Genomic DNA, 64,881 nt, shown 5'->3' on the forward strand with positions numbered 1-64,881 from the left:
GTACACTTAGGTTAGAAGATAAAGCGGACTTGTGCTTGTACTGTGAGCACATCTGCAGCATCCCAGCAAAAAACTCCACCTTGGATCAGCCTGGGGTCCATTGAGAGTGAATATCCAGCACATGATTTTTCATGAAACAGTACAAGCTAGCAATGTAAAAAAAAAAGTAGATGTAGAGACTGTGATAAGACCAGAATAGCAGGGAAGTCACCTGCAAGTGACAAATTGTTTATAGCCCTGCAACCTTGTCTGCTCAATGTTCTTTGGTTAGCATGCAATTAGAATAACTCTGGGCACACGTAATGAAAACAAAGAAATTTTCACATCAGCAACACTGCTGTACAGCAATTGCTGGCAGGTACATTTCCCCAAACAAGCAATTTGGAGTCATAGACACTAATTAGCATTCTAGCAAGAACAGAACTAGGAAACAGTAAGCAAGGCTTGGGAGGGCAGATTGCGCAAGTACGGTAAGGAGATAAAGTATCTGGTAGGAATCTCCACAGTTGTTATGCTAACACTTCGAAAACGGGAGATCTTAAACAAAGCGGAAATCTGACAGGGATGAAACAGCATGTTGGGAGAAGAGCTAGCAGTAGAGAAACAAGGAAATCGGCATTCTGGAAAGAATAAGGACAAAAAGAGACATTTGAATACTGAAATCTAAAACTTTTATACCACTTCATGAAACAAAACAGAACAGTTAAGATATTCTGGCTTTAGGCTAAGTCTATAACAAACTGAATTTACCTTGGACTAATGAAGCTGGTCTGATCAATTAGTCTGCTGTCTAACAGCGAAGCCCTTTGAGACAGATTATCCCATTAGCTGCTGGCACATTACCTGGTTAACCAGCCCTGCTGTCCCTTCCTGCTTCGCCATGCATTCTATGGTTTGGGGATTGTGTGATCCTTGCATATAAAATATTTAAGACATGCAAGATTTAAGCATCACTTGTAAGTGCTTTGCAATATTGATATCAATCATGTTAGATGCTAGAATATTCTGTAACTGGCTCAGAAAAAAGAGAGGTGCTTACTATTAGAGCATGGGTACAATTTAATAGAGCTCACCAAAGGCTTGTCCACAGCCTGAAGGGACACAGGAACAAAATGCACAGCAAGAGCTGTTACTTAACTACATTTTTATTACTTTTTAATCACTTTTTTAGTGGCATAAGCAATCAAAAATTTTATTTGCAGACTGCTTAAGCTGGATTTCTCATAGTCTTACTCAGGAGTAATAAGGTGGACTTTAATGGCAGAGAGCATCAATCATTGCCGCATCCTGACTCTGACATCGCACTGAATGGAAGAACTGACAAAATGTAAATCTTTTCTTCAGAAATGTCAACCTTTGCATTTTGTTTCCCCTCAGACTTTTCTGGTATTAAAAAGCTGACTCTGCCTGAGCGGAAGCAAACGGCACGAAGACACCTTCATTCACAGGAGCTTGAAGGGTTGTCAGTGGTGGGAAGTGAAATAATCAGGAAGAGCAGAAAAACCACCATGTGGCAAGTCCCTGCTGCAAGGCAATAGAAAGCCCCTGTAACAGAAGACTGGAACCTCAGAAAGAAAACTGTCAGGTTGAGAAATGCTTTGACAAAGATAATTCACAAATAAAAGGTAGAATGTCTGGGGAGAGGCAGCATTGGAAAGGAAAAATAAAAACAATTTATACATTGCAGAGGCTTCAGTAAGCACTCAAAGCATGCAGTAGTCTAGACAAAGTTTCAAAACAGCTGCTGGAATGATCATGCACAACCTAGCAAAATTGTGCTAAAATTAACAGACTTCAAATACCAGATCTGAATCCGCTTTACCTCGCTCCAACCTCTTTCACATCTATAAGCTGCCTCTTCAGAGAAAAAAAACACGCTCCAAAAAGAGGAATTAGACTGCTCTCACTTTTGTAAAGTTTCCCCCAAGAGCAAGAAATTAATTTCTTTGTAACTTTAAACTTGAGTGCAGCGTCTGTGTTGCAGTGCAGATACCACAGACCCGAAAGCAGCTCCGAATAAGGAATTCAGGGCTTGATCCCACACCCTGGTTAAGTCCAGGAAGACACCCACAAATAATATTTCTTACTTCACACACCTTTCTGGGGTCACCAGCATTTGTCAACATCAGCTACATACTTCAGAAGGAACAACTTTGAAAGATGGAGAGTGGCTCAGCAATCACATCTGTCAGCTCCCTCAGCATTCATGGGTGCATTCCACTGAGGCCCATGGTTTTGTGGGTGTCCAGATCGCTTAAATGATGTCTCACACAATCCTCCTTGACCAAGGGAAGGTTATCCTTTCACCAGGCTTCCACTCTTACCTCCAGGGCCTGGAACTCCTGAGGGGCAGTGTTAGCACTAAAGACTAAAGCCAATAAGGCATTCAGTAACTCCGCTTTCTCTGTATCCTCTGTCACAAGGCCACCCACCTCGTTCAGCAGCAGCCCCACATTTTCCCTGGTCTTCCATTTGCTGCCAATGTACTTGAAGCCAAGTCCCCAAGGACTACCCATACGCTCCTCCGCGCTTCATCCAGAGCTGCACGTAACCAGCTCTTCCTCACAGTCCAGCATCAACAGTTTGGACAGCCATGGAAATCACCATGTCAAGATCCGAAGGGGCTATTTCAGGGTCCCATCAGTTCACGTCCCACATCTCCAAAACCCCTTCCCAACAATAACCCAGAGCATCTGAAGCCATTCACAGTAAATGAGGTCTTACCTAGCCAAATTATCCAGAATTTATTCAAAGATAAATCTTATTATCCTTCCGCTTCCCACGTTTATTCACATTGGTAGTAAAATCTCCCATAGGCTTTGGAGACCTCTTATAACATATTACACATGTGGAGAACCTCTTAAGAACAATTTGAGCTACACCTGAACAAGACAGCTCAGTTTTGCTCTAAATAACTCCTTATTATCCAAGGCATGGAATTACAAATTTCTGTTCAATTGCATGGTTTACCACACACTCCCCAGAAGTTCGGGAGCTGCTCTCCAGCTTTCTGTTGAAGAGAAAAATGGTTTTATTTATTTTGATTAATAAAGACTTGCTCAGATAATGGCATTTCTAGCATTTGCAGATTTGAAAACACTGTAAATCCCCAAAGCTTCCCTGCTTGACATCTTTTAAATCTCAGGCAGATGTGAAGTCACTTTAAATCTCACAGAAAGCGATTCGCCATAAATCCCAGCACAGCCAGGATGCGTTAAACACTTTTTGGCTGATAAGAATACCTCGTGAACACACAGCTATCGTAACAGGTCCAGCACACCCATTCTGCTCACATCTGCTGTAGACCTCCTAGGAGGGGCTGGCTCCAGCAAAAGAGTGGAGCGCTCCTAAAGCATTGCAGAAAGGAAAACCATCATTTTCTGAAAGTATAATTTTTTCTGCCCCACTAAACTTTTTAATGTTCTCAGCAGTGCTGATTTATTAGGATTGCTTTGGGAGATGGCACTCACAAGCATCTTTTGCTGTAAAATCCCGATGATACAGAATAACTTTTACATCTCTCGAACTGTCCACTGTGAAAGATTTTTCTCATTAGGATGAAGGTGTATAGGGATTTTTCAGTGTAATATGGAATGATAACCCCTCTAAGAGCATACCTGGGCTTGGTTAGGAGCCCACAAATGATGAAGCACTCCTGGATGGACAAGTTACACTTCCAGGAGCAGATATTTCTCTGTTTAAATTAAGTAAGGACTAGTGAAGAAATCCTGCCACCAGCAACTCACTGGGTAAAGCTCACCATTTTTATTTTTTCTCTTGAACTGGCATCTGTAATATCCAGCAAGGAAGCAATAAAGGCACAGAAAACTAATTAGCAGATCTCACACACAAACAGTACTTGCCATATCACACCTTGGACTTTCAAGGCAGAAGTGCTTACAGGCACCAGCAACAACTTCCACCAGAGCACAGACGCAGCACAGGAACAAACACCGCGCTCCCCCATCCCCTGCCCTGGCACCTGCCTGGAGGCAATCCTACAATTGCTTTCTCGGGGAGCACACACACACAACAGGAAAGCCCGGATGGGCACATGGCACCAGCAGGGAGAACATCCCCCTTCCCACCCTCCCTAATAGTCCCCTGTCCCAGCACACACAGGGCTTGTTCTGTATATTCAGCGATGAAGGAGCAGCTATACCTTCTAAAACTTGAAAAATTTTTACTTATATTTAACTTTTACATAAAAAGCCACAAAACCTGCTGGTTTTCCATTAATAAAACACACAGAAAAAGCCAGGACATTTTCTCATCCAATACTGCTAAAAAGTATTTTTTTGTATCTGTTACAGGTCTTGTGTGTGAATGACAACAGAACATATTTTCTGTCTTCAAAGCCCTTCCAGCAGCATTAAGCAGCTCCTTTGACAAACAAAGGTTCCACCAGGCGCCCGTCCATGGGGGAGTGCACATCTGGAGTTCCACAGGCTTGCAGCTGGCACGGACGCTGCTGACTCCAGCTTACCCGCATCAGGCTGCGCACCGCTCACCCCAGGGCACTCGAGCAACTCTGAAGTACCCAGGAAAGTAATAAACACGTTATTACCTGGGGAAGAAAACGCTGCCTCTTGAATACCTTCATCTGTAAGCAAAAGGGGGTTGAAATCTGAGTGCTGTTTTCTGCACTGAAGTCATAATTTCAGATACTGGTGCCTGTGCGTTCACTTTAGATACTGGAGCTGTTGACACTCCTGTATTTCAATTATTTCAATTTCAAAAAATTCAATTTCAATTATAACTTGTTTACTCAGAATAAAACAGAGATGTGGATATACCGCACTTTGACCAAGCTGACAGTTTGTTACTAAAAATTGTTCTACTCATAAGGTTTTTTTTTTTCCTCAAGTGCTTTATTTTAGTTTTAAAATAACTTTCCCCTGCCCAAGATCTTTTTAGTTTCAGTTTTTGATTACTCTTTTTGACTGCCAAGAGATACTGTAACTCTAATCATGTTGCAGATGAATTTAGTCTCCATTGGGAATGGCAGCTCATCTGTGGGATTTATTTTTTTAACTTTTAAGGAAGGTTTTATGAACCTTTGAAAGAATATGTTTAGCCACACTTTTTTAAAGTTATTTTCCTTAAAGTGACTGAGTCATCTACAACCAATTGAGTGGAAACATTTCTATTATTATTAAACATGGATAACAACAGCGAATAAGAAAGGAAGATTTACTTGGAAATAGCCAGAGAGACTGTGGCACAACTGTCTATAACCGAATGCTGCTTTAACAGCTTGAGGTCCGTTTCCATTATTGTTCTTTTATTGTTCTTCAACTGAAAGTTAAGTTGTGCTCTGCTTCAGCCGATAAACTCCAATTCGGGAATCAGAGTCACAATTTGGCACAGCCGAGCCCGAGCCTTGGCACATCGTGGAGCTGCCATGGATGATGAGAAAAATTTCTGCTCCTTTTCAAGGGCATCGGAGCAACCTCAGGGGAGAGGTCTGGAAGTCAATAGCGCTCGGCAGCCCTGCCTGAGTGGAGTTAAGAGAGGAGTTAAGGCTGAGTACAAAAGCTGCGTTCAAAAGCCACACGCAGAAGCTAATGGCATCAAGAGCAGAGTGCCTGCTAGCTAGGAGTCTCCTTTTGTGTGAAGACTGAACAAAATCAATCCATTTCAATTATTCTTTATGTTGCCTTGAGTGCAGGAATGTAGGCTAAATTTCTCATTTTGGCACTGGGGTTACACATTCAATAAGACTGTAAAGTACTGCTTCACAAAGTTCTCAGCCTGAATTATCTGTGAACATTAATACTCCAGATTAACAGTGAAAACAAGAGCTAGGATGTGCCTGCTGAGAGGTGAAAACAGAAAAGTTGGGCTGACCCCCCACCAGGTGCCAACGCAGCTGTGCTGTCTGCAGCTTGCAGGTAGCTCCGTGGCAGCCAGTGCTGACATCCCCATGTTTTGTTTCACACAATATCTCCATGGGCGTCCCTTGAGCCTGAAAAAAACAAGGGTTCAAGCCAGGGAAGGACTCTTTGGAGTCAGCAAGACAAAGCCCATGAGTAACAGAGCAGAAGAAAACACAAGATCAGCATCTAATGTTGATACCATCATCTTTAGTCAAACCCACAAATCAAAGAGCCTGCTCCCTTCCAAAAAGCTACTTAATCCTCCTGTCAAGGAGGAGTTGCCCTTAATCTCAATACCAAAAACAGCTCTAAAAAGGTCTGGGGCGAAAACTGCACTCATACACAAAGATCAGTGTGCAGTATTATCAAGACGCACAGCAGATTCTCCCAAAGGAAAGCACATCACACTCCACCATTCATCGCAAGCCTGTTTGTCCAGTTTTCCAGAGCTTTATCAATTGTTTTGGAAGCATAAATTCAAAGTCTGTTATTTGTCACCGGCTTAGAAGACAAGTTTGAGTGTAGATCCCTGGATAATACACTCCTCAGTGACCTCCTACCAGTGCACAAGAGGATTTTTTTTTTATTTTTTAAAGTTTAATACGCCTGAATACCATGTCACCTTGCACGGTTGTTATACCATAGAACATGCACCGCTCGCAGGCCACAACTGGATCTGAAGTGTCCAACCCATTCATAAACACCAGAGCTACAATGCTAGGTCCAAAGGTCTACTGCAATAGCAGTAAACAGCAAGGTGATCCTGCAAACACATTTATTCCAATTCACCTCACACAGTTAAAGAGTATTTCCATACTATAGCTACTGGAAGAGTGGTTTTAAATAACTTCTTCATAAAACCAAAGTTGCAAAGTCTATCAAGTGAGTCTCTTTATCCTCAGGACTTGCATCCAGATTCCTCTTGTCCAGAGTCACTATCAAGTAAACCTAACAGAAAAGCCTTCAATGTTGAATATACAGTGCACTAAAGATGGCAAATACTTCTTTTATCCTCATGAAATTCTGGTATTCCAGAGCTCTGAGCTTTCAAACACTATTTGTTGCACCTTGGTATCTTCATACAATAGCAGTGCAAGCGAAGCTACAGCTGATAGAGCCTGTGACTACTTCTCACATGCTAAATCCACATGAATAAATCTTATTAAGCTTAAAGGCAAAGCAGCTACTGCACCTGCTTGATAGATTTATTATCCCCAAAAATCTAGTGCACTGATGTGAAATGCAGGTATGAACTGAATAGTTACACTGCACAAACAGCCAGCTATCAGTTATATTACAGACACAAGAACATTCAAAAGGTGCTCCACTGGGATATTTAACAAATGTCAAAGCCTAGACTGAAAGGGGCATTCATCTATGACACTCATTGAAGACCTGCCTTCTCATATCACAGCTGAATTTCACTCATACAGCTTGCAGGAAAGCAAAGAAGGAAAGAAAAGAAGGGGGGGAAACCCTTGTTTTGTGTTAATCAGCTTTCTGTAGATGGTACTACAGGACCTCAATGAAGCTACCATGGCTTGGAAGTTGACCCTGCCTTGTTGGGTGGTGGCCCAGAGACCTCCAGATGTGTCTTCCAGCCTAAACCATTCAACAGCTGTGCCTCCAGCCAAGCCATGTGTCAGCCCACCAGCCCACTGTGAACAGCCATGAGCCACAAGCCCTTGCCAAAGCATCTGATGAACTGAGGATGGAGGTCTGTGGGGACACACCAGGCACCTTTCTCCCGTACAGAAAGTTCTCACTTTAAAGCACAGATCAAGTTTTCTAGGAATTCTAAAGAGCAGAGCTACAGTTCATCATAAAATTTCAGTTTTCAAGAATTGACACGCTACCCCTCCCTCCTTAAGATTGTCTGACCTTTGAGCCAGTGATTAAACACCATAAAACAGCCACCTTTGGGATGAAGAAAACTCAGCTGTCTTGTAGAGGTAGTCTTTCACTAAAGGTCACACTGTGTTATGCTACACATGCTTTAAAGCTTTGCTCCATGTAAGCAGTCCTTACATCTGGCTTCAGTCTATTCTACACAACTTAATTTCTTTCCTCAGTGATATTTATAACACTCTTGTCTTCTATGCCCATACTATTTATGTTCTGTCTCATAACAAGAGATTTTACTGGTGTTACTCATTTGGGTGTCCTGACAAGACAGAATTTGTTCTTTCATACCTACAAACTGTGTGAAAAGCAGCTTTAAACCTTTTGACTTTAAAGGCTACTTCCATTAGGCTATAACGAATCAAAACCCAAGATATTCATCTCCTCTTATTCCCTTCTGCTTCAGCAGACTTCAGAGAACATTAGTGTTAGAGATTTGTAGGGAAAAAATAATTATTGCTATTCTAAAATAGTTTAGACTGGTGTGTTCTGACAGTGTTTAAGAAATCATTGCATTACAGCCTAACAAGAAGAGAAGTCTGTAGTGTAAGAGATACTTTAGAAAGAAACATCATTTTACACTTGTCTGAAGCTTGGCAATTAATAGGAACTAAAACCCCAGTATAGAGCCAGAGTCCAGCCCAGATCCAAATTCTGCATTTCTACTGTGTTCATAATGAGCTGTTATTCCCGCGGTCGGCACACACTTGCCAGTTGTGAAACCATGTATGAGATATGGAAAGATCAGATTTAGGAAATGTAATGAATTTCTATATTAATCATCATTTTGTCCACAAGAATTTCCAGCATCCGGCTTACAGCTGAAAAGAGGAACTAACACAGATCCCTAATCCCACTATGACTTTTTTTTTAAAATAAGGGTGCAGGGTTATCTGAGCAGACAGAGCCTGGTGTTCACAGCAGAGAAGGGGACACGGAGGCAGGGCAGCCCACAGTTACAGCACAGGCAGGGCTGGAGTTTGGGAAGCACCAGCCAGCACTGGGAGTCAGACTTCATCGCTGGGGATCATGTCTTCAAACATAAGGTGTCTTCAAATGCTCAGGAGGAGATGCTGTATAAGCTACAAGTGGGCAGAAAAGCCAAAAACGTGTTTCCCAAGCACACACAGGGGTTGGGGAAGTGCTGTTCTCCCTGCCCCAGAGTCACACGGCATAAAAACAGTTTATTGAATAACCTCACACCATCAAAAATCAGTCTGCCTCTGCCCAGCTATGCCAAGAGAAATACCCTGTGAAAATGAGACTTGTAGTAAGTGGGAAAGCTCCAATGCAGAGCTTTTGAGAGGCTTATGTCATCCTTCACAGTGGAGGCAGTAGTTAAGGACACAAAACTACAGCAGCTTCAAATCCTGGCTCATTCAAAAATTAGAACAGAACTTCCAAAATAAGATAAAAGCGTGAAATTACAGAGTGCTGACATATCCATCAAGTTAACCACTTATAGTGCCTGCAAGCTCTTCCTAAAGAACGGAAAACACAATTATTCCATAGTACATCTTCCTGAAAAGCCTTCACACTGTTACAAACAAGATCTTTACTGGTTTACCCATATTTTCTCAGCTGTCAGTCACCAGATCAGCCATGACTGCCATTCAGTTATTGTTTTCCACTCTTTGCTCAATAACTGCTGCTAATGTCCCCGGGCCTCTGAGCTCAGGCAGGTTGCTCCAAGAGGACTCATTTCCAGGCTGCTGTATTTGTGTGCCCTCGCTACTCACAGCATCTATTTCTTCAGCTGGGTGAGAAAGCCAAGACTTCAAACCTTCTTGCACCAACACTAGGAAATATTAGTGGGGTCCTTCAGCCCATAAAGCACATAGAAGTTAAATTCTGACGTTTCCTTGGTTCATTAGTTAAACCAGGAATTAAGCAAGGGGAAAACAGACTTTTTTTTAATATGTAACTCCCCACAATCTCCAGTGCTTCAAGCGTGCCTTAGTTACTAAATAGAGGCGCCCAGTAACAGGTCCTCAGTGCCATACAAGCGTGTTGGAGGGCATGCAGAACATGGGCCCTGATGTGGTTTCATTTGCTTGGTAACCATACCACTGTTCTTCAAAATAACTCCCACATTGTCCCTCTTCTCCCTGCTTTTCCATCCAAAACAAGCTCCAGTGCAAATAAGGCACCTGGGAAGGATCAGTACCTGCAAAGAAACTGAGAACAACTTTTCCTCCTTCCCCAGGTAGTAAGAGGGAAAACAGAGACATCTCTCACATTTAAAACCAACTCGATTTGTTTATGCTTCAGGCTCCAGAAAGGCTAATGAACTTTTTCCTTTAAAAAGACCACCTTTAATTATGCACCAGTAATTTGCCATCCAAAAATGAGTTGAGGTGCAGATAGCATAATTTGGACGTCTAATTGACAAGTCTTACAAGTCAAGTAGATTTCCAAGTGCTTTGTGTTGCACTTGCAGCTTTTCTGCCTCCTAATTTTGCATGTGGAGACACCAAAAATGTGGAGTTTTAGGTTCCATTTCATTTTTAACACAGGTCTTACATGCAAAAAAACCAAAACCAGAGTCCCCCCTGTGGTCACACACTACTTAAAGTTCTGGACTGCAACAGTTGGGGAATAAAACACACATCTTGCTGAGGTTTGCACTCCAACTCTCTGCATCCAGAGCTCTCACCATGGACATGCATTGTCTGTGGTAAAACAATGCTTAATTCAAAATAGAAAACAAAGCTAACTTCAGGGATTTGGTTAACATTTATGATTTATCAGCACAGTCCCTCTTGAAGATGCTTGTGTGCTTTTGCAGACCATACGTAGGTCTTCAGAGTGACATGTCATGATATCAGGCATCACCATTTATTGTACAGCTCCCAAACAGCAAGGCTGAGAGTGAGGAAGAGGCTGGAAGAAACAGGCAGGCAGAGGTAGCTAGCAGCAAACATATTGGGAAGCCCCGTTCTTCATAGAATCATAGAAAGTTTTGGGTTGGAAGGGACCCCTAGAGGTCATCCAGTCCAACCCCCCTGCAGCGAGCAGGGACACCACTAACTAGATCAGGTTGCTCATAGCCCTGTCCAACCTGGTCTTGAATGTTTCCAGGGATAGGGTCTCCACTACCTCTCTGCGCAACCCGCTCCAGTGTTTCACCACCCTCATTGTAAAGAATTTCTTCCTTTCATGTCCATAACAGCTCCAAAGCACACACAAGGAGCCACCAATACGCATGAAACACTCTACTCATGGACCCAGGCCTGGCCTCTCATGCAATTTCTAGGGCATAAAGTCATAAACCAACCATCACCGTAAGTGGAAGGGACGCCTTGGTCACGCCCACACCACCACGAGACCCCAGCCGAAACACCAGGTAGTGGCAAAGAGGACACAGCGAGTTTGAGGACGACGGACAAAGCAGCCCGCTGTGCTGAGCCTTGCTGTTCGAGGAAGCCTGCAGACAGACTGATAAGCAGAGTAGTTGATAAACCACACTTAATTACATCAAGCACTAGAGATGACCTTACAACCCCAAGTCCAGCATAAAGCCCCTCTCCACACCCACCCCACCACACCTAGGTCAGAAACGAAGGTAGGTCCTACAGAGCAGCAGTGGTCTTGATTTTTCAGGGGATTTTGTAGGCCAGAGGAGAATTTCCTCGCCTTTGCCAGTCCATTTGCAGCACCGCATTGCCATCTGCTGTCCCTGGCTTTCCCCGGCAGCCTCGCCAATAACCAGGTGAAATACAGCGGCACAGCTAGCGCAGTCTAAACAAAGCTGTTCAAAATGCAAATAGGTCCACAATCCATCACTAACTTAAATGGTTTTTAACGTTTTAATTAACTATTTGAGAAACACTAGACATGAGCTCACAAGGATGCAATCAAATGAAGTGTCACAAACCAAAGGCAGCGTACGACAGCAACGCAAGTATTAAATCTTGGCACATTAGAAACATAGCATGCATGGGTGTATCACTTCGGAAACAGCTTCTTATACTCCAGAAATTCAGTCATTCAAGGATAAATCATGCCTCTTCGGCTAATAACATCTTACTTTTACCATCCAACCATCAAATACATTTTTTTAACTGCTTCCTGAAATGATATACCAAGCTACTTGCAGCAGATTCAACCTTCTGCTGAAGCCCCACGTGCAGCCAAGCACGCGCACCTCAGCTGCCTCCTTTTGCAAATGACCTCCATGGCTTGCCCATGGTCCTGCCTATTTTTTCCTCAAGAACTCACAGAAAGGACTCTACTAAGCACAGGCTTAAGCAGCGACTTTGGGAGGAAGCTAACCAGACTCAGAGGATGGAAGCTTGGTCTTAATTATGGTGGGAAATTGGAAGAATGTTCTTTTGCAGAAAGTTATCTGGGCATGAAAAGTGAGAAAAGAAATCCAGCAAAGGGGACTCCTTCCTCAGCAGCCAGGAACACAGAAAGAACGAGGCGTGAGGCTGTTCCTCACTAATTCTAACTAGCCTAACTTGCATGCCTACCATATCTACATGTTAATCCTTTTTGCAGCTCGCAGTGCAAGCTCAGGAGGAAACAAACAGATGGACAATGACTTATCATTGGGAAGACTTGGATCAGCAACTTCGAAATTCAGATCTACACAGGAGAAGCAAGTTAGTCATCCAAACAAAAAGATATGCCCTGGGGAGAAGAAAAATCTGGATAGCAATAGAACTAAAATAAAACCTTAAGGAAAAGAGCCTGTGAACATGCAGAAGAAAGAGATGAAGTGAACATAAAGAGAAAAGAGCCAAGGCAACACAAAGCAGGCACATACAGCTCTCAGCTAAATGCTCATTTCTTGTATGACTGCATTTAGAAGACAACAAAAGCAAGACCAAGATGTTAAAGGCCCTGAATATACTAGCCTTTGTAACACACACGTCCATATAATTAGTGTTTGAGAAAACACAAAATTTCCTGTCCTCAAGTTTTGCAGAGGAACACTGAGGCTGACACGCTCCCAGATGTGTCCAGCTGTGCACGCCTTCCAGCACAGCCATGCAGCGAGCTACAGGGCTGCAAGCAGCCAGCACTGCAAGACGCATACACCCGCCATGTCTAGTCTGACATTGCAGAGGGGTTTTGGTACATCCTACAAATCTGAACGCCTGGGCATGGGGTCACCGAGAAGCACCCACGTGATGCCGCTGGCGTTCACCAGCAACACCTAACTCGCTGCACGGGCACCGGGCAGTGTGTAGTCACCTTCTGTGCATCAGCAGCCAGATGCAATGAGATATTCAGAATATATTAAAGCTCAGGATTTAAGATTAAAATTATTATGGGGGAAAGGTCACAAAGCAGGACCCCTTGGGCAACAAAATAGCTTTTCTCAAGTCATTTCTTTTAGAAGTGTCCTAGACAAAGCAGCCTTGCCAATGCAGAGGATGGTCTGGATGATCTAATCATCTCATGTCAGGCCTGTGTCATTACCTTCCGTTTGCATTACAGATTACATGTAATAAGCAGTGTCCAGAAATAGCATCTGCACAGCAGGTTCTGCTCCTGGACCCTGTTGCTTTGCACCTGTCCAGAAATTGTTTGCCAGATCCACAGATGCAAATTCTGCTAAGTCTTGTTCAGCAAGAGGACACCTGGATAAAGAGCTGAGATATCGTTGGTATTTACCCTTCACAGAAGGCGGGGGGGAGGGGTGGAAAGGAAAAGAAAAACAGAGCCATGGGAATATTAAGTATTCTCTCCAGGAGCACGTCAGACATCTGGATTACACTTGGCAGCGAAACACAGCTACACTAGTCCTTGCCCTGTTTCCATCTCCTTGGTAAATTAACAGCGACGAGCTACTTGCTCCTCCGGCTGCGGCTTCCCGCTCCTCCTTAGAGCGACAGCATCAGAACAGCAAGCAGGCTTTGCCTGGGAAACAAGCCCAAGGAGACACCCAGACCAAAATCCACATTGCTATCCTTTGATTGGTGCAGGAGAGGTCTAAAGGCTTTGTCTTCAGATATTTCCAGATGGAAGTTGAGATGCTTATTAAAACCAATTTGTTGTTCTGATAAAAGTGTCATTGACATTCAGTGCCTCACAGAAAATTAGTCAAAAGGTGTACAGCTTGTTTTGACTGGACTTCAGCCTTCCTCCATTGATAAGAATTGCAATTTTCACTTAAATACTGTAGAGTTGGGTACCTATGGATTTTAGGAGCTAGAACAACAGAAACCAGAATAAGCGAGGTAGGTTGCCCAGGGAAGAGAGCCCTGACATCTCTCCTGAAGATGAGCAGAAAGATCCCGACATTCCAGTCTGCCTCCGTTGGTATTTTATTTCCCCCTGAAGCCGTGGAGCTGTGCTGGAGCAGGAATATCACAGAGCAGCCAAAGAATAAGAGCACCAAAACATCTGAAATATTTCAGTTCTGAATTGCTTCCATCCCAAGCATCATGACTGGATACCACACATTGTGTTCAAGAACGTGTTTGCAGTTATTTCAGTTTCTCAAAGAAATCAATTTTAGCTCTGTGAATGGTTTGAGAAGATACACTTGAAATCATCTCATCACCTAGAGCCTACAAAAAACCCACTCATTTCACCCACCTAGCGAGGGGCTCTAGCACTCAGTGACATCCCTCGGCTCACCGAAAGCAGCCGGTTAAACAGAAAAGTACATTTTGCTTATCATCGATGCAAGACATACCTGTCCACCTTGCAGTTATATTTAGCACTGCAGAGAGGTGGGAACCTCCAGCTGCAGCTGTGTCAGCAGTAGCAAAGCTGTTGGGGAATTAGTAGTTGCTCACACTTTCCTTCGAGCCATTGTTACAGCCAGAAGTTAAGCAACATATGCATCAGCTCCCTTCTCCCCATTTATTATCCAGGAGAAGCAGAACTAATTAAATATCAGCCTCAAACAGCCAATTCTTTCAGCATGAGGGAGACTGAAAAATCACATTCTCCCATTAACTTCCCATGCAGTACACCAAAGAGCCAAGTTAGAAACCCACTAGCCTGAAGACATTTTCTCCTCCAATTTACATTTTAATGGGAGAGCAGAGGACTTATTGCTAAGTGCCAGGAGCCGATAGAGCTGTGCACATTCTGAGGGTCTAATAAATGCATTGACCCACATTTTTCACATTTTGTGGGACAGTGGGGAAAACTGCTGAAGGAGCTCATTTGCAGCTGTTAATTACACTTTCTATGGGAAAGCAAAGGAACATGCCACAAAGAGCTACTCATAGCTGCATTTGTGGGACAGTTTAATCTGCTGTTTAGAGCAGGTAATTGCATGCTGGAAGGATCCTAAGTTCTCATGACAGCCAGAGCACTGGGCTCTGCAGTGGTCATGGTCAGACCTTGACTCTCCTGGGCCATTCAGACCACTTACAAGAGCTATAAAAGCAGTAGAGCTTTACTTTGCCAAAAAAAAGCCTTTAAATTGAGCTTTCTCATGTAATTAGGTCCTACCAAGCAACTGCAACCAACTACATAGGAGTTCATAAAAAGTTCTCATCAGTGGCATTGGATCTCTGATCTGGCCCCAACACTGACTGCAGCTATAGGATAGGTGTTTGTCCTCCTCTTCTCACAGCGGGGAGACAGGGAGAGCAACAGGGAGCCCCATGCTGCCGTTCTGCTCATCAGCTTCCAAAAGCAGAGCAGCTCTGCTATTTGAGAAACATCAGCTTTCATCACATACATTAGAGCCCTTCAATCCATGTCTTGTGGCAGAGGAGAGAGGCTGAATATGACATTGGTATGTGTGAAATAGGCAGGAAAATGAGCTATGGAACTGACAATAGAGTTGCTTAATTTAAAGATAATGCTTCAGCAGAGGGGAAAAGAGTCAAAGGAGAGTTGGGTTTGTCTTCTTTTCCATACAGAGTGTGTGGCTCTACCAGAGCTCACAGCTAACCTGGCCCTGCAGAGACCTTCCAAAACTCTAGGAGCAAACCCCTGAGAGATGCTCAGTGCTTACTCTCATACTCCTGTGTCAATGGCAATTAACCAAGGTACCTCCTGAGCAAGGCAGGAACTGGGACACGAGGCTTCTCACTAGCTTCCTTACACCACTCACTCCAGTTCAGCCCGGGTCCCTGTTCAGCAGGCAGTCACCCTGAATGTCTGGGTACCCTAAGTATTGAGCAACGTTGCACTGAAAGCAGTTGGATCCCAGCTATTTCATTATTTTATTTCAGGAATCTTGGGGGGGAGTGGGGAACCACCACTTTGGTGGTTGTAACCAATCCCAGAGGAAACACTTGGAGCAGTCACTGTTAGCTAATTGTTAGGAATGTTGATTTTCAGGAGCTGTGATCCACGTGCCACAGAGATGCTGAAAGCTTTAAGATGACTTGTCAAGTTTAACAGGAATTTTTATTTAGTTTCAATACCAAAAACTTACTAAGGACTTGGAATCTTGCAAAATGTATTTTTTTCTTTCTTCCCATTCTCAAGATCTCCTGTAGTTTCAGCCACACTTTCCATGGCTCCAAGCCACTTCACTCACTAAAGAGAAAGTGTTCTGAGCAGGCTGATAACAGTTTTATCCAGCAAGAGATGTTCTCTGGGGTTATAACCACTCTGAATATAAATTATTATTGTTTGTGTTTATAAAGCCATCCTCCATAACCCCAATCTTACTCCTTTAAAGCCAATTTACTGGCCTGTGTTATGCAGCTGAATACCAAAAGAAAAAAGGCAAGAGTCAAAGTGAAAAAATAACAATTTAGCTCACAAAGTGATTGTATTGTCCTGACATTTTATCGACTCTTTAAAGTGAAAGAAACACCGAGACAGATATCTTTATTGACTAGGTTGGTGCCCTTTCAATACCAAACTGAGGAGCAATCATATTAAGCTAGCCACATATTTATGAATACTCTACAGCTTAATAAATTGTGATGGAGCATTGAAAGTTTACATAGATAACTAGAAATGTCAGAATAATATTACACAGGCACCATAAAATAGAGTATTACTCATTTGAATCACAATACAACTAAAATAAAACCCAGTGTTTGTTTTATGACTTTGCCCTCACAGCAAACTTCAGTTTTCCAGCTCATTCTCACTACTTGGCAACTCAGCACAATATACTCCACAGACGTAATTTTTACTTACCAATAATTGATTTTTTCATTAGAACTCAATAGGCTTAAGTTTAAGGCATAGAAAGAAAAAGTGCAGAGATAAAGGTGGGCAAGAGACAACTATCAAGACAGTTTAACAATAAAGCAAGAATGGATGTTACCTCTGCTGGGAAGAAAAGGTGCACCAGCTATTTTCCCACTGCCTTGTGGCTCCCTCTAAGAGAGGGGCAATTAAGTGCTACACTGTCTAGAAGAGACACATTTACATTGACCTCTTACCAGAAGAGCATAAGAGAAAGAAGCAGCGGCTGTCTTTGGTTACCTCCTCTCCCAGAGATCTACCTGGCTTCTTCAGAGCAGCAGAGCTGGGCTAAACCAGACCACATGCACCAGCCCCTTTGCAAAAATCTCATTTCAGATGATCCATCTCCCATCAAACACATCAACTGAAAGCTCCTTGGAGCAGGAATGGGAGCCTTGAACATTTGTGTTATCTTGGAGGGGCTGTCAAAAAAAAATTAATCACCTGTTCCACACAGCATCCACCAGAAACACAGTGAGGGAAAGTGACAATAAGTTTTCGAGCTATACCCTACCACTTCTGTGTCCAAGCTGCTCTACTGCAATCTTGAGTAAGGAACACTGATCTATGGGGGGGTGGGGGGGGAATGTAATTTTCAACCAAATGAATCCAGGCTTTTCAGCAACACTAGTGGGAGAAAAAGTCGGTTCCCCCTAGAAGCAGCAGCAGCAGCTAAGGGCTTGCTGGGCTGCTCTCACACACAGCATGTGAAGAAACAGGCCCAAAACCCTGTACCAAATTATGAAGAGCAAGAATTAGATCTCTTCTCTAAAGTGTACCTTGAGAAGTAAACTGCTTCACTGAGCAACACCACTCTGGAAGCTGGTCTGCTGCCAGAACATGGCACTTCTGGACAAAAAAATTTTTCAAGAAACCTACCTGGAAAGAGAGACAGGGAGAGGTAGGGAGACAGAATTCCAACAGATTACCAAAATGTTTTGGTCACAGTGAGTTAGAGGTACTCAGCTGTTACAGATACAGCTCTAGCTGGGGACAACATAGGAGATATCCAAGACCAGCAAGGAGCCAGAAGTAAACACATATATTTTAGTCCCTGCTATAGATGAATGTGTGTACACTGCAGTTACCCCAAAATTAATCTGTAATCTCTTCAGACAGTACTACATTCTTTCCTATAAATAATCCTAGGCCAACTTTGCTCCTACAGATGTCCAAGGACAATGAAACACCTAAGTTGTCCCTTGCCAGTTTCCCTGGAGGTGCAGCGTGCATTTGGTGGTCAGCTCAGCATTTCCGTTTGCTGAGCAGAGCTCACCAGCGCATTCCTTAATGCCGTCCATCCCTCCAACCTCTTTTCCTAAGAATTTTTCCCGCATTGCTTTACCAGGACACATGTGATCTAAAGGTGTTTAGAAAAAAAGACAGCTCAGTTAGCCCCGCTCCTCTAAACACAATATGCTGTGGCTTGTTACTAAATTCCTTAGCATCAGCCCATTGACTTCAAGCAGCACCGAACCCCAGGTTCCCCAAAAACTCATGTACTCAAAACAGGTAGGTCCAGACCCTATGGGGATATAAATCTCAGCAACTTCACTGAAACCAATCAAACACATCAGGGGGTAACCCAGACCACCACCTTGGTCATATGCAGAAAATACAAAGCAATTAGGACAGCGCTAGCATATTTTAAAAAACACTAGATTTTTTTTTTAAATAAAACATGCCAACCTCTTGTTTTGCTCCCTTCCTCTCCGACTACCTTCGCACCATTAGGTCAGACTTGCTATTTTCCTCTTTATATAAGAGGTATATTTCATGTTGATAACTGCACTGCTCACAACAAGGAGCTGAATAGGCCATGCCAATAACCAGTATGAGAGACCCAGTACACCAGGCAGCCCAGACACCCACCATCAGCCCCCAGCACAAACCTGGGTGCTGGCAACCAGAGCACCACAAACACGCAGGGAGGTGGGGGGAGAACAGGGACACAATGACACATGACAACAGCACTCCCCAAGCAGGACTTGCACCATGATCTCTGCCAGCCACAGCCACTGACACTGGTGGCAACACAGCAATGGGTTTTCCAGAGGCTGCCTGTGTCTGCAGGAGTCTCAGTCGCCCTTTCAACACCCTGCAAATAAGCAATAAAGCAATGCCTTCCTCCCATGAGTGATCCCATAGTAAGCACACAGACACACCAAAACACCCATCTGCAGCACAAAAGTGCCTACAGGTGTACTCTCAGATGCAAGCATTTAAGGCCTAAAAGTAAACCAAAACTTTTTTTACTTTCTTAAAAAAATACTCCCAGACAGTCCCATAATTAATTTCAAACCCCGCTGACCATAAAAAGGTTTTATAGCAAAACAAGATTTAAGTGCTATGGAATCAGCTGCATGGGGCTTTTTGACCAAATACCAGAAAGCTTTTCAATCAAAATAATGTATTAGTTTAATCTCTCAAACAGTATGCATATTCTTTGGCTGATTTGATGGCCCTAACTTCATGACCTTTAGCCTGGTACCTCACTCACTCCCCCCATGATCTCTCCATTGCAAATACCTGTTTCATGAAAAAAAAAAAATCAGATCTCAGTTTTAGGGTGACTTATTCCACCTTTTTTTTTCTTTTTAATTCAAGTCAAATCCTAGAGAGTCTCAAACTTAAAACAGATTACTTTGGGGGTTGCAAAATAAAGTTTAAACCAAGAAAGATTAACCAAAACAAAGCCAGCTCAATTTCTGTCCATCTTCAGTCTTATCTTACAGAAATAAGAGATTTAGGGTTTTACCCCAAATATAATGGCTTATAAAAGGAACAAAGCATAAAAGTTCTAGCTGCAGCAAGCGGAACTTCACCCAGAAAGCTTTTTCATCAAGACAGAAAATTCCTGCTTGAAAAAGGATTCATTTACCAAAAAAAAAAAGCAATTCCAGGAATTCATTAAAATGCAAAAAATGATTCAAATTTAACACAAAATTGACTTTGCAACATTTAATATATGCATCTACATTCAGGCTCCTCTGTAGAAGACCACAGCTATCATTAAACCAGACCTTGTAACACCCTGCAAGAGTAAACCCTTCTCATTTTGAAATTAAACCATCGCATGGTGCAGTTCTCCACCACTCTGAAACAATTTCAAGTAATATTTCTGAAACCCCAGCCTCAGAGGTACAGCTTTGCAGACAGAGCACATAAAACTGTGACAGAACTCTTACTGCGAATAAATAATGGTGGCTATATCTAGAAAACGATACCAGCCTACACACCGCTTGATAAATATCCCCTATTAAGAAGCTCCAGCCTTTTCCAAGCACCCCAGCTAAATGGCAGTGATCACATTGTAATCCATTTTAATTCACATCAAAACATGGTTTGTCCCCTCTGAGGGGAGAGCCTTTCTGCAGCCAAGTAGTTGCAAGCAAAGTTACAGGTCTCTGAAAAAAAGAGACATATTTCAGCTCAACTACCTGAATTTGGATTATTACATTGTGTTTTCAAACCTATTACCAATTTCTACCTTGAAGTCAGCATGCCTTCGCTGAAGCACATCCATTTTCATCCAAACCTGCCCATAACAGCAAGCACTCACTTACCTGGCTACTGCCTGGGACACAACATCACAATCCAGGAGGAAAACCCCACCGAGGATGGCTGCTTTCCCCCTACCAATACATAGTCCCTACTTCCAAAAGCAACCTGGTGTGGTATCACCCCCTTTAATAGCCGAGGGAGGTTATAAATAGGGTAATAACCCCCTTAGGCTTTGCAGGTGGCCTTCGTTCCGGGGCAAACTCGGCTCAGCTGGCGAGCACGAGGAGCTCTCAGGGGCACAGGGTGTCCGCCCGGCCACAGAACGAGAGCAAGCAGCACTGGGAGACCCAGGGTACTTGGTGCAGGGCAGTGCTTTCCGCGTTCCTGGGGGTAAAAGCCACAGCCCTGCCAACAAAAGCATGAAAATAAGTGCTAATACTGTGGCATCTGTGTAACGTCTGAGACAGGGATGAAAAGGCATGAAAAATGCCAAAAGAGAGGTGTTTTCCTCTGGAAGTCAAAACAGCTTTGTGATCTCGTTAGAGCTGATTGCGGCATGATTTGTGCCAGGCAAGAGCGAGTTCAGCGCTGCCCCAACACCGCTCCAGGGACTTCATTACCCTGAGACGAAAGCAATGGCATAAAGCAAAGCTGTATCAGACAGGGGCTTTATCAAAGTATCAAGAATGATTTTCCTTCCCACCCACACACTCTGTTTGCTGAGGTTAGGGCGAGTGCTTGCAGCAAGGAGTCGTGACTGCTCAGGATCCATCCATCGGATATCCCTCGCCCTTCCCTGGTTTTGTACAGAGGGCTTAGTTGCCTAACTCAGGGCTCCAGCACGTTTTTCCTAGCAAGACACCCAAATCCTTCTTTAGATTTAGTCCTCAATATCCTAATTAAAAGAAGCAGCTGCTTTTATGGCCTTATGTCAGCTTGGAATAATTTTTCTTACCTATTGAAAACATCTGCTCTTCTGATTAGTACACTGAGCATTTATTTTCTCTTATACCAGCATCAAACTGCTTCATTGCAGCACAGACAGGAGACACTTCGTTTTACAAAATAAATCTGTGCTAAGTAGGAGCAGAAGCAAAATGGAACAAATATTTTGGCATTTTTCAGCGGTGGTACGCAATGAGACAAAGCACATCCTCAATCAATTCATTCACTTTTGTTCTGACCCGGCGTGAAAAATGAGGAAAGCCAGATAAAAATGAGGGCTTTTTTAATATTTCAAAATTTTCTTGCAGTGAGACTGTAAAAGCCATAGCGAAAAAATCCGACCTTTCGCAATGGAAAACGGCTTGGATTAAAGTTTTCTGGCCAAACAGCTTTGGGGATGCTGCCTGGGAGCAGGCAGGGAAGGGCAAAGCCCGGCGCTGCCGCAGGCAGAGTCACAACTGGCAGACCTGGACGGGCAGAACATCACACCCGGCCGGGCTGCAGCTCTGCCCGTCTCCTCCACCCCAGCCCTCCCGCAGATCTGCTGTGTTTAAAGCTCTGCAACCCTTGGAGTCGCGAGGTTTCACACGGCCTTTAACAGGCAGAAGAAGCCTACCGAGCCACCAGCCCCGCAAGTCCCTGCTTGGACAAGGAGGAGGTGTGTAGATGTGTTTGTGTTGAAAATTTCAACTGATTGGAGGCAATTTTTAAGCCCAGCTGTGGACTGATCTGCTTAAAGGTACTTGGTTAACAAATAACACCTGGTTTGGCCAAGATACTGATGTAGAAAAATAATAACATAGAGAAACAGTGTTTTCCAGTCATTATTGTTAATTTAATTTGATATTAGGTAAAGATAACTCCCTCTCTGCAAAGATCCATATTTATCCAAACCACCCCTCACTGTGCTTGACTTTGCAAGATACTTTACGTATTCTAATTAATTTAAAAAAAAACACCTGCTTGCAAAATAAACATCAACACTTTAAACTGAAAGTACCACTGGCACAGCTACAGACTCTAAGAAACTTGTGAACACGCAGGAGCTGTGTGTTATTTCAGTAACTCGTGTGCATGCTTCTTGCCTTGCCAGTCAGGGTATCCAGCAGAAATCCCTCCCACTGGTATTTGGTTAATGATGAAACATGTCCTTGGCACAGCAGCCAGCATGGACTGCCCCCGCATCCCTCCCGTATCCGTTGTGGGGGTTTAGGAACCAGTGGGATCACGCATCCCATGCCCTTCCCCAGGACCCGCGAGTCCAGCCCTGTGCACAGCCGGGATTATCTCCCACTGCTCCTATTAACCAGCTCTCAGGGCACCTTTGCAGGATTTAAGCAGCTCAAAGTCTCCTAATCCAGCCGCCCCCTCTGTGGGAATGCTTTATGCAGAGATTTTTGGAAGGCAGCCAGCGCTCCTCCGGTTTGTACGGTATTGCCAGCTCCTTTTTTCCCCAGAGGACCAGGCAATTAATTTATGGAGAGGCTTAGATTCTGGAGAGACCCTGAAATTTTGCATTGCTTTCTCAAGAGCATTAGTAGAGGTTATTTATACAAAAAATGTAAGAAACTTCAGCGGGAGAAGACAGAATTGCTAGTCAGATGTCCATATACCACCATCTGCTACAGGGGCCGTATGGGAAGCAGCATGAAGGCACAACAAAAGGATTGAGGGTGTTATGACAGCAGGAATCCAAAATGATTATTATAACTTCTTGGGTTTCCTCAAGATTTAACAGCTGCCAGAGAACTCATAAACTGAAATCTGCATCTTTTATATACTTAGATTTGAACCACATAGGAACGAAGATGAAGTACCACATTAAGTACCAACTTTTTGACAATGCCAGTACATCTCACACTTGAATTGCTGATACTGAAAGAGGGCTGCGAAGCTGATGAGTTGAGGGACCCTTTACATTTACCCGATAGATAGGATCAGTCTTACAAAATTGCCTTGTTTTTATCTTAAAACTTGACAGCAGTTCTCTGGTGTTAATTTTCTTACTGTGTAAAAAAATGTCTCAGGAACTCTTCATCTTGCGGCCATGTAAAAAGAAGACATTAGGGACAGGGACCTGATTTATGATGGTATTTAAATATGGTATGGAAGGCATGACAGCCTTTTAAGTAACAAAACGAAGAGCAATGGGAATAATAGCCTAATTCCCCCTGTCCGCGTTGGGGTCAGACCCAGCATTCATCAAATCATGAGGAAAATGTCCCAGGCGTGCGACTGCCTGGGAAGACCAGTCAATCGCAGTGCCACGGAAGGCTAACTGTGGGACTTGAGTTTTATTTCTAAAAAACAGAGTGATTGGAACAATGTTGTGTGCCATAGTTTTTATGCCAAAGGTGGCGTGAAGTTACGACGATGAGAGAAGGTGTATTAACAAGGGAATATATCCAATCTGTCATCCAGAGGTTATTTAATGTCATACTTTTATTTCACAAGGTTCAGTTCCACTTTGGCAAACCGGCTTTTTAAACACGGGCCCACATATCCCCCGGACCCTCACAACGCCCGGGCTCATGCGAGTGCCAAAGCCTTCCCCTGGCTGCCTCCTCCTCCTACTCCCCATGGGCAAGGGCCGACCCCACAGCATCAGCTGAACCGTCAGCGGCTCAGAAAGCCGGGGAGCTTCTGCATACCCTAACAGGGTGTGTAATGCCCCTCTCCCCATTACTTCTGAAAGTTTCAGATATATTTTTGGCTACGGACAATAGTTAGGCTTTTTTTTACACTTATCTGATAATTCTAATATTCTTTCAGACAAACCTTTATACAATTCATGGCCAAGTCTAAAGTACTAGAGAATACTGATTCAATGATGAAACAACTTTAAACCTTTTCTCGTGATTTCAAGAAGCCTGCTGCTCACGTTCACATCTGATTAAGCTCTAAGACTTTCGTTACGTGATTTGAAGAGGCTAATTACAAACCTGAAGGCTGCTATGTGGAACGCTCTCCCCGTGCCCGTCCCGCTGGCGTCGGGACAATGGCTTCTCTCAGCCATCACCCACCCGTGCGGAGGACGTGCCGCTTCTCGGGGCTGCTAGGTAAATCTAACCCTTGTACTGCAAATATAAATATTGTTGTTAAAAGATCATGAAACCTAGCAACTAAACCAATATCCTGAAGCGATGCTCATGTCTCCTCTCGCAGGCAGAGGGAAAGGCATGCTTCTCAGTAACATCTTTGCCCTTTAAATCTATAGCAGGATCTCAAAAGCATCCGGATACAGAAGAAACCCCGTAAAGACGCTGTCGTCCTCGGCGCTGACGTAGACCCCGTTCCAGTCCCGCGCAACCTCCAGCCACACCTGGTCGCCCGCGCTCAGCTTCAGGATGGTCAGGAAGGATGCCTGGTCGATCTCCTGGCCGTAGAGGGTCTCACGGGCTTTGGCCACCTTCCTGCTGCGGGCAACGAGGCTGACGCGGGCGGGACGCCCTCTCACCGTCAGGTGGTAGGCGAAGACGTACGCCCCGGGCACGCTGCAGTTGAATTTCCCGGTGGAGGGGTTGTAATCTTCTTGGTCGTTGTACAAGATCTTGTCAAATCTAATGGGGACGTTGGGCGGAGGGAAGGGCTTGGACAAGCCGGCGCTGAACGCCGATCGCAGGAGCTTTGCGGCGTCCCCTCGGGCGCCTTTCGCCCCACGGGAGCCTTTCTTCCCTGGGGCCCCTCGGCCCCCCTTGCTGCCGGCCACCCCCTTGGGCCCAGAAGGTCCGGTCACGCCGGTGGGTCCCAGGTCCCCTTTGTCACCCTTACTTCCTTGCTCACCCTTTTCTCCCTGTTTTCCGTCCACCCCCGGCACACCCTCAAGCCCCATCTCCCCTTTGCTGCCTTTCTCTCCCTTTGTGCCCCCTTCCCCTCTCTCCCCCTTGGCACCTCTCCCCCCTGGCTCCCCGCAGTACCCCTTCTCCCCCGCGTCTCCCTTCTCCCCTTTGCCACCCTGCTCTCCGTCCACTCCCGGCTCTCCAGCATCCCCCCTGTCTCCCTTGTCTCCTTTGGTCCCGTTCTCACACGTGTCCCCTTTGGACCCCTTTTGTCCCTTCAGTCCAGGGAAGCCGTAGTTGCCCTTGTTGCCTTTTACTCCAGCTTCACCTAGGGACAGGGCAAAGGAGGGAGGAAAAAAAAAAAGGATTAAAAACACTAGTATTGGATTGTTTTGGAGACGGACGGGCATCACCAACAGCAAAGGGAAAGGTCAGCGCAATATTCCGGGGCTTCCCAGCCCGTGTTACCTACCTTGCAGCCCAGGTTTGCCTGGATAACCGGGGTTTCCACTCACTCCTCGCTCGCCTTGCTCCCCTTTGCCTCCTAGGACATTGCACCGTTAATACACTGTCGGTGGTGGTGTCTGCAGCACAGCAATCGTTACACAGAAGCTGACCGGCACCTTTTCACCTGTGTCCCTCGCTTCATTAATAAAACAATACGAGCAATGTGCATTTTCAAGAAACACCTGCAGAAACCTCGGGTGAATCCCACGGCACAAAGCACCGTCATGTAGACAACCGCATCTCACCCGGGTGCCCAACTTCTGACTCTAATCAGTGCCTCACTGGGAGGTGGTTGCTGCTGGTTAATGGCAAGATGGAGAAGATGACAGCTCTTCATTTCTCACCACAGCATTGCCAAAAGGGCAAGCGCAGGGTCCTGCACCTGGGCAGAAACAACCCCATGCATCAGTACAGGCTTGGGGCGGACCTGCTGGAGAGCAGCTCTGCAGAGAGGGACCTGGCTGTCCTGGTGGGTGACAAGGTGATCATGAGCCAGCAGCGTGCCCTGGCTGCCAAGAAAGCCAATGGGATCCTGGGGTGCATTAGGAGGAGTGTGGGCAGCAGGTCGAGGGAGGTTCTCCTCCCCCTCTGCTCTGCCCTGGGGAGGCCCCATCTGCAGTGCTGTGTCCAGTGCTGGGCTCCCCAGTTCAAGAAAGATGAGGAGCTGCTGGAGAGAGTCCAGCGGAGGGCTACGATGATGATGAGCGGACTAGAGCATCTCTTCCTAGGAGGAAAGGCTGAGGGAGCTGGGATTGTTCAGCCTGGAGAAGAGAAGGCTGAGAGGGGCCTTAGAAATGCTTATAAATATCTGCAGGGTGGGTGTCAGGAGGACGGGGCCAGACTCTTTCCAGTGGTGCCCAGTGACAGGACAAGGGGCAATGGGCACAAACTGAAGCAGAGGAAGCTCCAGCTGAACACGAGGAAGAACTTCTTCCCTCTGAGGGTGACGGAGCCCTGGCCCAGGCTGCCCAGGGAGGCTGTGGAGTCTCCTTCTCTGGAGATATTCCAGACCCGCCTGGACGCAGTGCTGTGCAGCCTGCTCTGGGTGACCCTGCTTCGGCAGCGGGGTTGGACTGGGTGACCCACAGAGGTCCCTGCCAACACCTACCATTCTGTGATTCTGTGATTCTGTGAAAGTCTTGTTTGAGAAGCAAATGAAAGGCGAGGAGATTGCACTGACTGAACCGCACAGCACGACGCTGCTGGTACCCGTGTTATCAGCTTTGCTGCGCATTTCTCCATGACTACAGGCAGTCACAGGGTCCTGCCAGGGGTGTGTGGCAGCAGGACGGAGCTGCCCTGAGCCTGAAACTAAGGGCAGTGTTTCATTTCAGTTGCTACTGGTGGATAATAACTGCTCTCCACCTTTGCTGAAATCGTTTTAACTGAGATACTTCTATTGAAATGCAGCTTCTACACCTGTGTGTAGCTTCCATGGTGGGCTTCTTCCTACTTCTGTCCCTAATCCAAAGCAAATTGAACTCAGTTTTTAAACTCCCGTCCAGTACAAGGAGTTTCGAGATTTTTACGAGCAGTTGCTCCTACACCACCTGCACATACGCTACCACCATCTGAGTTACTGTCCCTGCTCTAATGCCAGCGACATCAGTCCACATCAGCACACTCCATTTCCTTTGAAAAATGTATTTTCCTACAATTTTGTTGTATTTGATGAGGACAACGGCACCCGTTTTCAAAATGAGCAGTTAAGTCCACTTTACCTCTTTCTCCTTTAGAACCTTTTGGACCCTGAGGGCCTGGAGTTCCTGGCAGACCTTGCAGACCAGCATCTCCCTTCTCCCCCTTGGGACCTGTAACATAATCACATCATCAAAATTATCTTAGTGTCCTGGCTTTGGCTGGGATAGCATTAATTTTCTTCCCGATAGCTGCTGTGCTTTGGACTTAGCATGAGAAGAATGTTGATAACACACTGATGGGTTTAGTTGTTGTGAGGGAATCAAGGACCCTTCCTCAATTTACCATACTCAGCTAACAAGCAGGTGTGCAGGAGCTGGGAGGGAGCACAGCCAGGCAGCTAGCCCAAGCTGGGCAGTGGAAATGTTGCACACCACAGGCATGGTGCTCAGCATGTAAATGGGGGTTGGCTGGGGAGCAGGAATCTGTGAGTACCACAAGTTCCTCTACGGCTGCTCGGGGACAGGCTGCGCAATCAGTCGGCAAGTGGTGAGAAAAATTGTATTGTGTATGGCTTGTTTTGCACATTCTTCATTATTATTGCTATTCTTATTATTCATTCCTTGGTTGTCTTATTAAACTGTCTTTATCTCACCCCACGAGTTTTACTTTTTGTCCATTCTCCTCCCCAACCCACTGGAGAAGGAGGGGGGGAGAAGCGTGTGAGCGGCTGTCTGGTGCTTAGTTGCCAACTGCCAGGTTAAACCATGACACTTAATAACTCAGAGGTTCAACTTTGTAAAGAAAACTCACAATAATAGCTAAGCATTAGCTTAGCTATTATTAGGTATCGAGGGATACCTGGTAAGGGATCGAGGGATACCTGGTAAGGGAAGCCCTGTTTCCATCACCCTGGGAAGAGCTGGCTAATTCTATTTGGCATCATACGGCCAAGGCAAAGATATGAGACAGACAGGTCTGGCCTGAGCCCTGCTCCCCTGAGCACTGCAGACACTGCAGTTCAAACCTTAAATTGGGGTGAAACGTGGGGGGTCGTAAGGGCAACACTGCACTGCTCGTGCTGGGATTAGTGGGGTACAGGTCTCCTGGTCAGCTTTTCAGCTACTGCCATCCCCAAACCTTACAGTTTTTCTTTTCACTCTTGGCTGTAAAGAGTTTTTAAACCCAACTTTCAGCTGCCTCAGAGCCACAGGAGCCCAGACATTCATAAAGCATCAGAAGTAATCTGTCTTTAATACCCGAGCGCATTTAAGGAGCTCCCACAGCTTCGTAATTGCCCCCTCCTTAAAAAAAATTAAGTCTGCAAATATAATAGTGGAACCTGACAGACAGCTCCGCACTGCATAAAGGATGGGTTGAAAGGCAAGCAAGCTGGCTTCAATCTTTCTTGCTTTTTCATCCACTTGGGAATCCAGAGGCTCCTGGTGCATGTCTGGGAGCAGACTACGGCAGCTTCAGTCATCACAACACAACCCATGTGGCACAAGGACTTTTCCACCAACACTCAAGAGATGTATGAGCGCAAACTCCCTCCGCAGCCACTATAATTTCCATTAGCCAATCGCTCCCAAGCTATGGGAAGTCAAAATACCTCGAGTACCTTGTATTAAAAGAAAATTACTTCCTGATTTTACCACTTTTCCTCAGATGAATAGTTTCTATCTCCAATATTAGTGCTATTAAAGTGAACTTTGGCAGACTGATGCACTATTCGTTATAGCAGTATTAGAATTAGGCACCTTATAGAGGTGCATTTTAGCAGTAGAAAAAAAAGACAAAATATGTCTTATAAAATATTTAGGTGCTTTATGCAGAGCTGCCTCTTGCAAGAGCAAGTATTTATTTTAAAATCTGAACCCAAAATTATTTTCTTATTTAACTTCCTCTTTTCCAAGGGGCATGAAAAATTCCAAGAAAAAGAGGCTTTTATCCTAAACCTTCAGCAAGGACACAAAGCTGCTTGCAGGTAGTTTTGAGGGTCATGAAACCACGGTCAGAGTGAGTGTGAAAGTAAATCTGGGACTCCCAGGGGATCAGACACAGGGACGGAGCATCACAGGGCGCAGCCACGTGGGGCACCTGCCCATAGCATGGGGCCACCTCCGCACACACTCCCACGCCAGCGTGCTCCCCAAAGTGAGTGTCGGGGGGAGGAACCTCCTTTTTGGGGCTTTCCCACTGTTACGGGTGTTTCATAACTTGTGGGATGTGGCTAGCACGCGCTTCTTCGCTCCGGCTTTACACGAGTTATAATCACACTCAGCACTTGCTGCACAAGTCCTGCTGGCTCCTGTCTTGAAGAAAAAGCAAGAGACTCCTCAATACGGTTTATGCGCTTTAGCCAAGAGCGACAGGACAGGCATCACGGTACCTGGGGGTCCCTGCTCCCCCGGCTGGCCCCGGGGCCCCGCGGCAGGTGGGCAGCAGTCACAGCAGTTGAAGAAGAAATCGGCTGTGTCCAGTGTGTAGTTCTCGAAGGGGAAGAGCGTGGTGGCCCCTCGGGCCGCAGGGCTCGGGGTGGGTGGCTCGGCTCTGCCCGGTGCTGCCGGGAAGGGGCTTTTCCCCGCGAGATGGCTGGGCAGGGTGTGAGCGGCACCGTCGCCCACCAGCTGCAAGGGCTTCGTCTTCGTGTACTTCACAGCTGGGGTCACCTTCACTCCCGTGTGCACGGTGGTGACAACCAGCATCAGAAACGCCGAGACGGACCCCGGTGCGCTCCACATGTTGGCAGCTGTAGGAAAAGCCAAACACCATAACAACTTGCTGCACAACACCCTTCGCGTGTTCCCCGCGAGGCCAGAAGACCCTGCGAGTAGTGGCAGGCACACGCGGGCATCTGTCTGGAGGACTACGCTACAAAGCCTCACTTTTTCTTGGGAAAGTAAAGCAGAGTTAGCAGAACCTCCTGCCTGCTCACCGCCGTTGACCACCCCTCTACGGAGCTCTCACCGTCCAGCTGCTCCTGCTAGCTGCGGCTGGAAGCGCTCCCACGGGTATCAGCAGACGTTCAAGGGACCGGCTGAGAGTTACACGGTCACTGGGACACACGGTGTCTCTCTCCCGAGTGTACCATTAGGAATAATTCAATGATGGTTTCAGAGTCCAACATTACGAAAAGTTTTGCTCTAAAAGAATAAATGGAAACAAAATGAAACATCAAGGATTCCAAAATATTTATGTCAATTCTTTCTTTGTTACTGACTGATTCTCTGGACTTGTATATTCTTGCAATGTAAAGTTTCAGGTCCGTTCTTTTTATTTTTAAAGCGTTGATTTAGCTGGACCAGGAAGAAAGAACAAAGTAAGAAGCACACATTTTTCCCTACAGGACAGAAGACGCCTCTCAGATGACTTGTCATATAAAGCATCTTTGTTTCTTTTTCGAACCAGCATACCGACCTGTAAACACAAACGGAACAGACTCCCTTTCTTGCTGAACCTGTAACCCAACCTTCCTTAGCAGCCAAGGCACTAAATTGCAGGAAAAAGTCCCCAGGAGAAATGCTGACCATCCCTGCCATCCAGAGAGTAAACGGAGGTCTGACCCAAAGTCAGGTGTTTGGGACCTGGATGACAACCTTTCCATCTTTAAGAAGTCAGGTTTAGAGGAAAGGGTGATGATTTTTTCCATTTTCACACAAAAAACAAGTCATTCAATGGAAAATTAACTATCCACACAAAATCCCCAGGGACCACTGTTGCCCATTGCTGCTGTTAAACCCGTTCTTTACCCCGCCAGCTCCAGCAAGGAGCGATTCTCCCTTCCCCATCCATATGTCACACTGGGACAGGATACTGGGCACTGATTTTTGTCACAGGCTCATGTTTGCTCCCAATCAGCCGCTGCCAACCTTACCATGAAGCGTTTAACGCCAGGGCGGTTGGCACGGGAGGGCAGTGCTCAGCCCAGGCAGGCAGAGAGGAGCCAGACCTCGCCGCCAGCAGCGGGGAAGCAGCCGCGGTCGCCGAGAGGGAGGGTCATCTGCCGCCTGGGAAGAGGGAAAAAGCACAAAATTCTCTTTCTGAAGGATATACTCACGCAGGAGTGTTTTGCCACCGCTGGAGATAACTAAACAAACCCATAGCTTCCACACACCGCAAGCCAGCAGCAGAAAGAAATTGACCTTTAGAGACCTAGTAACTTTACGGGGAAATAGTAAATCGGTTTTCAAATTAAAACCATTTCTGTGTTTTACCGTCACAACCAACTGCAGCAACAAGCTTTAAAACCAGACACTCGCCAGTTACACAGCCAGATTGATGGATTGCCGTCAAATACTGGAAAAACACCATTAATTAAAAAAATCACACCTTACCAGTCTGTTTAGAAAACAAATTGCTCAGAGCGAGGGACCGTTAGACAGATTTTCATTATAACGGGCAAGATTTTTCCTAAACTCATTATTCTTAAATAGATAAACAAATTTTAACAAAAATGAAATTTTGGACTTTTTCCTTACATTCGCTCACCATCGCTGATCCTAAAATCATTCATTTGAATCCCCCCACTAGGAAAGATTGTGATTCACAGTGGGCACAAAATATGAAGAATTAAACTTTCCTGCCATGCCATCTCATTCTGTACACCCATATTTAGTTGGATCTAAATATCCACTAATTGTTAGCATGTGCCCCATAACAACACCATAATAACGCAGTGTTTTTCTTTGGTTTGGTCTCTAAAATTATAGCATTTAGATATTCCAGCTCTCAACAGGTATTTAACCCCAATCCCCCTGCTTTAAACATCAGGGAGATGCTTGCACTTTCCGCAATTAAATTATTTCAAGTTCTTACACAAGGGAGGAAAACCCCTAGTCCTCATGTAGCTACACATTCATTACAGACAGTAACTTCTCTTGAGACAAATTATATTGCCCCTACGTCTTAAATTCTACATCTTCATCACCAATATCCCGCCTGAAGACTGAATGACCAGCGCGTGCTATCTCCTACCTTATAAACGGTCCTGCTCCCAGGACAACCCCCCCTCAACGGCACTCTGAAAAAGGCAGTCTTATTTTCAGAGAGGATCAGTTTTATTTCTGTAACGGCTGCTCCCGTGGCCAATGAGAGCCTGCACAGTGCAGGGAGAAGGGGGGATTGGCAAAGTCCCCTGAAAGGAGCAAGGTGACACCGAAATTCGAGGAAATTCAAAGGCTTTCCCTGGGCTGGGGCACTGCCCTTCACATGGGACTTTTCTGGCTTTTCCACCAAAACTGCTTTTCGGGGCTTTAGGGACGTTCCTCTTCCAGCTCACAGCATCATGTTTTGGTACCGTCAGACTCAGTATGAATTTGTCCCTTTGCCTGAGCAGGGTCCAAGCTTCTCTCTCAGCATCTGGTGTGCAGAGTTTGGCATCACACTCCCCTCCTTGCAGCAGAAGTTGAGAATGGGTGAAAGAATGGATGCATTAGGAGGAGTGTGGCCAGCAGGTCGAGGGAGGATCTCCTTTCCCTCTACTCTGCCCTGGTGAGGCCCCATCTGCAGTGCTGTGTCCAGTGCTGGGCTCCTCAGTTCAAGAAAGATGAGGAGCTACTGGAGGGAGTCCAGAGGAGGGCTGCGAGGATGATGCCTCCAGGAGGACTGGAGTATCTCTCCTACGAGGAGAGGCTGAGGGAGCCAGGTATCTCCTTCTCTGGAGATATTCCAGCCCCGCCTGGACGCGGTGCTGTGCAGCCTGCTCTGGGTGACCCTGCTTCGGCACGGGGTTGGGCTGGGTGACCCACAGAGGTCCCTTCCAACCCCCACCATTCTGTGATTCTGTGAAAGACAAATTGGGATGGGATCACGAGTACATGGACAGGATCACAAGTGCATGCGTGCATGTCCCTGCACGGAAACACACCGAAAAGGGGAACTCTTGACTCAAATCCAGGCTGACCCAGATAAATACAGAGACAAAGCAAGCAAACGCCCACTTCCCCTCCACCTCCGGCGCAGAGCAGGGTACCCGCGGGTGGCCGTGCTGCACAGCGGAGCAGCAGAACGACACCTCGCTGGGAAAAGGGACAAATCCACCCAGGAGGGTTTCTGCGGTGTTGTTCTTGTTGGAACCAACAACCCCTCTGGACTTCATAGGCTAATTGATTTTCCTCACTCTTTCCCAGCAACCACAGCACTCGTTTCCTTCCCCAGGGACCTTAAAACGGGCCAGCGTTTATTCTTCGATTTCCCAGCCCGGTTCAGAGTGCAGTACGGAACGCGGGAATGTGAGGCTTCCTTTCACTGCCTTGTCTTGGTGAAATATGAGCAAGGAAAGCAACTCATTCAACCACTCTGAATTTACTACATACCAGTACGCTCAAGGCTCAGCTGCTAGACAAGAAAGGTTGCTTGTTTGAGGCAGGCTGGAGAAAGCAATCAATTCTCCGTTCATGTAAGTGGAGAGAATTGTAATCCCCCATGATTTATTTGCGACCACCTTTTCCTGCACAATAGTCTACAGCTTTCAGCAATAACAAGCTGATTAAGGAAAGTCTGTTACTAAGCATACCAGGCTCGATCGATCCACCAGCTTTTCCGGCTGTTCCGAAGAAATCAGTGCGGAGTTCTGCAGCGAGATGCTCGGGCCCAGTGTAGGACAGGGGCTGGTCACAGCTCCTGCAGCGGAACCTGCACCACCGCTCACTGGTGCCCATTCGTAGCGCTGGAAACAGAGCCGGATCCGGAATTCAAACGGTGGTTTTTTAAAAGTTAATGACCCTTTTCAATACTGGAATTGGACTCGGTGTTTTAAACTGAAGTAAAAAACACTCGTGTCTTCAGCAGGTATATTTCTGAGAAGATCACAGACACACAAACTGAAGACAGAAGGCAATCAAACCAATTGCAATAAAATCCTTGTTTTGATCTGAACTCAGGACTTTTCATCAGCAACAGAAGGTATTCAGCAGGGGAAGTTTAACAGTTTTTAACCAAGATTACTGCACTTTACAGTGTTGCTTCCCTACACACCAAACCTACTCTTTCACAGACTTCAATTTAATGCCGTATTTGATGCACTCTAAAGCTAAAGCAAGAATCACGGCTTTAATCCTGGGTTAGTGCATTATCCTGCATAGCCTGAATAGTAGCAGTCTCGAATAGTACTATTAGATTATGTGACAACTGCAGGATTTTTAATAATACAGCGCTTATTGAGTTACATAAGCAGTTTGGAAAACTCATGTGTTGAGAGCGTAAATTAAGATTTAGCACTAGATTAATCATTTTGTTTATTCAGGGTATTCGTATCTACATTTTACTGATATAAATGATGCATGTGGGCCATTAAAATTCCTTCAAAGCATATTTCAGACATACTCCTAGCCTTGCATATGTGCAGATAACTGGTTTAGACTGAGATTTGTAAAGCCAAGTAAAAAAAAACCTGTGTCCATGCTACCTATTTCCACTGGCATGTCCACCAGCCATGGGTAGCAAGGGCTGCGATCTTCCCATATTTGCTGGGTCACTAAAAGACCCTGCCGCAGCTTGGCAAAAGCAAAGATGCAAAAGCCAGTGCATCCTGGAAGGAGTCTCAACCAGGATAAAGCAAATCCCCAAGGTAGCAGCACCCTTGCAACCGCTAACCCTTGCAACCCTAAAGCCGGCTCCCCACCGTTTGAATCAGAGGCGGGGAGGAAAGGAAGGGTTTGCCCAGCGCCCCTCACCTCTCCCCTCCCGGGCAGCCCTCCCGGGGCACAGCGGGGTCCGCAGCCGGGATGTGCCCACAGCAGCCTCCTGTTTGCGGGATTCTCTTCTTGGCTGCCATCCTGAAACACGGAGGGACACGGCAAACTGTAAATATATTTTGTGTTAAATTAACGGAGCATTTCTTAAGCGAGATCAGCAAAGGAGATTCAAAACGCACCTCCCAGAGGGTTCCACTTCCAATTGTTTGCAAATGAAAACAGAGGATTTAGACCTGCAGACCAAGGTAGACTGATAAACTAAAAAAAAATCTGGTTTGGAAATACAATAAAGGAGAAAACAGTGAAAACCCAAGCGGCGTAGAAAATAAGCCAGGTTTGTAATAATAGGCAATTTAAATTCTTAACGCTCAAATGTCACGAAGGCAAACTGGAAAAGAATATTCACACAGAATAGGAAATGGGTAAAAATGGAATTAAATTATATTTGAGCTGGGTAAAACGTGTTAAAAGGGAATTAACATTTCTGAGTAAAAAAACAATTAACACTTCTCACAAGACTTCCCACAATAATTTAGCAGACCTCCTGGAAGAGGCCCTCCTCTCCTCCCCAGTAATTTTATTTTCTGGAAAATGGAAATGTGTTCTGTTTTCCTTTACTCATTATCACAAAACAATTGAGCTAAAAAGAAAAAGACTGAAATTAAAATTTTCTGCTATGTTGTTATTCAGGGAAGGGAATATTTCCATATGAGACAGTACAATAGATAAATTAATCAAGTCAAGTTACAACCTTTTTCCTCCTCTCTTATGTACTCAGTATGCCGTAGCCTCCTAAATGTCACTTAGAAGCAGCACTAAATGGACAGCAGAAATTCACCCTTGCTGGGTGGAAAAAAAGCAGAATACAATTTCATTTCTCTCCCCCATTTTCCTTCTGTCCTTACTCTTTTTTTCAACCTGGAAATCCAGCCAGCCCATGTTTTCCAGGCTGCTCCCTCTTCCCAGGGACTTCAGGGTCTGCTTTGGGCCCCAACAATCCTCTGACACCAGGCGACCCCGCGTGGCCCTTCCAGCCCTTCCCACCCATTTCTCCTCCATCCCCCTTGGAGCTCTTTTCTCCCCGGCTACCTTTCAGCCCTGTGTCACCTCTGGGACCCCGCTGCCCCTTGTACCCTGCAGTTCCTGGAGGTCTTCTAGGACCAGTCTGTCCCTTCCAAGAAGGGAGTCCTGCTTCCCCACTGAGCACCTGATTACTCTTCTTTTTTAGTCCTCGCTGTCCAGGTCCACTTGGGTGTCCTTACAGTCCTCTCTTCCCAATGTATCCTGGTTTACCCACAAAAGGGAAACAAAATGGTTAAATTCCCTTGACTAAGAACAATATGTCAGAAGAGGCAGAACACAGCTCTGTAGCAGAGCCTTCACAGCTCATCAAATTACCTGTTCGCCTAAATAACGTCAAATTTTTCTACGCGACACATGACTACAGAGGACTAAGCTGTAAGTGCTGTAAAAAGCACCAAAACAAAGCAAGAAAAATATAAAAGATCAAAATCTTTTTCCATCTGGGGATGCTGCTATTCAGATGCCATGGAGAACAGCCTGCTCCCCTACTCTGGGGACACTGCAGCCGTCCCGGAAGCCGTGAGGTCATGCGTGGTCTGTCCATGTGCACAGCATTTGGGATACCAGTTTGCATATTTTTGCAAAAGGACTAATTATGTACCAAATGCTTGAGCCAAATAAAACTTAAAAATGCAAAAAAAAAAAAAATATTGTTCAGAATTTGTCTCTACGGTTGTTCTGTTTTCAGCTTTAAATTTGGGGGGGCTTTCATTTGTGGTGAGAACTTCAGACCTTGTATGGTGTAAAAATTAAACAAGTCATTTACGTAGAAAAAGGAGCTACTACATGCAGGCTCTTAAAATGCAGGATCTTAAAATGCTTGACTTCAAAAAAATACTGCCATTGGGATTTTCATTGGATGCAGAGGAATAAAATAATCTCCCTGTAAAATCAGTATAATTGCATTTACTGGTATTAAGATTCAGATATCAAGGGGAAAATAAAATTAGAAAAAATCTTGCACCAGTCTATGCCAGTATATAACCCTACGCCATATGCTGTTTTAAATTTCCTAAGTCTGCAGGATGGCAGCGCGGTTACACCTAAACAGAGGTGTAAATAGAGATTTAGTGCACTTTAAAGTATAATGGCCTGAAGGATCCAAAAGCTACCGTTTCACATAAATAAGCATTTAGGGAGTTATTGAAGGACGATAAGAGCTTCACGATACCTGTTACATTCTACCAAGTCAATCACTCTAAGAGTCCCTAAATGCATATTTAAAATACCAGTAAGACGTAGTTATTTACGTGAGAGACTGGAATTACAGCACATGAGATGCTGGTAGCTCGTCGGGCTGAGCTCCTACACTGGTGCTGATTTTTGAAGCCCTTTTAGGAGTGTAAAATGGCCCTGCAAACAAATGCACCCCCCCGTGCATCGGACCCCCCCCCGTGCATCGGACCCCCCCCTGTGCATCGGACCGCGGCGGCGGGGAGCAGAGTGTGGCCCCACGCCAAGCCCTGCGCCGGGGCACGGATCTCCTTGTCGGGATCTACGGATGCCTCCGGTCTGGACGAAGAAACACGTCCATTGTGCTGGCCTGGAAACTCTAGACGGGCAAAGGTAAAAAGTGATAAAATTACCTGGCTCGCCTTTTTCCCCCGGTCTCCCTTTGTGTGCCGGGCTCAGGGATGTCACAGAATCCCCGCTTCTTTGGTGCACTGCTGTTTTCCCTCAGCGTGTTTAAGAAACAAAACAGTCCTCCACAGCCTCACCTTTGCTACCAGCGAGTGGTGGGATCGCTGCCCTCCCTCTCTCCAGGACTGACTTTCAGGGAAGACGATGTTCGCCAAGGGGGAGGCTGAAATGCCAGGCGGGTTGGCGACAGCGGCTGGTCGATCTGGGGCGAGGGCTGCCAGCCCCTCCGCCGGCCGCACGCTGCAGCTGAGGATGCCAAAGCTGCCAGGGACCACGCCCCCAAGTGCCACCCTCTGGGACCACTTTGGTGGCCTGTGTCCCCAGCCTGGGTCGGCGGGGACGGTGGGTGCCCGTGGCAGGGCCCCCGTTCCTGGTCCCCATCCCCCGCTGCTCCCGGCGTGGCGGGGAACCGGCTGGATGCACTGCGAGCAAGAGCTGTCCCAGCACAACGATGCCTCATAAAAGCAGCAGAGAAGCGATGCGCAGCCGTAGCGCAGGGCAGGTGCCTCAGCTGAAGGATATCTACCGACTCAGAAACTTCCTTCCCAAACATGGAAGTTGTTGTCTTCACAGGACGAGATGCTAAAATAAAGAAGAAAAATTGCACAGATTGTACAGTCCCTAAAGAAGCACGGAAAGCTCCCCACTGCCACTTTTTGCAGGGCACAGAGAGCGACAGCTGCTTTATTGAAGCTTCCTGGAAAGTCTATTTTCTGGCTGAAATCTCCTTTTTCTTGTTTAATATATGAAACCCATGAGACAGACCCAGTCCCTGCTACTTCTGAGGTAATATGCAGCCTTTGTGCTCCTTCACGAGCACGTTCTGCAGCTTAAAGCGGCCCCTCGACACTTCACGATGTATAGCCCAGTATTTAATTATTCTGAGATCAAAATAATCCCAAAGGAAGTACATCATACCTATAGCATATTACAAACCAGCAGTTCTATATATCCAAATTGATAATTGATTACATTTAAATAGATACCTAACCAAACTATTTATTGCTCTCAGGCTAAATATTTGCCTGTGCATAATCTGGTAGAAATCACAGTGACCTCTATAAACAGCCATGAGCTGTAATTTAGTTTTTAAAACTACTCACACTGTGGACTATAGCATCATATTTTGGATAAAATCACGGCGAGGCAATGAACTGTCAGGGCGATTTTATACGAACATCGAACTTTAACTGGATTTTCTGAACAATTTAAAGAAGCGAGGGCCCCTCCTGGCTTCTGGTGGGTGCACTTCGGAAACCAAAGGGCGTTGACCAAGCCAAAGCAAGGAGGAGAGAGGATGGGTGAGCTGGCGACAGCGCACCTGGAGAAAGATGTGCTGGAGGAGTCAACAGGCTGCTTGGACCACTCTGAGCAGAGGAGTTTCTACACCTAAGAACTGTAGTGTGTGTGGTCTTATATATATACATATTTTTATATATATATAAATGGGAGTATTTCTAGGAGATTTTCCTGTTGCTTATTGTTGAACTCCAAGAATAAAAAGTGCACCATAAAGTTGTATATTGTCTCTAATTTTTGGTCCCCTTGGTCGTACTGCCTCTTTAGCCTCTTGTCTCATTCCTCCCACATATCCGCCTTCCCCAGAGCTCTTCGGGGTCCATCCCACCACGCCATCGCCGTCTCCTTCCAGCGCACATCCCTGCATCACCCTCGCTCCGACGCCAGACGGGGCAGCTCTACCGATGCAGCGCAGCCCTTTTCTATTCGCGGCTCTTTTTTTTTTTCTCACTTTTTCTTTGCATAGGCCCTAACAGCCCATAGAGGCGAAAGTTCAAAACATGGTCAAAAATTGTGAACTACCATTGTTTAAAAATTCATATTCAAACAATCAAAAATTCTTTTTTTTTTTTTTTTTTTTTTACAAATCAGGAAAGATTTGGCCATACAGCCACTGTCATACATGGATCAGGTGCAATCATTCTCACAGATGTCAAGCTCCAGTAAAGTTCCGCAGACAAATAAAATTGACTCGGCTGGCTGCCAAGTTTCCGGAATTTTTTTTTACTATTAGAACAGGCAACGTTTACCAAAGGTGTACGCCAGGCTCACTAATGCAGCAGCCGCCTATTAATCAGCAAAAGGTAGGTGTTGTTTTCTAAGAACCTTTACGCCGGCACTGTGGATTAAGCCAAATATTATCAGTTTTCATCTAATTATTTCTCAGAGGGTCTCTCTAGCTCCACACACCTGCCACTTCTCCTTCTGAAAGACAGAATTTAATTAAAATCAGGAGCTTGTGCCTACGCACCTTCTTTTTGAAAAGGGAGATGTAGTATCAAGAAGCAAGTCAGGCACCAATACTGCCAACCCTCGCAGTTTTGCCATGAGACTTAGGATCTTTAGTGGTCTTAAAGATTAATCTCTTAAAACCCTGCAATTGCAGAAAATTGCAGATTTCATTTTAAAAAGAGAGTTCTGAGCCTCGTGTTAAAAAGGCTTAGACCCTAGGAGGTAAATGACAATAACGACATATGCAATTACACTTAAACTCTTCCAGTCTCATAATTTGAGAAGAAATGACTCACAGCTTGTAATATTTAAGTGACATCAACCTGGTAATGACAAGCATTTACAAGCATTTTCACGCAAAGCCATAACAAGCCGTGTCTCTGATTTCGGAGTCGGAGTGTGCCCTTGCCGGTGTCAAGCTGTATACGGCTGAGTAGCATCAGCTAAAATTTTGGGATACTGGACTCGGTGATAGACTCAGCCCTTTCCTAGTCCTCAGCTACGCTAACGGACTTTTAATTATTGCAGGTTTTAACCAGAGTCTGTGTTCAAGCTGCACCTGCCCGAGAGATGGCAATGTCTCACTGTCGGACACCGCCTGCCCAAGGCGAAGCGCTTTGCCTTAGCACAAGCTTTTGTCCTATGCTTGTTATTCCTTAATAAGCACCGCAACCATTCTCTGTTTTAACACTGTGTGACCCAGTCAGCCTGAAACTACCCGAGTTAATAAGCACTTGTGAGAAAAAAGGGCTGCTAAATCTCCCCAGCAGCAGATTTTATTCAGCAGAGAATCTTGTCCTGCTCCTCTGTGGCATGACACAGTGACGCAGACTCCTTTGCAGGTGATTTTTCACCGGGAGGTGTTGCAACACCCCCTGGAAATCAGGAAATGGAAATATCTGCTTTCCTTTAACCCAAATTCTTCTTTGCTCTGGCAAATATATGTTTAGTAATAAAGCAAAGTTACAGATCTTAGTCACATTGTTTTAACGAGTCGCGTGCTGCAACCTTAAAATCCTGATAGGAGGCAAAGAAACTGGGAACAAAATTGTGTGCATGTGTGTGCTGGGCTAAAAAACTGTTGGGAGGTTATCACATTTACAAAAATAAGAAGTAACAGAGGGGAGAATTGGTTTTTTCTGACATGCCAACGAGATGCAAAGGACTTCGGATGAGCACTGACGTCAGAGGAAAGTTTCCCACTGCTTTCTTTGGAGCAGATGTCTAATACCCATGCAAGGTGAAAATTAACTGTCCTAGAAACACTGCTCCCCGTTTAACGACAGGTGAGAAGCAGTGTGAGAAGAACATGGTGGTGCGGGGCTCGTTCCGCACCTCGGCACACTCAGAGCCGAGCCGCAGCGGCAGCAAGACTCTTGTTGGATTTGCATCTCCCAACAAGCGCAACCCCCCGTGGTCTCCTGCATGGGGGCTGCGGCTGCCAGCGTGGGGCTGGGAGAGCGTCTTCGGGCTCTGCCACAGCTCTGCTACGGGGCTTCTGTAAGGAGGAGCAACTCCTGCTCTGCGGAGTTACACTCCCACCCACCAAAGCACCGTCCATCTTTCTCCCTCGCACATTTATCCTGATTTCCCCTGGAGGTCCCCTGAGAAGGGCCACGGCACAAACCTCGCCACCTCCTCTGCACCCCCTCCAGCAGCAGGAATGATACAGGGGAATGCATAATAACACGAGGTTATAATTATAAATAAAATGCATCATCATTTTTAGATCTTCTGATCGGGGCAAGAGCAGTAACCTCCTTTCCATCCCTCCTAGCAGGCCTTGAAAAGGGAGGAAGAGCAAAACTTGCCTCGGTGGGAAGGATTTCCACGGCAGTAGTTGCTGCTTGTGAGGAGGCAACAGAGCCCTGTTTGGACTCCAAACGTAGCGACGAGCTTTGCCATCTGCCAGACCTCGTGGTGAAATGTAGCATCTTTTTACAAGCAGAGCTGCAAGACGAAGCCGGGGGTTTCCACATTGGTGGGCACAGCTGTGAAGAAACAGGGATGAGGTTCAACAAAGGCAAATGCAGGGTCCTGCACCTGGGGAGGAACAACCCCATGCATCAGTACAGGCTTGGGGCGGACCTGCTGGAGAGCAGCTCTGAGGAGAGGGACCTGGGTGTCCTGGTGGACGACAAGGTGACCACGAGCCAGCAGTGTGCCCTGGCTGCCAAGAAGGCCAATGGCATCCTGGGATGCATCAAGAGGAGTGTGGCCAGCAGGTCGAGGGAGGTTCTCCTTCCCCTCTACACTGCCCTGGTGAGGCCTCATCTGAAGTACTGTGTCCAGTGCTGGGCTCCCCAGTTCAAGAAAGATGAGGAGCTACTGGAGAGAGTCCAGCGGAGGGCTACAAGGATGATGAGGGGACTGGAGCATCTCTCCTACGAGGAAAGGCTGAGGGAGCTGGGCTTGTTCAGCCTGAAGAAGAGAAGGCTGAGAGGGGACCTTAGAAATGCCTCTAAATATCTGCAGGGTGGGGGTCAGGAGGATGGGGCCAGACTCTTTTCAGTGGTGCCCAGTGACAGGACAAGGGGCAACGGGCACAAACTGAAGCAGAGGAAGCTCCGTCTGAACATGAGGAAGAACTTCTTCCCTCTGAGGGTGACGGAGCCCTGGCCCAGGCTGCCCAGGGAGGCTGTGGAGTCTCCTTCTCTGGAGATATTCCAGCCCTGCCTGGACGCGGTGCTGTGCAGCCTGCTCTGGGTGACCCTACTTCGGCAGGGGGTTGGACTGGGTGACCCACACAGGGCCCTTCCAACCCCAACCATGCTGTGATTCTGTGATTCTGTGATTCTGTGATGGGGCAGAAGGTGAGATGGAGAAGGAAAACACAAGCGGTTTCAGTGTGGAGAAGTGCTGGTTCAGCCAGAGGATCATCACAAGAGGCCAGTCCAAGTGCCCCCAACAGCCCTGCCGAGGATGGTTTTACAGCCTGCACCATCCAAAGGTGAAGAGCAAACCCCCTGGCCCAAAGCCTCAACCGCTCGCACAGACCCTGGACATCACGCTCCGCACCCTGAGCGTCCTGCTCCGTCCTCGACAGGCACAACAGCAGACATTCTCCCAGAATAACTTACCAACAGCCTCTAGACCAAAATTGAATTTCTGATCACTGAGGATATATGATTAATCGATAAAACATGAAAAATTTGGCATCTTTGCGACCTACACTTTTCAAACTGGTTTCCACCGAGAGCAGTAATAAAGGCTGAATCTGTACGGTCAACGTATATAGGGGAAAACAAAAAAAAACCCCACCAGCTATTGGTAAGAACTGCTCATTTTAAGAAAACTTCCCATGGGAAACTGGTACCAGGATGAGCAGGATTAATCACAAGGCTGGCTGCCTTCACGCAGCATTGTGAGAGAGCACGAGGAGAGGAAACAGGCAGTGGATGGGGATGGGCGTCCCGTCCCACTGGGTGGGCTAGGGGAGGTGAGATTCCCCAGTTCTCTACCCCGTGTACAGGAGTCACCACAGTGACCCAAGAGGTTCGACTACAAACAAAGCTTTACTTGGAATTCGTCAGAATTACAAAAGATGGTAACTGTGTGAATTTATAACGACACTACTTCTAATGCAGTGGGGTTACAGCGAGGTCGTTGCTTTATCCAGCCTGCCCTATAACCAGATAAAAGGTTGTTCTCTAAATTGACAGGTTGAGTTTAAATTCAGTTTTTTCAGAAGAGCAGTGTGTGACTTTCAGCAGGACCAAAACAGAAGAGTAACACCAGCTTAGGTCAACAATCACAGGCTTAGCCAGAGCATCACCCCAGCCCTGCATCCCAGCCTAGGGATGATTTACAGGAATATTCTGCAAACTGAGACAAACCAAGCCTTATGCTTACTCTGCAAGTTTCCTTCCCATTAATCAAGACAGCCTGAACAGTTAGTCAAGAGCTGAAAAATTATATCCAGATATCTCACTGTTGCAAAAAGAAAAGAGTTCGGGCCTGTTGTTCTGCTGGCTTTGCAGCAGCATCCTGAGGTCTGCTCAGATAACCAGGCCTTCAGAGGACCCTGCAGTTAGTTCGCTCCTGTACCGAAAGTTGAAATGTACTTCTCCAAAATAAGACTGCACGAAGGAAAGCGAAATTTCAGATCTTGCCTGCGAGACAGAAGAAGATGTACCATCTGCAGAAGACAGGTGCAGACTGCGCAGTGGAGTTTATAAAAGCATCCTCACGCGCTTTGATATGACTTAGTGAATATTTGACATCGAAAGCTTGCAGATACCCAACATCGATGCTGACAAAAACGCAGACGGCTAACGAATGAAGGTCTTTATTTTTAGCACATTCATCCCTTTCTGCCCGTAAAGACACCTTCATCCCCCACAAGCAGCCTAACAGCCCAGTGGTTGACCTTCCAGGATGGATGAAGCCCACACGTGTGAGTCAAATACGGGGCAGGGGCACCGTGGAACGCCCCATGCCCGCAGGCAGCAGCAGTGCAGCAGCAGCGACAGGGTCTGGGTGCAGAAGGGTGCTCCCCAGCAAGAAAGCAGCCGCTACCGAAGTCACCCAAGCTGCTGCTCAAATCCAACAGCTGCGTGTTGAACCCCAGATTGTGGGCAAAGGCAAGCTGCAGGAGCTAGCAGCAGGAACTGGGATGGAAACGCACCCGGACACGCAATCCAGCCACCCGCTGACCCCAGCTGGAAAGGAAACTCGCCTGTCGGCAAGTGTTTTTGCAGCAGGGTGTGACAGAGCCTAAAGACTCATGAAATATTCAAAGACAATAGTTTTGACTTTATAAATGTTCTGTTAGCCTTTCTGGCAGGTAAGTGATTTTATCCCTGTCTCAAGGGGGGAGCCTTCTGGATGCTTCCTGCAGGAGCGAAATCCAGCTCTCGGATCCTCAGTAATAATTAACGCAAACGCCCGGCGGTGAAACAAGGCAGAGAGCAGATCTGCCAGAGCACCGGCCCCTGGGGAGACAAGGAAACAAACTGCCTTATTTTCATATACTTTACACACGTAACAACTTTCGTATGACTTTTACCACGACAAGCACAAGACTCGTAGGGCAGCCTGAAGCTGAAGCAGGCTTGGAGCGAGGGGATGGCAACCCCGAGGAAGGTGACAGCTTATCGGTGTTACACGTCTTTTATTGTATAGGCCTGTTTTTGAGGCATTGGGAGGGTTTTTGGCTCCTCTGCTCAGGGCAGGAGGGTCTCCACATTCCTAGGACCACCCTGCAGCGGGGGCTGCACTGGTAAACGCGAGGGATCTTCCAGGGTTTCTTTCGTTTCTTCCACGGTGCAAGCCAGCAGGCTTCTCCCGAGTCAGTGACAGGAGCAGGCAGCTCAGGGAGAAACCACTGGGGAAGGGAAAGAGCCTTCCCCCTCTCAGCAGCAACGCACAACAAATCAAACCACAGCCTCCTCTAGATTAAATCCTCTTCTAAGTCTCACGAAAGAGTTGTTAACCCTGAATTGGGTCAGGAGGCAGTTCTGACCACCCTAACTGGCGAGGTTCCTCGCTCTGGAAACACCAGTCCCTGAAACAGCAGCGGGGCTGCTGGGGCCCCGGCAGCCCTGTGGTGTCCGAAGGCAAACACCACTCGATTATCAGCAAATCTGCAATTCAGTGCAAGCCAAATCATTCTCTGTCTGACAAGACAGTGTGTGTCAAAAGACAAGTGCGAAGCATTCACCTACCCACTGAACCTTCATTTTATATGAATTTGCAAGTCCACCTAACGCAACCGCCAGCCGGACCGAGCGAAGCAAGACGGTAACAGCTCGTCATTGGGGTGATGGTGAGACTGTGGGGAAGGTGTTTGTAAACTCCTCTTTGAAAAACACCCCACCAACAGCTAAAGCTCTTCTGTGGACCAAGTGCTCTGATGACCGAGAATGCTTTCACAAGTATTTTTACAGGATTGGTGTAAGTGATACCCACCTGCTGCTGTACCACTGGCAAAATCTTGCCATTTCAAGCACCGTCATCATACTCCAGGACCGGCAGGAGGTCTGCTTCGAATTAGAAAGGGACACCACTATTTGTAAGTCTAAAACAAAGCCTCTGCTTAAGTATTTTTTAAGATCCAAGACCAAGCAAGCATCAGCTCTGCAGTCAACTTCCATAAAAACAGGAGCAGAAGAACGAGGCACTGTTCTCGCTGTATGTGCTGGGAACGAGAGCGTCACATCTGGTTACGCCTGTGCAGCTTTGTTTGTGTAAGCGCCTTTTAAAGAGATTAACTGAGGAAAGAGTATTTTTAAAGCATCATTAAAATCTGTTCAAATATTAAAAGAACTACTTTAATAACAGCGGTTACATCTGGCCCTTGAAACAGTTTCACAGAATCCCAGAATCCCAGCATGGCAGGGGTTGGCAGGGCCCTCTGTGGGTCACCCAGCCCAACCCCCTGCCCAAGCAGGGTCACCCAGAGCAGGCTGCACAGCACCGCGGCCAGGCGGGGCTGGAATATCTCCAGAGAAGGAGACTCCACAGCCTCCCTGGTCAGCCTGGGCCAGGGCTCCGTCACCCTCAGAGGGAAGAAGTTCTTCCTCGTGTTCAGCTGGAGCTTCCTCTGCTTCAGTTTGTGCCCATTGCCCCTTGTCCTGTCACTGGGCACTACTAGAAAGAGTCTGGCCCCGTCCTCCTGACACCCACCCTGCAGATATTTGTAGGCATTTCTAAGGTCCCCTCTCAGCCTTCTCTTCTCCAGGCTGAACAAGCCCAGCTCCCTCAGCCTCTCCTCATAAGAGAGATGCTCCAGTCCCCTCATCATCCTCGTAGCCCTCCGCTGGACTCTCTCCAGTAGCTCCTCATCTTTCTTGAACTGGGGCGCCCAGCACTGGACACAGCACTGCAGATGGGGCCTCCCCAGGGCAGAGCAGGGAGGGAGGAGAACCTCCCTCGACCTGCTGCCCACACTCCTCTTGATTCTTTTGCCCACCCCCCCCACCCCCCCCCTCCGGCGACCCGACAACCGCGTCACCGGCTCTGGCGTCACCGCACACGGGACAGCGCACGGCAGCGAGCAGCCGGCGGCCCCGCTCCCCGCAGCGACCCCGCTCCCCGCGGCAGGCCGCCCCGCAGCCCCGCAGCCCGCCGGTGCGGTCAGCGGATGCCGCCCACGGACGCGGGGAAGCGTTCGGAGGCGGCGAGCGGCCCCGCGCCGGGCCCCCGCGGGTTCCCCGCAGCCCGGCTCTGCGGCAGCGGAGGTGCGGGGCGGGGGGGGGGGCCGAGGCGAGCGGCGGGGGCAGGGCCGGGGCCGGGGGCGGCGCGGCGGGGCGGGGCGGGGCGGTGCGGGGGGTATTGAAGCGAGCGATACTCGGGGCGGCAGGTACTGAAGTGAGCGGTGCGCGGTGCGGTGCGGTGCGTACTGAAGCGGGCGGTGCGGAGGGTGTTGAACCGAGCAGGGTGCGGGGCGGTAGGTACTGAAGCGGGGTCGTGCGGTGGGCACTGAAGCGAGCGATGCGCAGCGCAGTAGGTCTTGAGGCAAGCGGTGTGGGGGGCAGTGCGGTGGGTGTTGAAGCGAGGGGTGCACAGGAGAGTGGGTATTGAAGTGAGCAGGGTGGTGCGGTGGGTATTGAAGGGAGCGGGGCGCGGTGTGGTGGGTATTAAAGCAAGCAATGCACAGGGCAGTGGGTATTGAAGCAAGCAGGGTGGTGTGGTAGGTACTGAAGCGAGCGGTGCGGGGCAGTGCGGTGGGTGTTGAAGCGAGGGGTGCACAGGAGAGTGGGTATTGAAGTGAGCAGGGTGGTGCGGTGGGTATTGAAGGGAGCGGGGCGCGGTGTGGTGGGTATTAAAGCAAGCAATGCACAGGGCAGTGGGTATTGAAGCAAGCAGGGTGGTGTGGTAGGTACTGAAGCGAGCGGTGCGGGGCAGTGGGTATTGAAGCGAGCGGTGCATGGTGCGGTGCGGTGGGTATTGAAGTGAGTGTTGCACAGGGCAGTGGGTATTGAAGCGAGCGGAGCGGTGCAGTAGGTATTGAAGCAAGCGGCGTGCGGGGCAGTGGGTACTGAAGCGAACGTGGTGGTGGGTATTGAAGCGAGCGGTGCACGGTGCGGGGCAGTGGGTATTGAAGCAAGCGGCACAGTGCGGTGGGTATTGAAGCGAGTGGAGTGGTGCGGTGGATACTGAAGCGAGCAGTGCATGGGGCAGTGGGTATTGAAGTGAGCGGGGTGGTGCGGTGGGTATTGAAGCGAGCGGTGTGTGGTGTGGCGTGGTGGGTATTGAAGCGAGCGGGGTGTGGGGCAGTGCGGTGGGTATTGAAGTGAACGATGCACAGGTCAGTGGGTATTGAAGCAAGCGGTGCGGGGCGGTGTGGTGGGTACTGAAGCGAGCAGTGGAGCGGTGCGCGGCATCCCATGGAGGTGCGGTGCGGTGAGGGCAGCACAGGGCCCTGGCTTTGCCGTGGCGAGGGGCGGTGGGCAGGCATCCCCTGCTCAGCTTGGCCAAGGGCATCGCTGGCCCTGGGCTCCCCCAAACCGGTGGCCTTGGCCAAGCGGAGCCACAAGCGGCTCGGGCATCAGCGCTGGAGCAAAGGCCTGGGAGCAGGAGTGGCAGCAGCAAAGCTTCTGGGATTTGCTCCAGGAGCCTTCCTGAAGGTGGCTGGTGGCATTACAGAAGGTCCAACAGCCTTCAGCTTGGGCTCTCCGGACTTGTTGCTGTAGACCCGCAGTCAGGGGTCTCCAGGTTTGGTTGCTGATGCAGCCGTCAGGAAGATGGCTTGCCTGAGCAGGGATTCACTGGAGGCAAGTCAAACACCTAGAAATGAAAAGGTTGATATAAAATAGGTGGGGAGTGGTGGAGGGGAGAAGATGAAGGTGCTGCTCATACCGGTGTGGTGGCAATACTCATTTTTTGCAGATTTCTGCTTTTTCTTAGAGTTGCTGGTTGCTTCCAGTAATCCTTCAGTGCCAAGAGTACCTCCCCGCTGTGTCAGCAGAGTTGGGACAGCATAGAGGAGAATCCCTGTAATAACTGCTGCTACTTCGCTTAACCCACACGCGCAGCACTTTTTGAACTGTGTCTTTTAAAAAGATTTAAGAATTGGGATGCTTGCTTATCTTTTGCTCATGAATATCACCAGTGTGGCACGAATAACTGCATCTCGAGAGCAGTTCTGCAAGTCCATGGAGCGATTTCTAGATGGTGTGGTTTTGGCAGAGGAATGCGGGGAGACTCTGCACAGAGTGTGTACGCTGCTCATCGAGCAGCAGTGGGAGACAGAATCATAGAATGGTTTGGGTTGGAAGGGACCTTAAAGCTCATCTGGTTCCAACCCCCCTGCCATGAGCAGGGACATCTTCCACCAGATCAGGTTGCTCAGAGCTCCATCCAACCTGGCCTTGAACCCTGCCAGCGAGGGGGCAGCCACAGCTTCTCTGGGCAACCTGGGCCAGTGTTCCACCACCCTCATCATGGTGAAGAATTTCTTCCTAATATCTCATCTAAATCTGCCCTCTTTTAGTTTACAGCCATTCCCCCTTGTCCTCTCACTACACACCCTTGTGAAAAGTCCCTCTCCATGAAAGGGTGTCTGGAGAGCAGCTCAGGGCCTCGGGAATACTTGCTCCATCACCTCTGTGCCCAAAACCTGTGCAGGACACGGGATGTAGTGGACGGCACCAAGACTCAGGTGCTCCAGCTGGCTGCTAGGAAGAAGCATCCATTGCTCTGCAGTATGTTCTGTGGATCCCATTTTTCCCCAGCTTTTAATTCATGCAGTAGTCGGGTACCTCAAGCCTGGCCACGCTCCTGGTGTCGGGCCAAGCGAGTGCTCCCCAAACCAGCATCCCGGGAGGAGAGGAGCCCGCCGGGGCCGGGCTGCGACACGATGCTCGGCTGTGTCCCCGCGGAGGGGAACCCGCCTTGCCCCGCGTAGGCCAGCACTCGCTTCTCGGCTCCCACTCGTACACAGGCACGTGCAAAGCGCCTGAAGTTGGATGTCAGCAGGGGACAGACCTCCTCCTTTCTCTTCACCAGTGCTGTCCGCTCTAGTTCAATGCAACGTAACCCAGACCCGGCCGCTTTTCGGGAGAAATCGGCACGGCGGCACGTTGCAGCTTTGAAGAGCCTTGTCTTGCCCCGCTGCCCAGCCAAACCAGGGTATTTCTTGTGTCCTCTCCTCCAAAAATTAGGGGTGGCTTTGCTCTCCTTCTCTTGCTTGAAGGTTATTCTGCTGTTTCAATAGCCTTCTGTGTTCAAAACTGTTTGCTCACAGGGATGAAGTGGCCTGCAAAGGAAGTTGTTCCTTATATATAAGCAGTTGTTATATAAGTTGTATATAAGTTGTTCCTTACTGCATATACAGGGTTAAATCAGTTTCTGGGAAAAATGTCAGTCCCCTTTTACTTCTTGTCTCTTGCAAGTATCTCACTTGATTGTTCTTCTCCCCTTTCAGACTGGCATGGTGCAACACTGCTTGCTTTCATTAGATCTCAAAGGAGATGCACTTGCACAAGAGTTCGGTACCTGTTCCACTAATACCTGTCATAACTATGACAGCATTCACCTTCTCATATTACATATAACCCAAGACCAGCTATTATTTTCAGATGCTTCAGAAATGACTCAGAGCAAACCAAAGTCATCTGAATAAAATAAAAACGACATCTGAAAGTAAATCTTTTGGTAGAGCCCAAACAGATATTTTGTTTATCGAGTGATGTGTTTACACAACCTTCTGAACTTTAAAGTCTCTCAAGGATCTAGCCAATGTCCCAAATCTGAAAAGTCTCGCAGGAACTGAGGCTCGTCACCAAGTGCAAAGCCCAGACCCCTCCAAGATACCTCCTGGAACAGTTCTTCAAGAACTCTCAAGTATTTACAATTTAAACCTGGTGCTAGTCTCTAGTCACAAATTTGAGGTCTTGCTTGGGAATCAGCTCTGTTCAAAACCATGTTAATGAACTATGCTTACACTGGAAATACAGGGAAAGCTTGCCCTGAGATTTCAACTTGCCAGTTTACCTGTCCTCTCTGGCAGAGCTTAGCACCAGAGGCCAGTTCTGCTCCAACACGCACATCCTGTCGCAGGGGGAGTACTCAGAGCCCAGAACACACTCAGCTCAAAGCTGGAAAGGAAGGGGTTTGTATGCGAATTTGTAAGCAGCAGCTAGTTATGTAAGAAAACAACTGAGGAAACTTCAGGGGAGGGAAGAACAGAAAATTCTTTGAAAAATTAATTTGGCCTTGGAAGAAAATGGGACAGAGCTGCTCCAAGAATGTTTTTGTTCCAGAGAAGCTGCATCCTCTCCTTCCTCCACGCCTGAATGCAGAGAAAGGAGAGTGCGCCAATAAATCAGCCAGACTTCAAAGTTAGGAGGAGTTGATTTTTTTAAAAATGGTTTTTTTTGCTAGGAGCAGCCTGCAGTTTTCAGGGAGTAGTTAAGGCACGAAATCTGTCTAAACGTTCACTGTTTTCAGTTGCTGTGCTGCTGCTTGAATAGCTGGGAGCCTCTCTCCAACTGACATCCCTATGGGTGCTGCAGATCATCCTCTCCCTTCTTGAGGGTCAATGGTTTATATATCAGATTTAAAATAACTTGCTGCATGGTTGCAGGCAATCATACGCTCCATCTGTGTACTGAAGTTCACTGAAGAATCATAGAATAGAATCATAGAATGGTAAGGGCTGGAAGGGACCTTAAAGATCATCTGGTTCCAACCCCCCTGCCATGAGCAGGGACATCTTCCACCAGACCAGGTTGCTCAGAGCTCCATCTAGGTCTACTGCAATCCAGGTGGAGACCACCAATACCAGGTGGTAAGAGTCCATTTGCTCCAGTTAGATGCGTCCATGCAGCTGAATCCCAGCACCAGACTGCTGCTTGGGACCTCAGTGTTACTGCAGAGCACACACCTGAGGACCAGGTTTGTGTTTGGAGCTGGAGACGAGGAAGTCTGGGTCAGATTTTGTGCAGGTGTGGCATCACCCCTCCCGTGGTGCCACTCGATGAGTCTTTTGCTGCCTTGTTTGGAGCTACTAAAGGTAGAAGGAAGTCTTTTTGTCAAGAGGGAAAGGTGTTTGTTAGACAGAATCACAGAAACACAGAATGGTAGGGGTTGGAAGGGACCTCTGTGGGTCATCTAGTCCAACCCTCCTGCCGAAGCAGGGTCACCTACAGTAGGCTGCACAGGACCTTGTCCAGGCGGGTCTGGAATATCTCCAGAGAAGGAGACTCCACAACCTCCCTGGTCAGCCTGGGCCAGGGCTCCGTCACCCTCAGAGGGAAGAAGTTCTTCCTCGTGTTCAGACGGAACTTCCTCTGCTTCAGTTTGTGCCCATTGCCCCTTGACCTGTCGCTGGGCACTACTGAAAAGAGCTTGGCCCCATCCTCCTGACACCCACCCTTCAGATATTTGTAAGTATATATTAGGTCCCCTCTCAGCCTTCTCTTCTCCAGGCTGAACAAGCCCAGCTCCCTCAGCCTCTCCTCGTAGGAGAGATGCTGCTGTCCCCTCATCATCCTCGTAGCCCTCCGCTGGACTCTCTCCAGTAGCTCTTAGGCCTCATATGCATGAGTAGACTCTTCGGTCTCGTATGCATGATGAAACTTTTTCCATGTAAAAGAAATAAAATAGCACCCACATGCTTCCACTAAGGTCAGCAGGAAGGACAGTTGGTGTTGAGAGATTCAGAAGATGTTGGAGTTCCTTCTGAGCAAGGTAAAGCAGAAAAGTGGCTGAAAACGCCGTTGCCTTTTCTGCCTTACTGTTTCCACTCCTAAAGTATTTTTTCACTCCTGGAAGACTTTTTTTTTTCCCAAAAAACCGCCATAGGCACAGTCACAGCACATTCACCTGCGTGCAGAATGTCCAAGTCATGTACAGCAATAAAATTTTACCAGCTCTGAGCTTCGTTCCGGTGTTGCATGGATGGTGGCCGAGTTTACAGCCCCGGCAGCAGAGGAGCTGGCAGCAGCGTACGGCCCAGCACGCGCTGAGGTGCTGACGCAGGAAGGTGGATGCTGAGGAGGAGAAACCGGAGACGGCCTCACTGCCGCTCTGCGTTTTCACGCCAGAATTAGAGGGGGCGGGGGGGGGTGCTTATTAAAATCTATATGCAAAGATATTGTTAATGAGCATAGCTGTCCACAGCGGGAGCTGTGCTGGGATTACTGCTGGTGTTCTCGTGCACATTGTTTGGCGTTACCTCCCCGGGAAAACAAGCTTTAGGGTACAGTTCCACATCCCCGTGTGAGCACTGCAGTAACCTGAGGGTTCTGCTGTCCGTCGGCACTGGGCAGCTCCCTGGGCTGAGCTGATGCTGTACGGCCACGGGCCACGCTGCGTACGGGCAACCTGAGCAGCACAGATGCAGCAGAGGAACCGCCTGAGGCAGCGTCCCTGGGAAATGCCGGCGTTCGGATTCTCAGCTCAATTTTAGCTGCTGCCTCATCTAAATTTTTTCCCGATTTCTTCCCGAATACTGGTCCACAGGACCTGTATTTCATTCCTCAAGTGCTATGCTTGGTGCTCACTGAATAAAACCTATCAAAGCAAATGCATAATGGACTGGGAACGTGAATCCCTTTGGCGCTCTGTTTGCACTCACAGAAACATCGGTCTACATGACATCAGTGGGTTCATCCCAGAGTTACGTTACACTGAGGGGGACAAGACTGGTGCCTTGGGTAAGTCAGGATATTCGGACTGAGTAACAGCAGAACAAGCCCATCTAACACAGTAAAACTGCAAATTAGCAAGAAGAGATAACTAACTTGCAGAAAGAACATGTATTTCAATACCTGTTGACTATCCATTCCTCTTCTAACAGCTGAAATTATTTACATATCAGACAACTTTAAAATAATTACTGCACTTTGCCTCGTCACATCTGCCATTGGGAGCTTGCTCCACGTTGTAGGTGTCCTGCATATGAGACCACGTACAAGTCTCCGGGGCCCGTGGTGGGATTTTCCTTAAGCTTCAGCACGAGTGCAGTCCCTTAGGATTCTGCAAAACCGCCCAGCTCTTGCTTCTGTGCTATCGCAGCAATTAGCTAGCAAATGGCCAGTATTTAGCCAATTAAATATTTGCATTTTGGGGATGGACTGCTTGCCTGCTTGTTTTTCCTTCCTACCTTGTTTACAACACTTGGCTCTGCTTTACGTTCAAAGCATCGGAGACCACTCGTTTAATGATTACGGGGCTATCTCCACCTTCAGGGTTTGCCTCTCCCCATCTAGATAAACTTATCTAGACCTGAATATGTGTTGGAAACCCCGTTTCTCTGTACGTGTAACTCAACCAAACTCTCCTGCTGAGGGCGTAAGGTGTTTTGCAAGCATTCTTTGGAAACCAGTCTATCCCAGTTCCCCTGCAAGCATGTTTCTTTCCACAGGAATTTCCCAGCAGGTGCATTTTGCCAGGTGCTGCCCAGCCACCCCTCAGAGTTGCAGACTGCCAGGGTGAACAAAGCCTCCAAAACCCTGTCGCTCAAAGCCAAAATGACATACTGAAGTACCCAGCACTGGCATCTTCAGGTTACAACTCCAAACACTAGCTCTAACACTGGGAACTAAGGTTATTAATAAAGAAATTTCTGAGATAAGGCATGCTTTTAAATGAAACCTGGGGGTTTTTTGATGATAATTTTATAATCAGAGACATGTGTCAACAAGCAAGAAAATCAGGCCGCGACTTAAAACAATAGGAGCTGCTTTACAGGTTTCTCTTCTTGCTTTTTCTGCTTGGAGGTGAAATTGCTGAAAATAATTTGAATATTGCTTAATGGCTTTAGAAGCTGAATTCTATTCATTTTATTCATAGCTGATTGTAACAGTCCCAAGGCCTCTGAACAGGAAGGCATTTCCACAACACAACTCAATACTTAAGTTCAAATTTGTAGACAAATGAGCTCTCAGTTAAAATTGCATACCAGCAAATTATCTCCTGTTCTGGAATATCAGGAGCTGAGGAGCCAAACATGCAGGACCCTTTCAACTCCGAGCACCAGCTGATCGCAACATTAATGTAATCAGAACCAGCAATGCTTAGAAACGTAAGCAGAAGCCTCTCTGGGACAAGCCCTGTTTAAAATACAGAATTTGTAGCCTCAAGAATTTCTGTTTGTCTAGTGATCTGCCATTCCCTTTGATTATAGCTACGTGGTCATTGGCCTGGGCGGTCAGGCTGCCCGAGACCCCTGGAGGTGTGGAGCTTTGGGCTGTTGCTCCTGCTTAAAACTGGCCTTGAATTCATGCAAAAGGCGTACCTTCAGAAAAGGTATCTATGTCACAGTAACACAGTGGATTCTTGTATCTCTTTGACTGAGCGGCTGGTTTAAGATGGCTTTTTTAATTCCTTCTCTCCTATGTTTTCCTTTTATAAATTATGCATCTAGAATTGCATTATCCCAAGGCGTCCTTCGTGTCTGCTGTGTTTCCAAGACAGTCCTGCTAACAGAGAACATCTCTGGGTTAGATTAAATGCAATGGAAGTGTGTTAGCGGTGAGGACAGGGACTGTAATTTGACTGTTTCTCTTTTACTTATCTCAGCCTCTATCAGTGATGTGGAGACCGCGCAGCCGCTGCATTAAGGCAGCTTGCATTCTTGCTGGTAGTCCTGGGAGCCCCGTTACAGGCGTGCCTGGGGATGGGGTTATTCCCCCGGGGCCATGAACTGGAAGAACCAAAGAAACACAGGCTGGCTGCTAGGACTCAGCGGCCGAGCTGAACGGAAACACAGTCCCCAGGCTGGAGAAAGTGTAACAGGGGCTTTGGTATAAATCAAAAGGTCTGCTCCTTATTTTAATTACTTCATACTTAATTCATGTAACCCTCCAGGACAGCAATGACTAGTAAGTGATAGTGGTGCATCTGTAGCCTGGTAGACTGGTCTAATACCAGTAAAATCAGGCTGGGGGATTTTTTTCCTGCCTTTGGCTTTTCCTTATACCAGCTCTGTATTGAGCTACACAAGTGTATGTGCCGCTGTGGGCAGAAAGCTCCCTTAGCCTGGGACCTCTCCCCTCAGCATCCCTCCGATAACCTTGTAGCCTTCATGCGCCAGTCAGGCTTAACAGGTATTTCCCCAAGAAAGGTATGAGTTTAACTAGCACAGGTATAACCCCAGTGTAAATACCATAATCCTGATAGTGCGAGAGGGCCCTTATCATTTTCCTTTCAATTGCATAGGAGCCAGCTTAACCTGCTCATTGAAGAATGCTGCTCTTTCTGCAGAAGGTACAAATAGAGACACTTTTGGCTCCCAGTGCGTCGCAGTTTGCCAGCCATGCCATTTTTATTACAAGCTTTGCAATATTTACAAGGCTTTAAGGCCTCTCTTGAGTTCTGCCTGTAATACTTTATCTGAAAGGAATCATCTTCCGTTCATACCAAGCCAGGAACGAGTGGTGGCCTTTCTCCCCAGCCTGTACCCTTGCAAACAAAGCTGTTCACAGCAAAGACCATCACCGCTAGATTTAAAATGGAAGCGATCTGCCCCCCAGAAGCACTGCGGGCAGGCTCTTGGTCAAGGAGGTGTAGTCCAGGAGACATGGGGAAGATGGAAGTGAAGGAAACGGACTGCTGTGGGAGGAGGAGGGGAAAAAACATATTGGGGAAGGTACTGATGGTTGGAGGACACAGAAGAGGGGCTGGTGGAACGTAAAGGCTGGGTGGGCGATGGGGCAAGCACAGAAATTTTTCTGCATAAAAATCCACGAACACAAACAAGCCTCTCTCCCTGTTTTAATGCACGGTGTTTACACCTTCACTGTGCTTCTTGCCAGCAAAGAGGCTGCGTTCATGGGGGTGCTGAGAGTTGAGGAGCCACTGGGGAACAGATACGAGGAGGTCTGGACAGGAAGCCGAGGGATGGGAGGAGAAACACCGGGAGAGGAACCAGCACGTGGACGTAGGAGGGGGAGCAAAGGCAGTCAGCTCCCTTCTCGACAGCGCCGGACGGGCACTCGGAGTGCCAATTCCATCAGTCTGCCACACTTAGGGGGAGCCTGCAGCTGTGGTCTGCCCAAAGAAGAAGGGGCAAAAATCTAACTTAGAGCATCTCCAAATCTACCTTAGAGGATCTCCAGACAGCAAGGTGTAAGCTAGGCTGGCAGGATGCTCCGTTTGCGAAGTAATACGGGAATGTTGAACCTTAATAACTGACAGTATCGGTGACCAAAAGGGAGAAAGATGGAGAAATACGATCCGTCAAGGTGTGTGGACTTCACAGCGCATCCCCCGGACAAAAATTTTACACATCGCTACCCAAAGTAAAGCTGTTCCAAAACAAAGCAGGCGTCCTTTCTATTGGTAATTTGTTTTCCCTTCTGTAAATACCCACATACCACCAGAATATACTGTACCGCCTCCAGAGGCAATAAACCACTGAAAATTGTAATATAATTGCCCTATACCAGTGGCCCATCATTATTTCAATCACAGGCTACAAATTTTCCGGTGCTACTTTAGTATTTCTTGCCGTGAGGGACAATTCTGTTGGCCAAAATTCACAAGACAGGGGGGACATGACATGTCCAAGCATTTCTGCTCCTGACATTTTAGGCAACAGAAGTGTAGAACAATATGATACATTGGAAAGTTTTCCAGCAGGACTAAAATCAGCTTTATTCCCTTTCACTGTAGGCCGACCTGGTCAGCAGGCATGTCCTTAAATTCAACCTCAAAATACAGGAGTCCCTCTGCAAAGCCTCCTACAGTTGCTTATCATTCTGTCTCCGTATTTGCTCTAAATAGATGTTTTTAGCCTGTATTTCAAGATTATTTAAAATACTGAAAAGCAATTTTAACGAAAAACAGTGGAAGGCAAAACCCATTTCCCAGTTAATACTTGCTCAGCCATTCTCCTTTCTGTGTGGAGATGGCAACAATGAACGCTTAAAGGTATTACCTGAGAGGAAGATCTTTCCTAGACTTGTATGTTTCATTAAATACTCTTTTATTCTGTAATGTATCTTATTTCTTTGGAATGAACTGAAAAAACTTCTTAGACTATTTGAGATTACTTTTTTCCCTCCCTTTCACAGCTTGTCTTTTCTTTATTCCCAACAACTGCAGAATGATACAAATTATTATCAGAAGTCAGCAGAGGAGTTTTTACAGAGCAGCTCTTTTCATCTCACTTTTATTCCAAAGCGTATGAGTCTGCCATCCATGTTTATGGAAGCTGGCCCAAAGCCTTCCCTTTTACATGCGTATCTCCCCGACTTCCACGTGAACCCTGTGTCTCTGTCAGCTAACGCGGTGTTAACTCCCGCTGTAGAATGAACAACAAAACACCCTGATCATCACAACTTAGGAACTGAGAGTGCCCAACCTACGCAGCTTCAGTACCCGCAAGCAGCAGTTGCTGGATCCAAGGGTCGTTTTCCTCTGCTCCAGGGCAGCAGAGGCTGGTGATGGCGCCGACGCGTTATTGCTGTCTGAACTTCATTTTACATAACAATTACACGTGGTGCCAAGCTCGAAATGATGGTCACCGCATCATTTGTTAGTTCCAGGGCGTTCTTTCCACTGCAGCTGTAATTCAGACTTCTCTATCGTTACAGGCCATCTTCTCAAAATCACTGAAAGCTGAAGATGGATATTAAGCGCGTGAAGGACTCTCTCTATTGGCTGTACTACCAGTACCTACTGATCACCTGCAGCTACGTGCTGGAGCCCTGGGAGCAGTCCATGTTCCACACCATCACTGTGACTGTTTTCGCTATGGTGGTGTACACGGCTTACGTCTTCATCCCCATCCACGTCCGCCTGGCTTTTGAGTTCTTCTCCCAGATATTCGGAGGCCAGCCCGAAAGCACGGTTTCCATCGTGAACTGAACTTGCCTGAGTAGTGATCAGCAGCTCTTGCAACTTGTGAAATGCAATGTCTTCTTCGACTTTGTGTATTTATTCTGAAGCGGTTTTGCAGTTCTGAAAATACTGTTTTCTCTTACAAAACATGGCTTGCTTAATTACCGTAGCTGAAAAGCAGAATAATACACCAATTGCTGGCTGCACGGTCCCTGTTAAATGAAACCCAGGCCAGCTTTGCTGTGTGACAATGAAACACATCACCCGGAATGTCACGCTTACCTAACACTCAACCGGCTCCCACTTTCAGCACCTTAATTTAATCACACTGGCATGTATGAACCAGCAAAGACTGTTTATGATGGCGGTGAGGAGGGGTGCTACACGCTTTACACACAAAGAATTTCTGCCAACAGAGTGCAGTGGCAAAATACACCATGCCTGCTTTGACCCAGGTTAGGGAATAGAAGGAGATGAGTACAACACAGCATGATTTGTGTACTGATATCTGGCTAGTTAATGACTTCTGTTTTTTAATGGATGGGAGAAGAAATTGGAGGAGAAGGTAATAGGAGTATGAACTTGAATCCAACTTGTTGCATCCAAGTTCCTGCATCTGAGTTTAGATGGTCTCAGATAGTAAAAACCCCCATATTACAGGTAATCTTGCAGTTCACTGAAAATGACAGAAAGAACCAGAACTGGCTTTGTTTCAGTGCACTCCTGCCTTCTTTGATAAAAAAAGAGACATCTTTTCTTTCTGCTCCCATTCACCAAGGCACGCAAAGTGCGTGTCTGCACCAGAGGAAGATGATCCAGAAAACAGAGTGGAAGTGATATTTTAATAACTGCAGGGAAGCCTGAGTGCTTAAAGAGATCTCCTTTATAAAGAAGAAAAGAGATTTATTTTAGTTGCCTGTGGGGAGTTTCTTGAATAATGGAAGGTTTGTTTGGTTTTCACTCTACACCTAAATCAAAAGTCAATGCCAGATCCTAAGTTACAGCTACACAGTGCATGTTATCTAACAGCTGATGCTACTGTTACTAGAAGCGAGAGGTGCAAAATGTAAATAGCTTTCAAATGATGTTTGCACAGTTCTAGGATTAAAAAAAAAAAAACCCTCTTAACTTATCAAGCTGCAGTGGGGTCCTGCATGCTTAAAAGAACAAAGTTTGTTTGGAAATTAAGACATGTTTTGAAGGTTGAACAGATCTGAACATGTGTATGCAGTTTTTTCAGAAAAAAAATAAATTTTGTTCTTCAGGAACAGCATTTTGGTGCATGACTCAGCTCTTCCTCTATTTTCTATTTGTTCATAAATAACCTGGATGTGTGTGGGCCAGGCTGACGCCACGGCAGACAGACTATTTTGTTGCGAATGTTTTTGGGCAAGGTTTCAGAGCTGCTTAAATGGACCCATGTGTGGACTGCCGTGTCCATCCTCGTTAGTGCTCCAGCCTGAGACCTCTCCTCTCTCTGGTGGTGAGGGAGGGAAAAGCAAAAAAAAAAAACCAACAACAAACCAAACCCGAAACTTCATTGAAGATCCTGCTCCGAAGACCTGTTCACAAGGTCCTGAAGGCAACTCTTGGAGACGCACAGGTCTTCTGCTTGCAAGGAGCCACGTCCATCCCATCCCAGTTGCTAGTTGTGCTCAGGTTCTGGCTCACACCGGAGCCACTTGTTCATATCGCCAATACAAGCAGATCATGGATGTGCCTGAATTCTCTTGCGGACAGTCACCAGCGTGCTTCAAAGTAAGGCAACAAATCCCGGTGTGTGCTGGTGGCACAACTGCATGGTTTAGGCTGAAATGGGAGCCAAAGGCTTAGCTGTCGTATCAGTGGAGTCACAGCTGTTAACCTGCAAATATGAGGTACCAAGCTGTGATCACACTTACAGTAATAAACAGAGCATTGGAGGAGACGAAAAATGTCAAGTACCTGTGAAAATTTCTGTGGAAGCAGCCTATGCAATAGAATAAAAGTAACAACCCAAATGGTGGAGGTGAAAAACTGAAAATATTTACCTAGCAAGTTGGTGCTTGAACCAAAAATACTTCCCAATATTCTGCTCTCAAAAGATTCTACTTTTTAACTAGACAACATGATGATGTAAATGCCATGGCATCTCCTCATTAATCTTGTTTCCAATAACATTTTATTTTTTAATTTCTCTTTTATTTTTTAATTTCTAATAAAAAGGTTATTTCTTCCCAGCAGCCTCAAACAGAACTGACCTGCCTTCAGGAGTACAAGGATAAACACAGAGTCACAGAATCACAGAATCACAGAATGGTAGGGGTTGGAAGGGACCTCTGTGGGTCACCCAGCCCAACCCCCTGCCCAAGCAGGGTCACCCAGAGCAGGCTGCACAGCACCGCGTCCAGGCGGGTCTGGAATATCTCCAGAGAAGGAGACTCCACAGCCTCCCTGGGCAGCCTGGGCCAGGGCTCCGTCACCCTCAGAGGGAAGAAGTTCTTCCTCAGGTTCAGCTGGAACTTCCTCTGCTTCAGTTTGTGCCCGTTACCCCTTGTCCTGTCACTGGGCACTTTCTTACAGGTATGCAAAGGCCGGGTCTTCTATCTCTAGGACCACACACCTCGATGTAAAGTTGCTATTTCAACAGTTAACTTCAAGGAAACTGCACAAGCGAACGGCTTTGCTCAGGAAGAGGGAATTTCCACTGACCTCTCACGGTGGGATGCCTGTCAAGCACTTCTCTTCCTCATTACTCCTCTTATCGTTGTTTAGCTTTGCGGGAGGTGCTGGAGGAAAACAGCAGCGGCTGCACTTTGGGAGGGTCCCTGCAGCCTTATTTAAGCGAAAACACTTTTTTGTGTGTGTGTTCTTCAGCTTCTTTACTAAATTTTAAAGTTTTTGAGCAAGAGGTATTCAGCAGGAAGGAAGGAGACAGCTGAAAATAACCTCTCTCTGCTAAAAAGCCTTTTGAGATTTTTCCCAACTCTTTTCACTTCTCCTTTCTACTAGAAAAGCTGAAATAACTCTAGCTACTTCATTTTCAAAATTAGTGGATGCCAGCAGATTTCAAAGCATTTTTGGAAAACAGCAGTGAAAAAACAACATTTTTTTCTCTGGCTGAAAGAGAGAGGAGGCGGGATACCACTTTCAACAGCTTGCAACGGCACCAGAGCTTAGGAAACTCTGCTCCGGTTTTGAAACCCTTTTCCCTGGAGATGAAGCCGTTCAGACACGATGGGAAGCAGTTTTCACCAGATTCCATCCGCACCCTAACGTGGAAGCAGCATTTGCTGCAGGAGGAGGGTTGCGGTTCGGGGAGCAGCCGGTAACACCAGCAGACGGCTCGGTACGTACAGCATTTGGGCAACAACTCCGCTGTGAAGAGTGTAGTGTCGGGCTCTTTATAAAACACCTTGGCAGGGCACTCTCTTCTCCTGCTTCATTATTACTCCACGTTAATTGTAGTTAATTGCTCCATTATTACCCTGTGCTAATGGTAGTTCAGGCTGAGCACAGCAGCTGGAAGTTTTCACACCAAAAAAAGCAAATCAAAGGACCACGTTAAGAGTAAACAGAACCAGTAATCCAACAGTGATCACCAAAACAAAAGCAGAAAGGGAGACGAGCCAGTTCCAGTTTCATTCACCCCAAAAATACAAATGCATCCTTAAATTAAGAGCTGAGAAATTCTGGGGCTCAGCTGGCCAGCATCATGCCTCCCTTGTTTAAAATTCATTTTCTTAACTTCATTTAATTAAAGCTACCATTTCTCTTGCCATGAAGATTTCCTGGCCAATTTCATGGATCACCTCCCAGATCCATTACCAAGGGCAACTACAGGTGCACACACCCAGACCGTGAACCTCCAGAAGCTTCTTCCCAAAGCCCCTCCAGGCAGCCTGCACCAGAGACTATTAAAAGAAGCTTCCCAGGGACCTTTTCCTCAGCAGTGGTCTTGCCCAGGGAACAGAGGGATCAACATCGCCACCAGTGACTCTGCACATCTAGCAGGCTTATTTCTAAGTTATTTTGGTGCGCTCTTTTCATCACATAAATTAAAATTCAGAGCTTGAAATAGGGTAGCAGCAGTTTATAGCTCGGAGGGTCGTCAGCGGGATAGAGTCGTCTCTGCTGATTGGCTGCCAGCAAAACTCAGCTTACATGAGCAGTGACTAAACATCGCGCTGACTTGAAGTGTGATATTCCCTGCCCTTTTCATATCCCCAGAGAGCCCTACAGCGGCTCCTGCCTGCCTGCTTACTCAACAGAAGAAAGAGAAACCTCTATTTCCATCCCTTCTCTTGATCTTTCTAGAAAAGACTGGCAAAATAATCGACGGCGGTTGGTGGGGAAGCGCTGCCGTTGCCTATCCTGCACATCTGCCGGGCACCTGGGTTCAAACCAGCCGTCAGCTGGGTGTCCGATTCCTTCTACATGGAATTCCCCGAAAAATGAGACCCTGGCTTTACGAAGTTTTGAAATCTCGAGGATGTTCAAGTACAAATATTTTCCTGAAGTTTTATTATTGCTGTTATGTGGCCATAATTTAAGATTCTTGCTCTGAATGCAAACTTAGTGAAAAAAGTTAGCGTTTTTTTTCACCTACAATGATTCATACAGCTAAAGGTAAAAAGGCCCTAAAGTTTTTATCAAGTGAAAAATGTCATTAAAGTTATTTTAAATAATCATTTTCATAAAGGCCCTGTTTTACATAAACCTTCCAAAACAGCAAACAATCAATAGAATGCAAAAACTATGATGCGTGAGAAATGTGCCACCACAGACACACCTTTCTGAAACCTGCCTACAAATAAAAACAGTATGTTCAGGGAAATCACTCTAATCTCCATGGTAGGAAGCTTCTGCTGCACTACTGCAAAGGACAGATGTTGTCCCAGTCTTCTCGTACACGCAGAGTTAGCCCTGCCCAGCATGCACAGAGCCCACGCTTAGGAGGTCGGTGAATACAGTATGTCATGCCTGTCTCCCTCCCTTCACCTCTTACCAAGGCAACGCTCCCCTGCTAGAGTTTAATTTCCCTAATTGCTTGGAAGCTGGGAAAAGACCCGTCTATTTAAGCCATCGTAAAAGAAGTACAGCAGGGTATAGTAAGAGTTAGCAGAGCCGTATGAAGGGCAAATCGCACATGTGCAGCACCAGAATGTGTTTGCTGAAATTCGGTCAATTCTTGCAGACAGATCACTGCACCCTGGGGCGGAGACGTGGACAAGTGGCGGTGTGCCAGGCCAAGCATTTGAAAATCACAGCAGAAAAGGATAATTTTCAAATTAAATATTACTGAACTTGTAACAGTTTTCTCGTAATCACACAAAATGATCAAGATCCAGTGTTGTATCACAAGCAGTGCTGCCCTCTCGCAGTGCACGAGTCAGTCCCTATCCAAGTCATTTTCATTATTTACTCCTAAAAGTCACACCACAGCTATATCAGCAAGTTACTGATATCCTACCACAAGCTGCTTCTTGCAGGGAGCCCGTTTCTCTCTGGTTGGTAACTGCAGATATCTTCCTAGCCAAGATAAGATACCAGTTCGTTCATCTGGACTCCCTGTGCACATCTAGGTATTGACAACAGCAGAACTGAGTGATAAAACCTGACAAAGAGAGCCACTCCCCGGAGTATTGGTTACCTTCTTCAGGGACAAGAGAGCGTGTGGCAGTGGGCTCGTGAGACAGCAGGAGACATCAGCTTCTTGTTTCTCCCTGCCTCACAGCCTCACCAGCAGCGACTGCACCTGAGCCACCCACCTCGGAAAGTGGTTTTCGCTGCCGTTGGCCCCAGATGGGATTAGGGGCTGACTGAGCAGTGAGCTGCTGTTGTTTCGCAGCCCTCCTGCTTCAAAGAAGTTCCTGCTGCAGACATTGATCCCTGGAGGAGGAGGAAAACAAAGCCCTGAGACTGGCAATGCATGAAAAAGGACGCACCGCTTTGCCCTACCGTCCCAGTGAGATGCCCAAAACCAGGTGGGTTCCTCATTATTTCCAGAAAGATATTGGGATGGTCTGTCAGATGAAGGGGATACAAAACCATGACTAAAAAGCAATTCTCTCTCTTTTGCCAGCTAAATTATATGGTGTTTGTTAGCTTGGATTAAGCTCTCCAGCTGCCTGGAGAATTTTCCAGCACAAGCCCTGAAGTTCCTCGTTTGGATCATGCCAGCACTGGCCTCCAAGCCAAGCCTGATCAGAA

At 46.9% G+C, this 64,881-nt stretch overlaps 2 protein-coding genes across 3 annotated transcripts; one reads left to right on the forward strand and one right to left on the reverse strand.

The window, feature by feature from the left end:
• Window positions 1-24,570: 24,570 nt before the first annotated feature.
• On the reverse strand, window positions 24,571-30,027 carry OTOL1 (otolin 1). The gene is made up of 4 exons (XM_075417391.1): window positions 29,676-30,027; window positions 27,367-27,456; window positions 25,611-25,682; window positions 24,571-25,466 (listed from the first exon to the last, which is right to left on the reverse strand). The coding sequence occupies exons 1-4, from the start codon at window positions 30,025-30,027 to the stop codon at window positions 24,571-24,573; spliced, it is 1,410 nt and encodes a 469-aa protein (XP_075273506.1).
• Window positions 30,028-47,008: 16,981 nt separating this feature from the next.
• On the forward strand, window positions 47,009-59,978 carry SPTSSB (serine palmitoyltransferase small subunit B). Of its 2 annotated transcripts, none has more exons than XM_075418378.1 (2): window positions 47,009-47,135; window positions 58,443-59,978. In XM_075418378.1, exon 2 carries the CDS (start codon window positions 58,474-58,476, stop codon window positions 58,714-58,716), a length of 243 nt encoding a protein of 80 aa, XP_075274493.1. In that variant the 5' UTR covers window positions 47,009-47,135; window positions 58,443-58,473; the 3' UTR covers window positions 58,717-59,978. The 2 variants fall into 2 exon arrangements, with proteins under 2 accessions (XP_075274493.1, XP_075274494.1); XM_075418379.1 differs by lacking the exon at window positions 47,009-47,135 and adding an exon at window positions 47,233-47,257.
• Window positions 59,979-64,881: the final 4,903 nt, after the last annotated feature.

Source organism: Opisthocomus hoazin, chromosome 4, assembly GCF_030867145.1.
Source record: "Opisthocomus hoazin isolate bOpiHoa1 chromosome 4, bOpiHoa1.hap1, whole genome shotgun sequence".
Classification (NCBI taxonomy): domain Eukaryota; kingdom Metazoa; phylum Chordata; class Aves; order Opisthocomiformes; family Opisthocomidae; genus Opisthocomus; species Opisthocomus hoazin.

What these genes read in the sequence shown, in the direction of transcription:
- OTOL1 (XM_075417391.1), bottom strand. Translation starts at nt 30,027, where the DNA reads ATGTGGAGCGCACCGGGGTCCGTCTCGGCGTTTCTGATGCTGGTTGTC. An exon ending in AGGTTCTAAAGGAGAAAGAG is followed by an intron (nt 25,683 to 27,366) that starts GTAAAGTGGACT and finishes GCAATGTCCTAG; the next exon opens with GAGGCAAAGGGGAGCAAGGC. An exon ending in AGGCAAACCTGGGCTGCAAG is followed by an intron (nt 25,467 to 25,610) that starts GTAGGTAACACG and finishes CCCTGTCCCTAG; the next exon opens with GTGAAGCTGGAGTAAAAGGC.
- SPTSSB (XM_075418378.1), top strand. Translation starts at nt 58,474, where the DNA reads ATGGATATTAAGCGCGTGAAGGACTCTCTCTATTGGCTGTACTACCAG.